Source organism: Castanea sativa, chromosome 6 (genome assembly GCF_040712315.1).
Source record: "Castanea sativa cultivar Marrone di Chiusa Pesio chromosome 6, ASM4071231v1".
Lineage (NCBI taxonomy): Eukaryota > Viridiplantae > Streptophyta > Magnoliopsida > Fagales > Fagaceae > Castanea > Castanea sativa.
In genome coordinates this window covers 50444955-50517043 of record NC_134018.1, presented here as the reverse complement: position 1 = coordinate 50517043, position 72089 = coordinate 50444955, and the positions used below count along the sequence as shown (strand labels likewise).

Genomic DNA, 72089 nt, shown 5'->3' with positions numbered 1-72089 from the left:
CCAAGCAATGTAAAGATGCTCATAGGAGTAGCAGAGGAGATGCTAAAGCAGAAGAATGTTGAGTCAGTGCTCTTTGGAGGCAAGAGGCTTGGAGAGCAAAGTAATTTCGAGAAGCTTGACTGGTTTGCTGGAGAACTAGTGTTGGAGCATGAGAGGAGGAGTTGCAGAATAGCTCCTACTGTAGCTTTCAAACAAGCTACACCAAAACCCACCTAGTTTACTACTATCAATATTACAACCAACCAAAAGAAAAGGTAAGCATTCCCCTAATGCTACATTTTAATAAGTTTCATTCTTTTACATCAATTTCAAAGGAAGCATTATATTGGACCATAATAGAATTAAAATGATTATTCTGCACAGAGTTTATCTTAAAATAAAAAATATAGTAGAGAAATGCCAATAACTACCTCATAACTCATAAAAATTCATGTACTTTGGCTTCAATGCATATATGCCAAAAGACTCTGCTTATAATGTCATAATTCAATGGCAGTGTACCGTTTTACCATTACCTGCAAAATCTACCTTTTCAACTTTCAAAGGTCTCCATCTTCAAAAACTAATGTCACCTAACTGCAAATGAACACATTAATATATTGTACGAATTTAGAACCTCAATTTTTTCATGATGCCCTTATCTTCTTTGCAATTCTGTTCAAATGTGTAAGGTTTGTAATAATAGACTATTCTAATCACCAGCTGATTTTGACATCATCAGTTTTCTGTATCCTGGTGTGTTCATTTTGTCATTTTTTCCCTTGCTTTTCATTAGACCAAACTTCATGACCACCATTTTTTGTTGTTTTGTTTGTTTAATAAAAAGTGTAAGGAACATCAAATATAAATATAGATGATGTGGGGGTCTATGACCCCCCTGTTGTCAGTCTACCGACACTACTCTTGAAATAAGATGATAGTGGCATTTCATTTGAAATGGAATATCTAAAAAATATTTGAGAAAAAGGATATTTTGGTCATTTAGTTGATACTCAAATCATCAGGGTGTCTAATAAAGGTGCTCCGTAGTCCTGAAAAAGAGTTTTTCCCATATGGTAGCATGGTTTGACTATCTGAACACAAATTACTCCTATGCTCTTCGGGCTTTGGCCTATAGAATCACATATGTTTGTACAGGTAAGGGCAATTGGCACGCACAATATTTTTACCATATAAAGTCTCTAAATTGTTCTTACATCTCCAATGTCTCTAAAAAATTACATGTTCTAAAGACTTAAGCTGTTAAGAAATGTTGAACTGTTTTGTTTGAAAACAAGAGAAAGTTTTGCCTTCAGTAGTTCTTTACTTGTGTTACAAGATTCAACCTTACATTGTGACTTTTGTGTTAAATTTTCAAATTTGAACTCTTCAAATACTCGTGCTTTTCGTATATGTTGTAATCTTCATGTCTTTCTTCCTAACTTTTATGCAATTCATATAGACTTTTCCATTTTCCAAATTTTCAACAATGATAATAATCTGTTTCTGAAATGCAGGTGAAAAATATAATTGAAATTTAAAAAAAAAATGATGAAATGAAGAAGAAAAGTAATACGATAGCAGCTTTTACTTTTGGAAGTGAATATAGCAAAGACAAGAAGAGGTCGGGGAATTGAGTGAAAAGAACAAGAACTGTTAAAAGGGTAGAAGATCTTAGTGGATACTTTGCCTGCTATAGGACAGGCATTGTGGTGTCCACTCCAACTTTCTACCATGGCAGGCAACCAAGGAAAAAGCAAATTTTACTTCAAGCTTTTCAAGGTCAAACTAGTCTTAGGTGTGAATCTTTTGATTCAAGTTGAAAATGTCAGGGTGGGAAAATTGTTTCCATATTTCTTCCCATACCCTACCATTACTTTTTATTTATTTTAATATTAGGTTTGCTTATTGTTTTTACTTTTTTTTTTTTTTTTTTCATCCCTAGTCTCAAGAAACTTGAGTTTGGGGGTGGTAGGCTATGATGAAAACCCAGAAACATGGCCGAAGTTCTTAGTCCTACTTTGGTCCTTTTTTTTTTTTTTTTTTGTCAATCTTTTTTTCTTCAGTATAGATTGTAGTGATGGAGAACAGATTCGAGATTGGGTATCTTTTTTAAGCAGCCGACCATTTCTCCTGGGATTGGGATTGATTAATAGACCAATATGGCGACTAATTGTCGTTGGGCCCTTTCCAAAACTTTTACATTTTAATTTTTTTTGTTTATTCAACCTTTATTATTATAGGTTTTGTGGCTCTAGTTGAATTTTCTGTCTTGAAATACTCATTTGGTATTACATTATTGTTATAAGCAACTTGTAAATTTCTGTATGTTAAGAAGTGGTGGAGGTAGTTGATGTTTGGCTCAATTCTTTGTTTGTGCTTGTTGTGTTCGCCTTCTCATGGTTTGGCTTTTCGTTACCTCTCATTGACTATTTTGGCTTATTTAGCAAAGATTAGTGTGTACAAGACAAATGTGGATGTATTGGTGGGGGCGTTGACACCAACTCATGGATTATTCTCGTGCCTGCCTAGCTTTTGGAAGAGCTCGCTTGCTTATTATATCTTCGTGCCGTAGCAGTAGGCTCTACCATTTTGCTGCATAGAAATCAAACAAGTTTATTGAGAGAGAAAAAAAAAAAGTATCATTCTTTCTTATATATACAAATTGATAAATGGAGAAAGTTTTTTCCCATTTCCATTAAGATACTCCGAATAAATTAAGATACAATGGGCACAGACCTTAAAAACTGAAGTGGTGACTTTGCAATAATCGGGGATAGACCACTTTTTTAAAACTCAAATTTGCCGTGTAATTTGAGTTTCACAAACTCGAGTTTCATGAAAAATAGCACGACAAATTTGAAGACTATTTTTTCAAAGAACTTGAGTTTTTGGAACTCGAGTTATACAACAAACTCGAATTTTAAGTAAATTGCTAAATATTTCACAAACAATAATATATTGCTAAATAGGTATACGGCCTTTTGCAAAACAATTAAATTAAAGAAGAAAAAAAAAAAAGCTAAACGATAGCAAATATCATCGCAATTGAAAGGTCAGCTATATGAGTTTTATTTATTTTTTGGTGAATAGCCAGCTAAGGTTGGGAAGTACTTGTATGAGGCTAAAGGTATTATCAATTTCCTATCAATTATGTGTACAGACGTCTCACCGAATCTTCTAGTATAGTATAAAATCTTTAAATTGGTAGGTATGAGATGTTGATATGCGTATGGATTAGCTTTTTCTTAAAATTTATTTCTTTTATGGAAACGTTTGCAAGAATACAATTGTACAGTTTGTACTTACGAAGTCTCGAAGAATTATACTTAAGCAAATAAACTAAAAAGTTAAAAAGAAAAAATTTAATCCATACTCACACCAAGAAAATCATAGATGTGCCATTGATATCTATAGAGTTAACATGATGATACCATGTTACTTAACAACATTTGCACTATCTCGAATAGGGTTAAAGTATCTTTAACGTCTCTATTTTCATGTCCAAATTTAAAGAAAAAAGTCATTTTTTAGCTGAATTTTTTAGCTTATCTTCACTTTCAGCTTATTTTTGCTACTATTCATGGATATTCATGGGTCTCACTGCACTTTTTGATACTATTTATGGGTCTCAAGTTTCACTGTACTATTCAACTTATTTTTTTTAACTTTTTTTCTACACTTTCAATAAAAAAAAATTATTTTTAATTAAATAAGCTGTTCCAAACGAACACTTAGACTAACTATCTATTATTTCTTGATTCCATTTAAAATATTATTTATTTTATCTGGTTTAAGAGAAAAATAATAATAATAAAAAAGCAACGGAGTGAAGAGTCCATTGAAGATGGTTCAGTCCATTTGGAGATAGATTTTACGGTTTCAATATTCTCCAAAATATGGAGAAAATACATGTAAAGAGTTTGTTAGAAATGCTCTTTAAGTTATACTTAGACTTTCTCGTAATTATCTATATAATCCAATTTGACTTAGTACACGAATATAGTGCATTCAATTTGATTCTATTGGAAATACGCAAAACAAAAAATTATATTATTTTTCATAACATAATTTGTTCTCCATACTCTTTGTTATATTAACCCACAAACATATACACAGAGTTAACATACATTTTTTTATTGTCTTTGGATTAAAAAAAAAAAGGTTCTTATTAACTTAATTTAGAAAATTGAGAAAAAATAATAAAGAAAGGGAAAAGAAATAATATATTTTTAAATCCTAAAGTTTAAGTATTTTGTTGTGAATAAAATAAAATCATTAATAAAATAAATCCAAAAAAGAATCCTTTAAAAAAATTAATTCTAGAGGAATAAGGTGAGACTTAAGAGCCCTTACCCTAGCCAATATCACCGATACTATTGAAGATCTCGAGGTGCTGTTGGTATACAAGTGAGTTGAGAACAATTTTTGAGGTAGGTAAATACCTTCAATATTGTAGCTCTATTTGAGTTTAAGTATTTATTAACTAAAAAAAAAAATTTGTTTTTTGTTTTTTTGTTTTAGGAGATGTCATAAGTGTAAACCAATTGATTATTTATATTTTCAGGGCCCTTTAAACTAAACTTAAATTTTTAGGGAGATTGAAATGAAATTTCTAGAGTTTAAACATAAAATTTTAATTTTATATATTATTATTAAAGAAATATTGATCACTTTCTCTCTATGCGCATGTCCCATCCGTTTTCTCCTGCATTACATTTAAGCCCAATAAGTCATCACACATATAAATTAATAAAGACACTCTCTCTTTATTAATGTGAGATTTTAAATTTAATAACATACTAACTCCTCAATTGCCATATTAAACTTTCATATCTTTTCAATAAAATATAATATTAAAATGCTTCAATATTATTGGGTTTTGATTTCGTTACCAAAACTTTGTTTACCCTTTTACTATTTTATACATATTTATTGTTTTAGATTAGGTATAACAATTCCAGTGTGTAATTAACTAGGGGATCTAAACTCCAAACATGTTTTTTTTTTTTTAAGCTCCTAAAACAGGTTTCCCATTCACGTTTGTTCTTGTTGGAGAGGAGTGCCTTCACTAATCATATAGCACTATGGCCCCCAAAGAAAGCAAGTAACATAATATTAGCAAATAAATGTGTTCTCCATAATGCCCTAAAGAATTATCCCAACCATGGTGATGCACAGGAATTTATGTCCAAGGAAATATCCAATTCCTCATGATTATCGAGATGTACACAAATTAAAGGCACAAAGCTCAATTACACAAATTTATCTCCGTGTAAACGGGCTTTTTATTTTTCAAATTGAATCATAAGTCATAACCCTACCAAAGTTTAACATGAATCGATGAATAATTTTCTGTAGCTATTACCTTAGTGTCACATCGTTTTGCATTTTCGGTAATCATGCCCTATTGTTGCAATCCTTTCAGTCCTATCTCCTATCTCAAGAAAAAGTTTCTTTCACTTTAATCCCTTTTCCCTAACCTTTTTTAATAACAAATTAAAGGGTCATAAAGATGTTCATAATGTCTAATTTTGGTCTGAAATTTCTTGCATGCCTTAATCAATATCAAAGACTAAATGGCACAGGCTAGGGCTTTTACCGTATATAAAAAGAAGACACTACAACTTTAAGTCTATATCAGAACAAGCCTTTATTCTCTCTTATTTTTCTTTTCGGAATCTATTCGCATAGTTGTTTTACTATTTAGTAGGTAGGTTCTGATTGGTAAGGAATGATGTACTTTTGTGTTTTGAGACAAGTCTCGCATTGAGAGTTTATAAATATTTTTTTTTTGAGAAAAAAAAATATAAAATAACATACACACTAATAAAAATAATAATAATAACCAAGAGAATCTATAGATATGTGACTTTAGATTAAGAGTAATTATTGAATACTCCCGAAATACTATAAATACGTACTTTCCTCTCTTATATGAATTGTGAGTCCCACCAATTTATAATAGGACCGACAATTCATATGAGAATACTAAGTTTTTTTAACACACACACATGAAGAGAGAATAAGGTTTTAAAAATACTAACAGTTGTGTATATTCAAAATGGCTTAACTTATGAAGATTATTTTTTTTGGTACATAAATAATTGATATTCTTTATTGTCTATAAATTAAGGTTCATAATCAAAGTCAAATATAAAATTTTACCGTATCTATCTATGATACGGTGTACCCTCAACAAGTGAGATAGTGATTAGGCCTTCTCAATGGTGTTAGAGATAATAACAAAGTTACAAAACGTACTTATTAAAAATATTCAAAACGAACGAGATAACTAAAAAGTTTTTTTTTTTTCTTGCTCCAACGAAAGCAATATGAAGTTATGAACCATCTGTTTTAGTTGACGAGTCGGACCGTCAGTCTTAAAAAAAAAAAACATTTTTTTTTCTGGTACTAAGTCCTTATTAAAGATCATAATGGAGGTATGCTCTTTTTGTCCTCTTATTTTACATACTTTAGAATTCTTTTCTTTTTAATAAGCTGAATCGTTTGGCCACCTATCCTACATGATGTTATGTATCTTTTTCTAAAATAATATTATACATGGTTTCCCATCAAACACATTGCTCTGTCTCTGTAATTTAGTGTACCAAAACCCCTCCTTTCCTTTTCTCTCACTTTCCCTTCTCTCATGAATAAAGCAATTTTTGTTTAGTGTACAATATATGGATGAGCTTTATGAAGGAATCTACTTGTGTTTCTTATCATACTTTTTATTTGTTTTTGGGTGGGATGCTTCTTATCATTACAAAAGACCTATATCCTTTAGAGTCTTTTATCCTCTATTCACACACGTCATTGTCTTTAATCTTTATGAATTAGGATTTTTGGAGGGTCTAATCAACATGATTTAATTTACTAAAAAAATAATTTGCATTTGGGGCCAAGATGATGGTGATGATCATGACTATGACTCGTGCTATTAAGCTTTTCTTTTTGGTATATCCCTAAGTATTAAATTTCTCATTAATTGGGATTTCAAATCAGTTCACTTCATATATATATGGACCTAATAAGCTAATATCATACATAATCATCGGGTGGTTACTAGTTTTTTGGATGTTTATTGAAGATGACAACTAAAGAAAACGAAAATCATGTGAGCTTTTCCTAATAAACTATTACGTGTTGGTGTTGCAAACCTTTGGGTTTGCTTGGTGCAAAGGGAAGTTTGGACAAAAACAGGGTAAATTTGTAAATGATAGACAGAGACAGAATCACAGAACTAGCTCTTTTTGCTTTCGGGAGAGAAAATGAAACTTTGAGATTCCTTTTTTCCTTTTTTGAAACCCAACTTTGAGTTTCCTTGATTATGAAAGAACTATGAGTCCTTTTTCCCTATTTTCTCTATAAAAAACAAAAATCTTTATTTATTTACATATTATGTTGTGAAGGAAGATTTGAATTCGGTGGAGAATTTAAGAAATATCATTTTACCTAGAGACCATTAGCAATTATCCGTCCGATTAAATATGCGTCGGATAAGCCTTTTCAGTTGAAAGCTTATTTATTCTTTTAAGTCGAAAAGTAAAAAAGAAGCTTCAAAAATAGAGTAGCATTTTACAACATTTGAAAAAGTAAAAATACTTATAAATAAGAGATATACTTAAGACATACAAGTATACAACCGAAGAAAATCCATTGATTTTAAAGATAAAGTATAGATGCAGTAATTACGACTTGATCAAAACTCTATAAAGAAATACTAAATTATTTGACAATACTATATATATATATGATCGAGTTTCAAAAACACGAGGTAGTATAAAATATTGCTTAGGGCGATGGTACAACTACTTGAAAAAGAAAAGTCTCACATTTTTTGTGTATAAAATATAAAAATGGCTTTATACGTTATGAACAAATGTTTCAAACCTAACATATATTAATAATATGATTGGATGGTATGTACCTAATCGGGAGGCTGGTAGATATGCATGAGGTAGTATTCGCCAACAGTAGTGCAAACTATAAGAACCACAGAGCTTCCCAAATAGGGTTTGTGAATCATGAAAGGTAGGTGCTATGCATTTTCAATGACGTAGTTTCTTCATACTATCATCACAAAAATACAACAACAATTATTAGGACAAGAACCAGAGGGGATGTTTGATATTCACTACCATTATAGAGTATGTCAAATGTTGCAAATGTATATTTTTTTGACCCAAGAAGAATGATTATAATAATGAAATAGCATTATCATTATAAATGGTGATGAAGATGGGTAATAAGACTAATTAAGGGGTGGTCCAATGAAGTACACAAAATGGCTTAGCAGGATTTGATCTTATGACAGTTCATTTCATTATGATTACTTTTTACCATCATATTAAGACGATAATTAGTTTCCTTTTTGTGTTGCTAGATTCGATCTCAAATTCATTATTTGATAAAAAGAGACTATATCAATTGAATTAATTGGAACTAACTAAATTGTACTATTATTGAAGTGCAAGCTTACAACCTAAGATTATTGATTTGTTATGTAATATAACTAGTCGCTAACTTGTGTTATGCAAGAGAACTTACATATTTCTGAGATAGACTAAAATAATTTTATAAAATCTTAAATTGATTAAGAAACTACATCATTGCATGATTTGCTTTTGTATGACTTCAATTTGTGTTACAATCTGATAAAAAAGTCATTGCTTGAACATGCAATTGCTTACAAAATTTTTGTCAGAAAATTTCAAATACTGCAAAAAAATACCTCAAAAATTCAGATATTAAAACTTCTAAAAGACTAAAAAATATTAAAGAATTAGATAATTCACTGCTTAGAAATTATTGAAACAAAATAAAATATATCTGACTAAACAATAGAAAAATATAAAAGAAAAATGGGTTACATTCAACAAAATAATTTCAATTATTGCTAGTTTTTTTCATCTTGTAAGAAATAGCTAAAAAGAGTTTGGTGATTTATATACGAAAATTACTTTTTAAAGAAATTGTAGTAGAATTGTTCTATTATCCAAAGAAGTTGAACTTTATCAATAGTTGATGATTTTTATATTTATCCAAATAAAGCCACGTTTAGGATAATCTTAATATAGGATTTATTCAAGTTTTTTATTTTTTATTTTGTTATCAACGTTTGAGTTTGAGTTTAAGTTAGACTTGTTAGAGAGATAGAGTTTCACTCCTTATTAAGTTTAAACTAAACAAAATTTTTTTTTTTTAAATGATAAAGATGAGTTTGAGTTTATAAGGTTGAACTTGTTAAAAAGATAGAGTTTCATTCCTTGTTAAGTTTGGACTAAACATAAAATATATCATTTTATTTAAATATTGTGCTAATGTGAAAAATTATGGGAGGTTCAGAGGCTTCAGTTATATATATATATATATATATATATATATATATATATATATATATAGAGAGAGAGAGAGAGAGAGAGAGAGAGAGAGAGAGAGATGATATCTCTCTTACTCATTTAAATATTGAGAAGACTTGAAAATTCAGCTTTTGAGAGGGGAGAGTTTTGGAAGGGAAAACTAGGTAAAGTTAATACATACCCATATAAGAAGGGAAAAATCATCTTATGAGACATCTCTCTCACAACATATGTGGATCTGAGAGGGAGGTCTTATGAGACCGTCTCATGAAATACACTTATAACATTTTACATATCAACTAGTTCTTTAAATTTGGTGCCAACATCAAGTAGCTGAAAATATATGGAGGGTTAAGTTTAGATTATACTTGATGTAACTTTAAGTAATATTATACAATTTAATAAATTTTCATTGGATTGATATATTTCAGAACCCTCAAAATTGAAGTGCATGTTTTTAGGTTCTTAACGCATACCACTTTCTCAACCAAAAAAAAAAAAAAATACCAAGACTCATATCAATCAGATCAATGCTTTATTAAAAAAACATATTAAGTCTCAAATCATTTTGAAATTTTGCACGGGTAGATTTACAATATATGTAACTTTGAACCCAGCTCATGTCGCCTATTTGAGGTGACACTACGAACTGGTCCCTTGGGCCCCTTTGGGAACAAGCTAGCCGTGGATCTATATCTTATTTGGGCAAGAACGGATCTATTAATTGAAACCTAATATTGAACACACTGCCCTAGGCCCAATGTTTAAAACCTTCTATAATTTTCGGCCACATTGAACTTCAGAAAAAGCTGTATTCTTGATTTTTTCAGCAAAAGTTAATTTGATTTAAATGCTAATAGTACGTGGTGGATCTATTAATTCAAACCCAATATTGGACATACTGACTTTGGCCCAATTTTTAAAAGCTTCTATAATTTGGCCCACATTAAACCTCAAAAAAGCCATATATATATATATATATATATATATATTTTTTTTTTTAATTTTCATCCGCCGGAACTTTCACTAGTATATAAAAGCAGAAACCTCATGTTGGAGAGTATGGAGTTGTGCCATGTGACGCATTCCTATAAATTCTTTTTATTTAGATTTCTACTTCAACAAAGTTTATATTAAAGTATTAGTTTATTGAGCTAATATAGTAAATGCATATATTAATTACTTATTGTTGTGCATTAATTACTTATATTAAATGAATTTATATGATTATATTTATAAACTTTATATAGAAAATAATTTTTAGTTGGAATAATAATAATAAATTTAGAATATGACATTCTTACTCATGTATAGTTGTTTTGACAACAATTACCACAAAAGCCATAAAAAAAAATTAAATATTTGTGAATTCACTAAAATTAATCATCCTTTAAATTTCCAACTCCTTTGTGTGTGTACACGCGCACGTGTGTATGTGTTTGTGTGGAACTAACATATAGTATGTATTCTGTGTAATTAGAAAGATTACTAATATAATAAATATTTTTATTTTGTTATATTAATTATTTTAAGCATAATAAAATTGTAATATCATTTTTCTAAGATTCATATGAGAAACAATTGGTTTTTTTTTTTTTTATGTGAGAAACAATTTATTTGAAATACGGCATTTTTACGCAAATTTAGTTGTTTTTGCAACAATTGGAACCATGACTAACAAAAAGGGGATTTTTTTTTTACTAACACAATCATGAATGTAAAAATAAATTTAAAAAAAAAATTGAAATCCCCTCATTTTTGTGGTTCTTTTAATCTTAAGAACCTCTCAATGCCAAAAAAAAATATGGACTTGTGTGAATCGCAGTCAAACCGCATGGTTCTCACGGTTCTTTTCTATTTTGAACTGCACGATTCTTGTATTGCTTATGTATGAATGAGTGTAATTGTGTGGGTAAATAATTAATAGTGTCAAAGGGTTCAGTTTTGTCATTTAGTTTAAAATATTTTTATAAAAACATAATGACAATTGGATTAAAATAAAAATGTCATACAAACTTAACAAAATGATAAAATTGTCACACCCACCCAAATTGACAATAAATAATGACAATTGATAATAAATTATCTTGTAATAATTTCAAAATATAAAAACTTGTAGAAAAAAAATTGTAGAACTTAATGTATTTGTATTTTTTTTTTTTGTCAATAATTTAATATATTCAAGTTCTCTTTTTATTAAATTTTGTTTAATTTAAATTTCTTAATAACCCTCCTCAAACAAATTTCAGGAGGGGCCACTGTATACACCTATGTATAGAATACAATAATACATGAAAGATTACTATCTTATTTTTTTGATAAGCAAAAGATCACTATCCTAGACTACACTTCATAGTCAACAAAAGCAACCCTTCTTCCTTTGGAACTCCATCTTCACGTTGTTAGTTTTCTTCACAACTTGAATCTTAACAACCCTATTAATTAATATGCAAAGAAGAAAGTACACATGCAAAATGTTTTAAGGCAAACCATCGCCTGGTGTTGGTGATGAAATTTACATCTTAGAGGAGCTGTATAAATTGATTCAAGGTATTTCTTAGAATGGAAATCTATGCCAACAAATGGGGCTGGGAGGATTGAAACCCTAATTAACCCCACGGTCAATGTCAATAACCTGCAAAATTCTTGGTCATATTCACACTCCATACACTCTTTGATACTTATTTCACAAACTGGTTTATGCAATTCAGGAAAATGCAGTCTTACAACAGGTTTGATAAGGTAAAAAACAGAACAGCATAGATACAGAACCATAGCATGAGGGATTTGGATTCTTTACAAATCCTTTAGATCCCAGTAAAAGTAAGGCTCAAGTCTTTCATTATTTCAAATTACTTTTACAAAATAAATTATCTTAATTTTTGTCAACAATAAAGCACAATAAAAAACAAACAATTCTTACAATATGAACCCCGCCTTTTCATTCAACATGAACCCTGCATTTCATCGATTAGGAAATAGGGAAAACACACCCCAAAAAAAGCAGAAAAAGAACATTGAACTAGCCTTCTGATAGATAAGACATGAAAGTCTCTCACATATGGTAGGAAAATTTGTCCCGATGAAGACATTCTAGTGGAGGCCAATGGCTAATATAATACTATAGCAGTGTTTTGTCATCTTTCACAAGGAGACATTGGCTGGCTCAAGCCTTGGCAATGACAATGGTTCTTGTAGATCTGGATTGATTGGAAACAGATTACACTGCGCATATTGTGCCATCAATTGATCAACAAGCACCAGTGCTACCATCGCTTCTACCATTGGAACAGCTGCATCACCATCCCAACCAACCAAACAAATGAGCAATTTAATTCCAAATAAATTTAGAGAAAAACATGTCATGAAAGAGAGATGAATTGATCTAATGAAAATCTGTTAAAACGATGTGTCACTATTGATGATCATGGCTTGCCCCATCAGAGTTCTCAACAACTCTGGCCATTGTCCATATTACACCAGATCAAGCTCTCAATAAGTGCCAGGAGATTATCTGTTCTAATAGGAAAATTATTTATGCACACAATGAATCTTAAACCCAAAACCTCACCCTCTATCCTATTTGTATGGAGGGAGAAGATGCCATTTAAGCTAAAGTTTATTGGCAAATTGGTGCTTTTAGATAATGTGATAACTGAGCCATCAATTTATCCACAAGAACCATGGTTATTAGTGGCTTCTCCCACTGGTATCACTGCATCATCCCAACCAAACAGACAAAAAACTTAACTGGGAAATTTATTTCCATCAAATAAATTTATGGGAAAACAATAAATATGATAAAATAGACTCAAAAGTGTTGCCAATTTTCTTGTCACAGAGCTCTAATTCAGAAGGCACATCCTCCTCTTGTAAGAGCAAGGTGGAGGGATAGGTTGTGATTTCAAAACCCACCAGGTGTAAAAAAAAAGAAAGACTCAAGCCTATATATGATCACATCACAGTTTTCAAATTCTAACTCCACATGTATTTTGCTCATAACCAGTCCTAAACCTATAAAAATGAGGATTGTAGTAGGTTGTCCGCCAACATAAATTCAGTCACTTCTTTATGAATGGATCTGTTACAAATAGAGGTTGGGGCGTGCCTACTAGGGGCGCACTGTATTGGAGGAGAATAATACATGTGGCCCACTTCGATTAGTCTGTTTAGAAATCATAGCTTACTCCAAAATTTAGGGACTAAAGCTTTGTTGCTATTGCAATATCACAGTTTTCAAATTTTGGGAGTTTCTATAAATCTCCATATCCACATATTCTGCCCTTTGTGGAATAGTCTCTAACCCCTTTATAAAAAAAATGATGTAAATCATTAAGAAAAGGGGGGGGGGGGGGGGGGTGTAAGATCCTGGTCACTATGATGTAAAGAATCGTCATCTTTTCGAGATATATATATAAGGTGATGAATAAATTTGATCTAGTAAACAGGGAAATACCTCGCGGAACAACACAAGGATCATGGCGGCCACGAGCAATGAGTTCTGTTTCTTTTTTCTCTCGAGTTACTGTGTGCTGCTTCCTCTGCACAAGCATCAATATATATACCAATTGATATTATTTATCTCAGAAAGCTAACATGAAATGCCATATAAGGTGAAAATATGCTGCATCCATACAAAGAGTTGCTTTTCAAACAATGAAACAGTAGAAACAGTGGGTTTACTTTGTGACGTACATTCCACAGGAAGGTACATTAGGTTTATAACCTACAGCTCTATGAATCCCAAAAAAATTATAATTTAAAAATAAATAAAAATCACATGCAAGTGAATTGGGCAGCTTAATAAAGAATAATCAAGCATAACAGCGTTTATTGCGCACATGCAAGCAGGTCTGTAAGAGAGAGAGAGAGAGAGAGAGAGAGAGAGCTTACTGAAATGGTAGACGTTGGCTTGAAAGCTATTCTCATATTTATGATTTCCCCATTTGATATTCCTCCCTGTTGTGAACATAAGCCATCTCAGAGAGACGGATAGAGAATTCACTCTACATATTAAAACTAATTCAATTATACAATACATACCTGAATCCCGCCAGAGCGGTTTGTTCTTGTTCTGATTCTTCCATGTTCATCAGTGAAGAACTCATCATTATGTTCGCTCCCACACAAGGTCGTACCTACAAAGGTTTTCAGTCAAACTGCTAGAACACACTCAAGATGCAATATTCCCATGCAAATAATATCCTTTCAAGTAAAAATTCTCCTGTGACCCAGGTCATTTTAAGAACTGTGAAGGAAATTGTGCTCAAAGTGCAATGTAAGTTTCTCAACCTGCAAAGCCACTGCCAAATTCAAAACCCTTTGTTGCAGGTAATGACATAGCAGCTTTAGCCAGCTCAGCTTCAAGCTTGTCAAAGACTGGCGAACCAAGCCCCTGCAATAAAGTAATTTCTACCTTCAGTAAAAGCTTTATAAAAAATTAAGAAAAACACATGCACATACCACACAGCTCAGAGGAGAGGAAAAAGGGGGGGGGGGGGGAGAGAGAGAGAGAGAGAGAGAAAGAGTTCTTACTCGTGGGCATCTTCTCACAATGCAAGTGACAACACCACCAACAGAATCCCCTCTCACACGGACAACATCTATAGCATTAATCATCTTTTCAGCATATTCTGGATTTGGGCACCTAACAATATTACTCTCAATCTGGTAATGTTTCATACAGGATATAGTCAGGCTAATGAATGTCCAAAATTGATCAGGGGAATATCAAATTAAGCCAGAGAAAAAAAATTCATGAAGCATGAATATCGGAAACTCAATTTATTATTACACATAACAGTGCAAGGGTATTGATACTTTGCCGTACCTACTGATTATTTGAAACCAATGCTCAACAGAAAATGAATTTATGAGAGATAGAATTCATGTATGTTGTGTTTACAAGGATGAATGTTAAGAACTGTCATTAAAACTATCAACAGTGTTTCTGTTCAAGTCATGCAAGATAACCCTAACAAGCTTCATATTCCAACATTAATATCTTTCACATTAAATTAGATTAGGTTTTAATTAGTTCACCTTAAGAGTGATTCCATCAATAAACTACAAGAATTTTACATGCATTTCCACAGAAATGTACAGTGTGAAGCACTAACTATTTAATTAACATACCATCAGAGAAGTATAGATTCATGAAACAAAAGCTAACTTTTGGCAATACAAACATCTATCTCATATCAGTGCAAAGCATTGTGGTTTTAGAGGAATCCATGGCATTTCAGTTGACAGACATACCAAAAATTCATGAGACACCCAAGGAAACTAGCTCCCATGTGTCAAAACAACATTCATACTTTTATTGCTTTGGATGGATTACAACAAAATGATCTTAAACCTAATATCAATTATTACCTGATCAAGTGTCAGAGTGTAAGGGTCAACCAAATCCTCGGGAAGTACAACATTGTGAACTTGAGAGACATAAGCAAGAATCTGAAGACAAGGGAAAAAAGGTGTTAGAAAAGGAAAAAAATAACATTTGTATCACCCAACCAACAGAAACACGCCTAGGGAAATTAAGAGCTACCAATTCATAAACATGTGTGTGTGAACTTAAAGTAAGTTACCAATGTCAACATCCGGTCAAAGTCAAACTTCTCTGAGACAAGCTGCATTTTTGTTTTTGGTATGTGGAATTAACTCATCAACTCAACTACACCTTAATTTGAGGTTCAATGATACCTCAGTGGTAATGGCATCCTTCATGGTGCCTCGTGTCTGTGTTTCAAACCCCACCTCTTCCTCCCCCACTATCTACCTATCAAAAAGCTCAACCTAAGCCTTAAACCCATTTAAATTGGAGTTGTCTCCATGTATATCCTCATCAAAAAATCAGGGTCAACCACATTTTTTATAAGAGGAACCAAGTTCAATAAATAATCTTATCTTTTAAATGACAAACCAACTAAGCTCTTCATGCATATTATTAAAATAATGGTTAAGTGATTAAGTTCACCATTTCCTAACAATTTAACCTTTTGGGATAAGTGGTAAGTTATTATGGTATCATAGCAGGTGGTCTAGGTTTGAACTATGTCTCTACTTTACCTCCCTTATAAAAAGTTAAGAATTCCTCATGTTGGACTCCACTTATCAAGGAAGAGTTTGGACCCATAGGTGAGTGGGAGTGTTTTCGAATTATAGTTACGTAATCTATCAAAAAGAATTATAGTTACATGATTAAATTCACCATTTCCTAATAGCTTACGCTTTTGGGACAACTCACAATTTATCACATATTATTATCATGATTTTCCTTTCAATACTAACAAGTATTCAATAAAGTGAGTATGCAATTAATTCAAAAATTACACATGAAAGGAACTACATTAACAGACATACACACCAAGGAGAGAACAGATTCACGAAAATCAACAACAAGATGTTCACATTACACAGAGAGTCCTTGTAATCAAAAAGAAACAGGATACAGAGAGAGTTTGAGCCTGCAACTCAACAAAATAAACACACCTCGGTTCCTGCAAGGGTCTTAAGGATTTTCTTGGCAACAGCCCCAGCAGCAACTCTTCCAATAGTTTCTCTTGCTGAAGATCTACCACCACCCTTCATTTACAAATTAAATTCAGATAAATTAGGGGCAATAAATTACCAAAATGCGCTTAGCGCCATTAAACTTCAATGCCAAAAGACATTACCTGCACTGCTCTTGCACCATATTTCATGTCATAAGTAGCATCTGCATGAGAAGGCCTATAGGCCGTTGACATTTCGCTGTAATCCTGAAAATTTTATAAGGAAATGCCAACAATACATTAACCCTCCAAAGCAGTTGTTTATCTTCATAAACATTTCCTCCTTACACCCATTGACTTATAATCTAGCATCAAATACTCACATTTCCTCTCTGATCAGTATTGGGCACAAATACAGATATCGGTGTGCCGGTAGTTACTTCTGCAGTTGACAAATCATGTGTACAACCAAAAAAACAAGAATTTTAGCTGAGCACCACCAAAAAAAAAATAATAATAATAATCTGAATGATAACCAAAACAAAAATCTTAACCTTCAGAAATGCCTGAAAGTATTTTGCACGTATCGGTCTCCTTCCTTGGCGTAGTAATCCGACTCTGACCTGGCCTCCTGGACACAAAAACTTCTACAAATTAATCCTCAAAAAGAAAATTTTCATCATCAAAAGATATGAGAACCCCAGTACCTATAACTACTTCTTCCAACACAACAAAGACATATCATATAAGTAAAGGACACATTATCATCAGCAATGAATAGAACAAAAGCTAAGTCTACAACATCCAATACCTTCTGTCAAGTTCAATTTGCATATCAGCTTCTGATAGGGGAAGTCTAGGAGGGCATCCATCAATGATGCAACCAACACCACCTCCATGAGATTCTCCATAAGTTGTTACACGAAAATAGTTACCATATGTACTACCAGCTGCTTGAATCTCTGTGATTCAGCAATAACCATGTCAGAATCCAAAATTTCAGCTTTTAGTCCAATTCTCCAATACCATTATTGTTAATTTTAAAAAACCCATATCTGTTATATCAAATTCTATTCTAAAAGCAAATTGGGTTCAACCCAATTCAAACCAGAGCATAAGTCATAGAAATAACCACTTTTATAAACTTGGGTAGAAGAAAATTGTACTAAAGATTATATTTTTACACATGGGCATGAGTTTTGGGAACTCTAGACATTAAGACTGGGAAAATAAAACACTCAGCAATAGTTATCAATTGGCATTGCATATGAAAAAAAAATTCAGAAACCATATTGAAACATATAGAGTAATCACTAAAGCTTAAAGTAAAAATGACAAACTTGCATAATATTAAAGCAGAAAAGAGAGAGAGAGACTGACGGAGCTTCTTGAGTTTAGATGAACGGAAAGAGATGTGTGGAGAGGGACGAAGATCTGAGGGCAGTCGAGAGAAGCTGTGGGTTCTTGAGGACCCGAGAAATGGCTTAGTTGAGAGAGATGAAGAAGCCATGGATCACTCTCACAACACAGAGAGAAACAGAGTAAGAGAGAGAGAGAGAGAGAGAGAGAGGGAGAGATGGTTGGTGAATGGTGGCTTATATGAATAGGAAGTCGTTGTTTATAGAATAAGCAAGAAGCCACCTACCCTCTAAAAATCATTCATTTTCTTTCTTTCTTTCTTTCTTTTGGTAATTGTTTCTCTCTTATGGGTTTGGTGGTCACTACTGGTCACCACCAGAAACCAAAATGTGGGGGTAGGTGTACGGGACTATTTTGATTTTTGAAGACATGATCTGATGGGTTTCAGATCTTCTAGAGTTCCTAGGGTACTCTACCAGTAAAGTTCATTAAATCCTAACCACTCTTTAATGATTTAATGGTTTAGATTCTGCCATGTCAGCATTTCATTAATAATATTCTTGAAATAATAAAATAATGTTGTAAACAAAACAATTAAGATGATTGTTAATGAAATGCTGACATGGCAAAATCTAGACCATTAAATCATTAAAGAGTGGTTAGGATTTAATGAACTCTACTTGGTAGAGTACCCTAGAAACTCTAGAGGATCTGAATCCGATCTGATGTTATATAACGTTTATAAAATATAAGCAGCAATAACTTGTCCACAGTCATTTTCTTAATTTGTTTTCATAAGTAGTCTGATTAAAGGTGTACATTAACAATCTATTTTAAGAAAATTTTTATTAAAGATTAAAAAAGTTGTCAAAAATTGAAAAAATTGTCAAAAAGTTGGACTTCAATTCCCAATTTTTTTTTTTCTTAAAATGGTTTACTATAAAGCCTTTCATAAATATATTTATTTATAATTTAATAATTACCGATGTATGATTCGAATCTTGAATGTCAAATTTTACTTTTTCATAAGTGTTACTGTTTACTCAAAAAAAAATTAATTTTTCATTTTTTTTTTTTTAGAATCTGATTATAATTATTAATGTGAAGTGATCTAAAGTAAATGATGCATAATGAAAATAGTGTAAGTAATGGACTTCTCCGAAAGTAGTATTACTCTAATCACAACTTGTTAGTATCTACTGGCTGACATTAGTATATTACATTACTTATTTTAATTATTTATATCTAGAAAAAAGTAAAATTAAAAAAAAACTCTTTCATATGTTCTTAGCATAATAATCATTGGAGTGTAAAATCTCCCAAATTGTTATTTTAGTAACACACCAGCTCAAATTGAGCTTTACTCGGGCGTGTATTGTTAAAATTTTTTAGCAACCATGAATATTACTATAGTAGTGTGTATATATACAAATTATTGTAGCTAGATAGTAAAATTAATATATTAGTATTGTTAAATATTAGCATTGGTATATCATGTTGAATATACTAGTATAGATGCGGAAGCAAAAGTAATAAAGTATAGAACACAATAACACACGAGTATTACGTAATTCAGCCTAACGGCCTACATCCATGGAGGAAACTCTAATTGGCTACATCAATAATATATTAGAGTGTAGTACAAATCTTGTGTTACAATGAACCATAACATATGTATATATAATAGACTAAACCCTAGACTAATAGACTTTTAGTACAAGTAAGAGATTTGGCTTGCACACAAAGTAAAATTAGGCTTGGACTTGTACTAATGGGTTAATATATCTCTAACAAGTATATTTTATTGCCTCTCTCTTCCAATAAACAATTATTAACCTTTTTTATTACTCTCTCTCTCTCTTTCTCAAGTAAATAGTAAATAAAAATAATAAAATAAAGAATATTTAAATAAAGTGTTAAAAACATAGAGATTGAGATGCTGAGTGTATTGTAAGTGAAATGGTATAATAGATAAAATAATTCATTTAAATAGTAAATTATACATTTTTATGCAAATTCAGATGTGCACGTTCAGTGCCAACAATATAGCATAAACTGAGTTCCAAAAATACATTCTTTGAGCTCAAACAAAGAAGCATAAACTGTGAACTCCAACAATTACAAACTCTAGCCATTTACAATCATTCAAAATTAACAAGTCATTGCATCCATTCAATGTCAACCAAAATTTATGTTCTCATTTAAACCTTTCAAAGAAAGGTAGGAAATGCTTAAATTCTACCAGTGACTCTGCAAGCAATGAAGTAACGTCATCCACTTCAAGATCCCTAGGATTCTTAGAACATAAAATAAGAATATGAAAATTTCTCCTTCCTCATGACAGATTACAATTATTAGCCAAAGATTACATTTTTGAAAATCAACACAACTACTGAAAAAATTTCAGTTTCTTTTCTTACCATAAATGTTTACCGATTTCTCAAAAGTTCCAAGTAAACATTGTTCTTGATCATATTTGATACTCTTGCCTGTATAAGCAGTAACATAATACCTTGAAAAAAGATTTCTTCTTCTTCACTCTTTTTCTTTCTCAGTTTCTGCCACCCCTAAAGATTATACTAAATAGTTCAAGTTCTTATTTGGGGGCATGGACGGAGCTGTTATTGGACTAGAATAGCCCCCCCCTAAATATTTTTTTTTTTTGAATATTACTATATTAATAGGTAGTAAGTTTAGCAATTTTGTTCAATAATGCCATCAATTCTTTTGAGAGTATTGTTATAGCTAAAAACATTTTTACAATGTTTATACAAATTATTGAGGTAGCAAATTCTTATTAGTTCGTACACTTGCATTACTTTTTACTTACCAAAAGTCACTCACCACATTAGCAATTTGTAAAAATTTTGTAGTTTTAGCATTTTTCACATTTTAAAGGACATAAAAAATTAATAGATTAAATCTAAAACAAAATATACAAGCCCAAAAAAATTAGCCGAACAACAAAAATTAACAATTATAAAACTAAAAAAATTAAGTTCAATTAATCTATTTTACCCAAAACAAACTACTTGGTCATTTAAAAAATTTTAAACAAAAATCCTTAGTGATAAAGCACTAGATTCAAAGGTCGGAGCTGCCGTACACAGCTAGCAACAAAGTTGCCCCCCTAACTCCAAGTCTTGGCTCCATTCCTGTATGGCGGCAAGGAAAAAAAAAAAAAGAAAGGGAAACCTTAGGTGGTAAAACTTTAAACCTTAAAGTTAAAAGTGTTGAATTAAAAAAAAGGTTGTTCAATTAGTTTTATATTGGGTTTTAATCTCCATGGCAAATTTAATCAATAAGTGATGTGATAACTTCTCATTAAAACCAATGAAGATATCATGTTGAAACACCACTGGAAATAAGCCGAACCCATAGAAGTAAAGAAAGATAAATACTCTTTTAATCTACTCTCGATGGTCACAATCTAAAATCCTGAAAAAGACATTAGTAAACAAACCCCGAACATATTTCTTATTACATCACTAGTTCTTTTTTCCCTTTCTTCTTTTGGCGGTGGATATTACGACACTACTGAAAACCATGGTGACTGGGGCCCAGGGTGTTTGGTGCCAACAACCGCGTCAACATATTGGAAATTTCACATTTCCTAAAATTTGTCTCTTTGTCATTTTTTTCCCCTTTTCAGTTCAGAGAAGAAAATTTTACATGCAGATAACAATAGAGTAATATAAGAGAATCAAACCAATGCGACATCTATCTACTCAAGGCTAGGCAATAAAATATAAATATAACTATAATAGATGAGAAGAAACCACAACATTCTATCAAAAAAGAATAACCCTTTTATTGTTATGACAATATAAATCATGAATCCAATTATAATCTAAACTAGGTTACATTGCTGCAGTTCTCCGCAGGACCGTATAACTTTCCTCTATGAAACTATCAAATTAGCTAGTGGATAAGGTACAATGCATAATGCTGACCCCCCTATAAAAATTCCATTACAGCCTTTGCTGGGGCATTTGTTTTCAAAACCATTTCTTCATACTCGTCTTCTGGATTTGATAAAGCAACAATGGCCCCTCCTGCTCCTATTGAAGCTTCACCTTCGTGCACAACAACTGTTCTTATTACAATATTCAGATCGAAGGTCTTGTTATACGAGAAAAATCCAATGGAACCCGAGTAAATGCCCCGTGAACAACTTTCAAGAGAATCAAGTAATTCCATTGATCTTAACTTTGGTGCGCCTGTCATTGAACCACCCGGAAATGCAGCTTTGACACAATCAACTGCACTTAAATTTGACCGCTTTTTCCCACGAATTGTACTCACCATGGTATGAACAGTCGCATATGATTCCACATCCATAAGATGAGGAACATGAACAGAGCCAGGCTCACAGACACGTCCAAGGTCATTCCTTAGAAGATCAACAATCATTAAATTCTCTGCCTGATCCTTTTCACTGTCACAAGAGAGAGAAAGAGCACATTAGATCATGGCAAGGAGCAGCAAAAGAACACAAAGCTACAATTCTTGGACATAAAATGCAGTGTTTTTTTTTTTGAACGTTTTCACTGGCCTATTATTCAATGAAACTTATCATCCTGATAATAAAGTCTTTTCCAATTGACCAAACATACATAGAACAATTAATTTGAATTCATAGTAGTATTACTGAAGGCAGAAAATGAAAAATGAGTTTTCATGTTGTTGAACAGGAGAATCACATTACCTATATTGTAGGTGCAGTTTGTGTTGTTCATCTTCCTCTGCTGTTGCACCACGAGCTATAGTGCCTTTAATGGGTTTGGCTTCCAATGTACCATTTCTGTCCAATCGCAGGAACCTCTCAGGGGAAGAAGAGCAAATGCATAAATCTTCCTTAGAAAAATTAAGCCAGGCAGCATATGGCGCTGGGTTTTTTTGTCTAAGGTGAAGGTAAAGTCCAAGAGGATCTATTTCCCCAATACTTCTTCTAATCTGAGTTGTAAGACACAACTCATAGCTTTCTCCATCTTTAATGTACTCTAGACACTTCTCAACATCCTCCATATATTGCTCTCTGGATTTGTCAGCATGAAAGCCTGCCTTATATGGGGATAAGGTTGCAGCCTGGAAAGTCTGCTCCTCTAACCTTGTGGCAGAAGCTTTTAAGCTGAAAAGCTTCTCCTCGGTATCGTCCAGCCATGGTGTCATAGTTGTGCATTCTTCATGTAGAGACAGTATGTAAACATCATCATTTTGGTGATCAACAACAAGAAGATTATCAGCAAAGAAAAAGCAAGCATCCGGAGACCTAGATTTGTGGCGGTTGGAGACCACACCACATTCAACTTTAAGGTTATACCTGCATGACAAGAAAATCAATATTAGCTTCTATGGGATAACTTGAGAGCTATACAAGAAATACCGTGAAAGCGTATAAATTTGGAAGAGTGAGTAAATGAGACAGTCCTACTGTATCTGGTGGAAAGAAAAAAATCCTTTACACTACATTTGATTGCACAGAAGGCAAGGGAAGAGAAGAGAAAATAGTGAGTACAGGAGAAGGAAAGAAAAGGGGGAAATAAATTTTCCCATCTGTGCTTGGATATAGAGGTAAGAGAAAGGAGTGAAAGGAAATTAAACAAAAAAAAATTTATATTATTTATCTATCTAATTTTAAATTAATAATTATTTATGAGGATATAAAAGTAATTTCACACAAAAATAAAATAAAAATTTTCAAGGGAATAAAAGTAATTTTATGGATTTGAAGGGAAAGTAAATAAAAATTAAAAATTGGTGGGACCCATAGAAACCCTTTCCCTCTAGATATTCTCTCTCCTCTTTTTCCTTCTAACCAAACAAAGGAATTTGGGTCTTTTCTTCTCCCTTCTCTCCCATTCCCTCTAACCAAATGAAGTGTTAGACTCCCATTTCTATAAAATGTTCATGATTCATATTGTACAAGATTGGTTTTATACAGGCTTAAGTTAGAGAATGAGTTTCGGGCCACCAATTTTAGCAGAAGTAACACGGAACCATTATTTAAACGGTAGAATGAACAATATAAAATGAGAATAAACCTAACTGCATACCCAATATAACCAATATATCCACCATGAAAGTCAAAAGGTAGTCCTTCATAATCTTTCTCTTCATAACGGAATGACAAAAGCTCCTGGCCCAAAGATCAAGCAAACATGAAAAAATTATCAGAACAAAATGGTAAGTATATTAATAAGAAACAAAAGTTTTTTATTTTATTTTAATTACTGGTAAGTTACACACGCACCAAGTGGGTCTTGAACCCCCAATTCACTCTATCCCAATCCTATGGGAGGAGGAAGTACGGGTTGAGCTATAGCTCATTTGTAAAGTTATTTTCAAAAAGAAAAGGAGATGCTCAGGTGACACAAGTTGGAAATCTTCAAGAAGACCTATGTATTTCATGACATATATTTTGAGATAAACAAGATCACAGAGTTTACACTTCAGGAGGGTATAAAAATCATATCAATGATTATAATCAATTTTTTCATTCAGGACTGAAGGGGAGGGGGGGTGTTAAGGGAATTTTCCTGTATGCTAGTATCTGATTAATCAAGTTTTGTAAATGGTTTTGAAATAGGTATGAGAAAATGAGAAGACCAACATGGAGTGCAAATTGAGAAACTTCTATTAAAACGAGTATCAGATTCAAACTCGCAACAGTTTGCATTCCTTACTCCATGCATGAGCATACAATGAAGACATCTATGTGTTTCATATGTTTTGGGACACATGTCAAAGTCCCAGAGGCATGCCTTCTATATAATTCTTAATTCCATCTATTCTCCAAGGAAGATATATAAATCAAACTCCTCAAGCAGAACTACAGAAAAGTCCTAAAGCCACTAATTTCACAATGCCAGCAATTTCAGGGCCTGATGAAGTTGCTGACCATAATACATCACTCTGTCTGCTACAAGGTATAACACTCATCTTAAGAAAGAACATATTCCACAACAATGTTAAACTCTTAATTGTAATCCTAACTGAAGTGAAAGGGTAAATTGCAAATGCAAAAATGAGCTACTATTCTTGCAAGGTGTGAACTGATCTGTAAAATTCAAAATAAAAAGATAGATAATGAAGTAAATCTTCCAATTTAATGTTAATAATAGAAATTATATCTCTAATGCAAAACTTGATGTTGCAAGCCTAATCAACTTCGCTGGTGCGATATAAAAAAGGCAGTAAATGTACAGACAACATTTTCACCTGATAGGTCAAAATTCATATGAAATTAATGGAATAGTCACAAAAAAAACATAGAAAATTAGCACACAAAAGATTGCGACAAAAGCCATAGCCCACTATCGAGTGCATCTCAGGTGTGCACAAAGAAGACAACTACTCCAATGATGTTCATGAAGTACCTTGTTCAGATAATCAAGAAAACCTTCTTCCAAGAATATGCTTCTGGGAGAGCCATGAGAATCTTCAATCGATAGGTATCCTCCACCTTTAAAAGACATATCACTGTAAAAGGATAAGCACATAATCATTACCTTAATAATATTATATTCTCATAACAAATGTTAAAAACTCTAAAACTTGTTCTTGAATTGAACGCACATAGTCAAGGCCATCATTAGAAACAGAAAAATGTTCCAAAAATAATGAAAAGGGAGAAGAAAGAAGAAAAGCTTGGACTTGTTTGCATAAATTTCACATGATTGATATTTCAGACCTTTGATCAGACAATCTGTATGTCAACTGCTTCCAAAGAGATCCACCTTTTCCTCCCATGAATGAAAAGCGTGCTCTTTTCTAGAGATATAAAACAGAGAGGATACCAAATTAGTTTTTCATCAGGCTAAAATAAAACAACAGTAAACCATAAAAACAATGATGAGAACGATATCAAGAACACAAGTAAAATAACACAGATGTTTTGAAGACAATAAGATTTAACATGATTTGGCCAACTCCAGGCCTACATCTATAGACAACACTAACCAAAGTCCACCATCAATGATATGGGTTGCAATCACATTCAACCAACTCTCACAAACCTCACAAAACACATTACACAAACTAACCCAATACCCATTACGCCCATAACAAAACCTCGATAAACTAACCCTATAGCCATTACACTCCTAACAAACGAGATGCTCACAATCTCACAGATACAATAATCCCAATGATGCTCTCACTTAATCAATAGATAAACTCTAAGCTCACACACACCAATACCTTTTATCCCCTAAGCAACTAGCAAAAACTATTCTTTGAAGAAACCCACTTCATGTTCTTCTACAAGTTTTCTTCTCCTCATATGGGAGGACTGCTTGGGCCAAAGCCCTTAACGATACTGTCTATTCATGAGGCTGCAATTCATATTTCTTAGTGGTCTAGGAATACCATAGTGGACAAAGAATACCATGTTACTTTTTTCACAAGGAATAGACACACCAAGAAAGCCCAAACAAAGTCCAAATAGGAATTTGAGACAATTTCCAACAAACATAATGGTCCAATGTCCAAATAACAATATTTTATATGCTTGAAAATGTATAAAAAATATAATCAGCAGCACAACTATCAATGGATTAAAATATTGCATAAACAATTTTCTCTAAGTTATAGAATTAGTATAATGCAAAAATAAAAATAAAAAATCAATCTCCACTATATGTCAATTTTCAAACTGAATTGTGTATCTTTTTTCTTCTTCTTTTTTGTGGATAAGTTTTGGCGCACGGTATGTAATTATAGGATATGAAATGGAGAAACATATTAGGAGTATTTTGTGATCATAGAAAACCAATTACATGAAAGGCAAAGTTTTATAAGAGTACATCTATCTAAGTACACATCTTGTGTATTGGGTGGCATTTGATTTTCTTTATTACAGATTTCTTAATAGTCAAAAAATTTATAAGACTGCAATAAGACCAGCAATGCTTTATGTTATTGAATGTTGGGATATTAAGAGCTAACACATTCATTAAATGAGTGTAGCTGAAATGAGATTTATTAAGATGGATAATTAGAAATACATGGAAAGATAGGATTCAAAAGAAGAAAATTTGCTTAAAGATAGGGTGACCCCTATTGATGAAAAGACGAGGGATAGTTGCTTGAAAAGGTGTGGTCATGTTCAAAGGAAAGCAATAATGCACCGTTGAGAAAGAGTGAGTTGATTCAAGTTGAGGGAATGAGAAAAAAAAATAAAGATAAAAAATAACAATAATAAAAAGAGTAAAAACGATATGTCAATTAAGGAAATAACAAAATACATGACCTCAGATAGGATAGAATGGTAGAAAAAATACATGTGACCGACCTTGAATAGTCTGTTGAAAACCCATAACCAACCCCAAAATATTGGGACCAAGGCTTAGTTGTTATTATTGCTGTAAGTTTTGGACCAAAGGGGAGGTGGAAGCAGTCAAACTATTTTGTATAACTTGAATAAATTAAGCTTTATGTATAGTAAGACTGAGTAAAATATCCATGGACACATTGCAAATTCTTCCAAGATTTGATATATTCTAATTGCCAGAATCAATTTCTTTAATATCCAAAGTTCATAATTTCCAGTTTTTTTTTACAAAAGTAATTTCCCTGCTTAAAATCACAAGATTGCAAGTAAGACTGTGACACTAGAAAATCTTGTTTCAATTGGACCAGTAACATTGTTAAGAAAGGCATAGATAATGAAAAAGTGGAACATTGTGAAGCTCAGTAAGAGTAGTCATTAGGCAACAAACCAACCTTTTCAATTGAAGAACTATCCAACCAAAAGGTGTCCTCGGCTTTATGACGTCCAAACAATTCACAAAATATATTTCTTGCCCCACCAACTTGACTGGCCAAGTGATCAAATTTCTTCCATTTCAATTTTAGAAATTTAACACCAGTGCTTGGATGTGAAAGATGCACCATATTGGACACTTCAAAATAGCTCCTCTTATCTGCATCATGCACTAATTGGCTAGTTTGGGGAGGGTCTCTATATAGTTGATCAGCTGCATTACTCACTAAATGCCGGCTTCTAGGAACTTCTCTTAAAAGTTGACTAGCACAGGGCACCTGCATGCGTGCTAAAAGAAGTAACTCAGAGGAAATTACAGGGCAATTACGTCTGTAGTGCATGCATAAATGAAGGCAATCAAAAACCTTTCAGGTATGTTAAAACATCAAACTTCTTCATCTAATCTTTATTAACAATAAACTTGGCAGAATACCATTTTGTCCTCATAAAAATCTTCATCTAATATTTATTAACAATAAACCTGGCAGTATACCATTTTGTCCGCATAAAAACAATAAACAGGCTATCTCCCAAAATTATGAGTCAGCCAAAATGAACATACATCTATCTACATGGGCACATATATATATGTAGTACGCATAAAAAGCAGGGCCACCAAACAAGAACAATGAATTAGTAATTAGTATATCTTAACAGAGCTCCAGTTTACCAGCATATGGCCTCAATCTCTGCCAATAATCCTCTGTGATCTTTCTAAAATTCTTGAATATTTGCCTCCCATGATATGTGGCAACACTCTCTGGATGAAACTGAAGGTCAAAAGAAAGTCAAGAGTTACTGTAGCGCTTAAAAGAAGAAGAGCTGAATAATTAAAAACACTTAGCAGAATGACCATGTGACCCACCTGCAAACCGTAATGTGGCCTGGAAGAATGCATGATGCCCATGAGAACTCTTCTACTTTCATCAAACTGGACAAAAGGCCAACAATTTCCATTTTTAATTTCTGAAATAGATTCAGAGGAGCTTTTATGCCCAATCTGACTCTCATAAGCATCTGACATAATGTTAGACTTCTGGGTCTCAAAAAAAGAAAGCGCATCACCAGAAGAGGTCCAAGCTATAGGAATGAGCTCCTTTGGGAGAGATTTGGCATCTATTACAAGCGAGTGATATCGAACCACCTGCAATTAGTTTTAATTAACAGGAATTTAGGATCAACACTGATAATTTCCCTATGGGCCCATGAAAGCAGAGCATGCAGTTGCAGTAAAAACAGTTATAAAGGATTATCCAAATTTTTGTGAACTTAAAACACTTCCTAATACTGAAAAATGACCATATCTGCAAGACAACTTTACTAATGTTTTATTCATATTTAAAATGTAAAATTGCAAGTTGAAGTATATTAGATTTTTCATGTGATTCCCATCTTCATGAATTTTATGATATATTTACGTGTTGGTTGTGCTTTTTAATTATAAAATGTTTTAGACCATACTAAAATTACAGGAGTTGGTCATCTAAATGTAAATTCAGAATTTATATGTAATCTCATATAATCTGAATGCAACTCAAAAGTGACCTCATGATAGATTTTCTTCCCCTGAATGTATGTTGTACATAGAGATCAAGAAATGAAAGAAATAATGATGAATGAGACATCGAAAGAGAGATCTACATCAAATAGTTGAGATCTTCTGATAACATTGCTTCAGTTGCTAAATACCTACTACCTAATTTAAATGTAGGTGTTAAAATAAACCCAAAAGCCTGGCCATTGCAGTAGTGTCAAATACAATTTACAAAATAACTCTTTTCATTGTATGTCTTTTGAGAACTATAAATTCCAAACTCTTTCAAAAAAAGACAAACTGACCTTGAATCCTGAATCTCTGCCAGAAGGAATGTCATGAAACAATCGGCATCCGTTATGCTGTATTTCACTATATTGGAAAAAAAATAAGTTAGCAGGCCTTTTAAAAATAATAAGTCACCATCTTATTGCTCCAAACCAGAATTTCTCAGTTGATTAAATTAGCATCAAAACAAAAACTAGATAACCATACCTCAATCGCCCATGGACTGGTTCAGGTGCATGGACAACTCGAGCACCGTGCACATATCCTAAAGCCTGCCAGATCATAAGTCATTCAGAAGAAAAGCTAAAAGTGGAGAGATAATAAATAACTTTCTTTAAGGAGGCAAAAATTTATGATGCATAATCCTCAAGGTAATAGTTTTATTTACATGCAAACAATTATAGAATCAAATCACCAAAGATTATATTTGACAGTATACGAAATATAATGTATAATTTACTATAAAATAAGAAAGAGATGCTGCAGTGAATATAATAGTTTCAATTTAGACCATTTGTAAGAGTGAGAGAGGGAGGAAGCAGGGAGAGCTACATTCTGCGCCACTGCTGGGAAAAATAAAATAAAATAAAGGTGAGTCTCTATTGCAGGATTGGAAATCCTTGAGACCCTACGATTTTTAAAATATGGGCCCCATGATTTATATGTGGGTCAACTTATTGTTTAGCACGGAACTTAGATATATTATTGATAATCTGCACATTTATTAAATTGTTAAGGTAATGCTTCAAGCTCATTTATTTATAATAACAACAACCAATCTTTAGTCCCAATTTTTTTGAGGTCAGCTATGGATCCTCAACAGTCAAGGTCAGCCACATTTATTCTTCAATCTTTTTTACTTTAAATGGATTCTTTATACTCTAAAATATTGTATTTGTAAATAATCATATAGCCTAAACTTAACAATAAACTGTAACTAGGAAAACTAAGGTGAGGAGAATCAAATACAAGTTACAACCTAGAATCTCTCTCTTTTTACTTATTGTTTTTAATAAGTCAACCTAGAATCTCAATGTATCTCTGTAAAGTAAAGCTTTGTTATAGTATATCTGTCGCACACATGTCCACGTGTATGCAAGTGTGTGACACACATCCTGACAAAACCATATATCTATTTTGCACTGCAACCACAAATGAGAAGGGTGTACCCATTGATTTTATACATTATAACACAGCAAAAACAATTAGAGCATATTGTAGGTGGACCATCAGAGTCTGAGGATGTTCAACATAACACATAAGCACCAATTTTGGGAAAAAAAAAAAACATTTACTTTCACTGATGTGATTATGGCATAGAGTATAACTTATAATGCAAATAATTTTCAGATGGGAATTAACAGCTTTAACGGGAGATTTCTAGAGAACCTAAAATGGGGCTAAGTGCACAGATGATGATCATAGACACAGAATGTAAAACAATGATTGGAAAAGAAATTTATGATAACCAGGACAATAGAAAGCACATTAAACAGAAATACCTGGTGTCCAAGGCAAACACCCAAAATAGGGATATCCCAACACTCGAGCAGCAATCGGAGACATATTCCTGCAAGATAAAGATAGTTTGTAAAACATATCATCATTGACTTTACCCAAATAAGTAATATACAGAAACAAAGTAGAACTGCAGCCAACTGTAATAAGTTATGCTGTCACTTTTTTGGCTAGGCAAGATCACTCAAATGATATTCATAATGCCATACAGCCATCTATTCATAATATAGTGCTCAATTAGGATGCCACTTATACTAAAGCTCTCTGGAATAAAGCCTATCACAATCAAGCTTCCTCTATCTTGCTTGCGTTAGAAGAAAATTCAAATGTGATCATATGCTCTTCCATAGCCCCTTGATAGTGAAAATTGTGAGTATAGCTATTGCAGAACTGTGCTTTGAGTAAACATTTTTTCACACTACTATTTTCAGCTATTATGGATGAAAATGATGGGAATAAAAAGCATATATCAAAATTACATTACATTCTCTCACCTATATCTGCAGGGCATGTTGGAGAACCAGGTCCTGGTGATATAACAATATTATCAAATGCATTTTCTTCATACAAATAGTGGCAAACATCCTTCCAAGTCCATTCATCATTTCGCACTACCACAGGAGGTACTGGCACAATATCAAACCAGAAGAGGAAGATGTCAAAACAAGTTATACCCTAGTAAGTTCTTATTACCATCTCTGCATCAATATTGTAAACCTTATTATTTCACAATGGCAGACCCATGACTATGTGAGAGGAATGTTTCACATACACCTTAAAAGTAAGCATAAATGCAGTTACCATACTGATGAATTAAACATAAATCAAACAAGATACTTAAAAGTAAGCATATCTAGTTACCATAAATGCAGTGCTTTAAAATTCTTCACAGTACTTGATATTTTAATATGGCTCATAAAGAGGATTCAAGTTTTTAAGATCAAAGTTCATATAAGAGGAACCAATCTAGGTTACACAAAAGTCATGAGACCTATACGTATCAACCAGCTTATCGTATACTGTAAAAAATTGCAAAGAAAAGCCCTTAGAATGTAGGATCATGAACAATCAGAAAAGACTATTAGCATGCTTCAAAAGATGAAAAGTATAACATCAGTAGTAAAGAGTTGTGCACCATGAAAATAGATAGACAAATAGACAAATGGAGAGAGAGCTTACACCCATTAACAACAGACAATTCCTGGTAAATATTGTATGTGTAACTATCATAGTTGTCAATCAACAATGTTCTCACAAATTCTAGCTTCTGACTAGGCTTCTGCAGCTGTTTCTTTCCCATGTACGGTCCTTCCACTTTCCCAGGCATTAAATGATTTGCAATAATCATTTTCCCAGTATCATTATCAGACACTTGAATACTATCTTTTTTAGGAGAATAACCAACCCTTACAGAAGGTCTGGGCACTAGTATGTTTACATTTGAATGCCGCAAACCCTCAACACAAGGGTACTTGAGCTCAGAAGATGATGAACACAATGTGAAATTCATTTTTTATCAATAAGGGGGAATGCAAAATTTATATATGTGTGAACACAAAACCCCCCCACTTCCACGCCTTCTGCAAAATAGCAACGCATACAATCAAATATATTATAAAAATTTCAAGTGAAACATATTTTGAATAAATTAGTCTAACCATAGTCAATTTGATCTGCATTGAAATAACTATTTTTTTTTAATTAAGTTTGTCACATCAGTGAAGAATACCAAACAAAATTTCGAAAACCGGATTTGCTTGGCCAGATGGATCAATTAGTAACATCAGGCTCTGTAAACAGTCCAAACAACTCAGAATACCAGGAAAACAAAAGGTAATGAACAAGAACAAAAAAAATAAAAAAATCAGGGTGACAAGCTCAGTGAAAATTTACTTCAACATAGATCTTTCAAGAGCCAATAATGCTTCAGTATAACATTGTAACATCATTTTTGTCAAATCACTTACATCAATCTTCGAAAAATGACTTCAATCTCATTTTGTCTGCAATTCTGATTTCCTATGCTCACTGAAGATTGTTGCCTTCCATGATAACATCTTAAAGCTTTTTTAATTCTATATTTATTAGATTTAACAACTTTTGTATCTTAACAGTAGTGGACAAAAAATGTACAGGTTTTTAAAACATCAAAATTTTACATGGTACAGCAGTACTTTTACAATAATAATCATAATAACGTTAAATTTTACAACTCATGTAACAGTTTCCACACACAAAAAAAAAAAAAAGAAGAACATACACGTTGAGAAAAAAGCCAATCTTGATCTGAAAGATTCCAAAAGAATTATTAAAAAACCAAAAAGCATTTTATGAATGAGTTTTAAACTTATTGATAGAGAAAGCAAATTCCAAGTTCATCAAAAAAGAAAGCAAATTCCAAATTAAGAAAAAAAAAAAAACACAAACAGATACGTAACGTGGGTACATGTAGTGTAAAAAAGGTGGGAATCGAACCTCAAAGCATAGGCTCGATGTGTTCGACGAAATGCCTCCGTCGAGAGAGAGAGAGAGAGAGAGAGAGAGAATGTGAGGTTGGAGGAGGATACGTTAAAAGGAGAGGAGAGGGGAGGCGGTATAAATAGAAGAAGAATTCAGAGGCAGATGGGACCACGGTGGGTGTAGTACCAACCTTTGGTGATATGGAAAGTGAAACATTGATTGTATTTGTACCCCTCCAAATTCAAAGTTGAAGCAAGTAGTACATTCGTTGAACAAAATCTTGGGCCGCCTCTCCTTACCCGTTGGACCTTCACAACCCTTGTCTTTACTCCCTCAAGTTGTTTTTTTTTATATTATTGTTGTTTTTTATAGGAATGTTTGTTAACGTTATTTAAGCAATAATTTTTAGTGATTAAATAATATTACACATTTTTTTGTACATTTTTTTATTCACATTTATTTCAACAAAACAACAACAACAACTTTACTTGAAATCTCTTACCAAATAGGTCCTTAAAAAAATTCTAAATAATTTTAGATTTTTTTAATTTTATTTCATTACGTTTGAAAATTTTAAATATTTTTTTATAATGTTATTATATTATAAGTCCGTTTTAAACATTTATCATTCTATCCATAAGAGTTGATTAAGTGGCTGCGTTAATTAAATGGCTATAAAATGTCATATATGTATAAAATGATGTAATTTTTCTATTTAAAATTTAAGTTGTTATGTTCACTTAAAAAAGTTACATTGTTTCAAGCATTAATTAAAGTTACATCCACTTACATTTTTAAGTAAGTCATACAATTTATGTTTTACTCTTTTATTTTATTGTTATCCTACTTTATTTTCTTATCTCTCATTTTTCTTTATTTTAACGATCCACTTGTTTTGCTGTAAAATATTTTTTGATGTTTAGTGTTTGTTTGGGAACAGTTTATTTAGCTGAAACTGAAATTTTTTTACTGAAAGTACTGTAAGTAAAGTTAAAAGGTAGCTGAAATAGTATAAAGGGGGTCATAAATAGTACCAAAAAATGCAATAGAACTCATGAATAGTAGCAAAAATAAGCTGAATAGTAAAAAAAAATAGTTTTTTAAGCAATTCCAAATGCACACTTAGAGTATTCACATCCGGTCTCTTATATGCCATATGTTGATATATTTTAGCATCAAGGCACAAAAATTGCCCATTACCCGATCTTGTAAAATCTTTGAATTGCAAAAAAATCTGCAATTGTGCTACAGTGCCATTCTAAATGTATGATGACACTGTAGCTCAATTGTAAACCAAAAGAATTATATTTTATTCTTTTTCACCTTTTGTTTTTTCTCACTCTCACTTCTGTCTCTCATTTACTCTCTCTCTCTCTCTCTCATAGAGCTCCTCCCTCCTCACTCTTTCTCTCATCTCATATCTCTCTTTCTCGTTCAAAGCTTGCACTGGAGTTGGGTTGGATTCATGGCCACGGCATGGCAATCAACGTGGATTTTGGATGGTCCGGTGGGTGGTGTTGGGATATGTGGGGGTGGCAGTGTGTTGGTGGGTGGCATGGTGGTGGCTATGTTTTTTTTTTTTTTTAATTTGTTGTGGCTGGTGCTAGAGGTAGAGGGAGAAAGAGAGGAGAAGGAAGAGAGAGTGAAATAGTAAAAAAAAAAAAAGAATATTTAAATAAACTGGAAAAAAATAGAGTTTGGGATGATAGATGTGCTGTAAAATGGTATAGTATAAATAATAAAGTAACATTTGAGATGATAAAATGGATTTATTTATTTATTTAATTTTTATAGATACTAGATGTGAATGCTCTTAGTATGACATGTAAAATTTTTCGAGCACAAACTACCAAAATTAGTGGCTACCAACGGTTGTGGCCATTGAAACAATGATCCAGCCACTAAATGATGGAGGTAGGAGAGGGGAAGAGCCACTATGTATTTTTTGTAAGTGAAACAAAAGTACAATTTTGCATGTTGCACTCTCCATTTTTTACGAGAAAGTTTGTAGACACAGTTTTTATACCACAACTTAAATGTGATCAATTGTAAGTGGTGGAACAAAAATTGTAGACCTAGAAGAACTATTCTTTGATTCTAGGTTTTTGGAACATGCTTTGTTGTCTTTATTCATGGGACAATGCTAAGGCACATAGATTTATGTTATTGTTATCATTATTATACTTAATTTGTAGTAAATGATAAGTATATTGTGTTAGGATGCCAAGAGCTTTGTAGCTCATTGGTATTGTTGAATTATTAAGTGAATAAGAATATAAATCTGAATTCTCCCATCTCTGCTTACTATTATTATTTTTAAATCATATTCAGACCATTCAAAGTGGTGATTTAAAAGTTACACTTGATATGGGATAAAATCTAAAAGTATTTCTTTCTACTATTATAAATTACTAATATTTTCTCAATAGGGAGGCATGATATGACTTGACTCACATGAAAGCGCTTGTGACCCCCTTACTTATAGTCTCTCAATCATTTATCATTTAGCAAATAAGGGAGTGCGTATGATGACATACAAGATAGTTCACATTTAGTAGTCTCCTCGTACCCTTTTTGTTCAACTAAAAGAAAATGTGATTTAGTCATTGATTATTTGTTTGAGTTTGTTTGTGGTGTAATGGGGATTGAAATTATGTTTTTATACGTTCAGTTTTGGTTAGCAAGAGGTGGAATTTGATTATGATTAGGGTCATTGTCAATGCCTCCATGCTGTAGCAGACACAACCCATAATAACCACAAGATAAACATGTTACAAATGCCTATGCATGTGGACAGTGGAGAGAAACATACACACAATAAATAATATTCTATAGGAAATAAGTCCCATCTTTAACTCCAAAAATATATTTGAAGGAATAGTAACATTACATACGCATACAAAAAATTTCACAACAGTTGAGTTATGAAAATTTTACTAGTTTTCATCTGAGCCAATTATTGACATTTGACACCACTTTTTTACCTATTACTAACAATCTACTATATTAGCCGCTGTGAACATTTTTGTAATTTTTTTTTTCTTTTTCTCTGTTTATAGACTTTCTCTTTTGATAGAAGCCACCGATTAAGCAATTTTGCATAAAGCATTTTTTTTTTTGAGGGATAATTTTGCAAAAAGCTAATGATTGCAATTGAATAATTTAGTCCAATATCCCCCTTTATGCCTCTATACGTAATTAAAATTTTTTTCTCCTTTTCTATTGCAGTCAGCTTTACCTTCTTTTTTTTAATCTATGAATGCCCAATTCGTTGGGTTGGTGTCTTGGTGGATTGATTTCTTTTTGTGAAAAACAGTGATTCATCATTCATTCCACTAGTTCAACCAGCACTTCGAGCTGCAAGTTGGACAGAAAATTATCATGTAGGCATCAACTGTGAGACTTTTTCTTTAACCATACCATATATTAGTCCAGACTTGTAAATCCAAGCTCGGCCTTATTATCATACACATCGGGCTATAATTTGAAGTATTGGGGCCAAAGTTAGCTTTTTCTTCATTCTAGCCCAAACTATTGGGGCCTGAAATTTGATCCCAAATAAGCCTTAACTGGACGTCGAAAACTATGTCCAGCATAAATGGCCTTTTGACAAATTTTAGGTAAAAATAATATAATTTATTCTTAATTACCAGATTGAGGGTCAAATTTAGGTATTATGATACATCTCTTGGTATTTTGAATCTCAATAAGAAAAAACGTTATATTTAGTTGAGACATCTAGAGCTCAAATTCTCCCTCCCAAAAATAAAAATTGAATTATAAAAAAAAAAAGATATAGAAAGTTAAGGATTTTTGTTTTTTGGTCTTTTTTTTCCCCCCCTAATAGTTATAACTTATAAGTTTATAACGGCTATTAGGAAATAAAGCTTTAATATTATTAGCTATTTATTGTTTTTAGTGTTTCACATATTAGATTGAGGGGTTTAAAATTTCAAATTTTTTAAAAACACTCAAAATAATAGCTATTTATTGCTTCCGTTTTGTAGTATATATAGATAATAATAATAATAATAATAATAATAATAATAATAATATCTTTATCTCTCAAAATGAAAAAATAAAATAAAAACTAAAGTATATTTTTGGCCCTTAAAATTTGGATTTGTTTTCATTTTAACCTTTTAGGTTTCAAATTTTTTTTTTAATTTTTTAATTTTTTATTTTGGGCTTTCATGTTTGATTTTGTTTTCATCTGGTCTTTCATGCGTTTGATTCAATTTTCTATTTGGCCCTACATGAAATATAAAAAGTCAAATACATAATCAAACGTAAAGGGCCGCAATGGAAATTTTGCAACAAAAAGGACCCCTATGAAAATGAATTAAACATAAAGGGTAAAAACAAAAACAAACCCAAATTAGTAAGTGTACTTTAATCTTAAAAAAACAGTTTTATGTGATGTCAATAACAAATTTGATGCCATTATGGTTGATTTGGATTCTAGTGATGCTACAAATGGTACAAGTGCTCCACCATTGGAACTTATTAGAAAGCAAGTTCTTTTGGCTGCTAAGTTGGTCCTGTGTGACTTTGGTATTCTTGTTGTAAATGTCATTTCTCCAAATAGATCATTCTATGAGAAGTTGATATATGAATCTCGTGAAGTTTTTCACGAGCTGTATGAAATAGATGTAGGACATGGAGAGAATGTTATTGTAGTTGCCACAATGTCACCTACCGTGTCTTCCATTAGTGATAGTGAGAATTAATCTTTTATCACCAGACTGAGAATGGCTATTTCAGAAGCATACATAGATTCCATAAGGACGACTTGAGGCCAAAAGATTTATGGAAGTAGGAGGAATATTATTTTCCAAGATCATATTCAAAGCCAAAGCATGTTCTAAAGAATGGTTTGGGGATATAAGCTATCTTTTATGAGTTGGCCTGAAAGGTACTCAAATCCTTAAAGGGGACCTTGCCTCATAAGCTGGTTTGATTGAATGAATATATTGTAGTTGTTGAACCAGAATGGCACCTCTTGTCAGGGGCAGATTGATATATACTTCTCTTCAACATAAGTTGGAGTTACCAGTGTTTGCTGTGCCTTTTGGAGGAAGAAAATTATGGTCACTTAGCACGCTGAGGTTGACAATTTGAAGGATGTGAAGGAACAGGGATTTTTCGGAGTTTTTTGGGTAACAAAGTTTCCTCACATCTCATTTTAAATTTCTAATGAATGTAGGCCATAATACATCTTTGTTCTGAACAGTGTGCAATAAGATATACTTAATCATGTCTTTGTGCTTCCAGAGATAAATTGGAAGCTCAATAGGTACTATGTTTATATTTGAAAGGAGAGAGGGGAGGGTCAGTCTGGCATAAGTTTCTATTTATGGTGTTTGGAGCAATGATACATTTAAACTTTGTTTCAAAATTACCTTAATATTGTTCTGTGATTCGAACCCTTTGCACACATTGCTCTTTAATCTTTAACTAGAGTTTAACTTCTTTGTTTTGTAGTCACTAGTCAGCACTCTGTATTTTGAGTCATCCATACCTGATGTAAATTATAATTAGTATATCCGTGTGCAGCCTCTCACTCAACAGCCTGATTTTACAATTGGGGTGAACAGTTTGCACCTGACCAAAGGTGTGCCCTTTATCTATTGCATTTACCTTTGTTCAAAAAGTAAGAGTCAGTAGTGCCTTATGGATCATCTTGCCCAAATTATTTTTAGTGGGCTACAGCTCAATTGGGTTCAAGACCAACTGAGTGTTTGTGTAGCTTACCAATTAAAACAAAATCTTCATTTCTATCTTGATATCATCATTCTTCTAACTGCATTTATATATATATTATGATTAGAAGTTCTTTTTTCCACCTTTAGTGTTTGGTTTAAAGTCTTGTTGATTTTCGATGAGATTTTTATAATTATTTTTAGAATTAAATTTTGATAACTTATTTTTTAAAGGGAAAATTGCATTTTACTCACTTGTGCTTTGACCCGTTTTAATATTGCCTACCCGTGGTTTAAAAGTTATCACTTAACCCACCTGAGTTGGCCTCTGTTATACCCCCGTTACCCACCTCTTCCCTTTTTATTAGAAAATTCCATTCACTATATAAGCCAAAATTAGAACCCAAATAGAACCCTAAAAGGAAGAACAAGCTCTCTCCCTCTCTCTACCTTAGAATCTCCAAACTCATAATCACTTTCTCTCTTTACTTAGATTGCCAAAGTGTAATCTGAACATTTGCAAGCAAGGAGGTGTATTGAAGCTTGGGTTTTCTTCTATATTAGGTTCCCTAAAAATCCCCAAACCCATTTCTCTCTTTACTCCAATTGCCAAAGTGAAATTTGAACATGTCTTCTTCAAGTTATTACTCGGGTTTCAGTCACCATGCATGTTCTGCTGATTGTTGTCAGCTACGGATTGTTTTAACCTTGAACAATTTTGGGAGAAGGTTTTATGAGTGTTGCTACTATGATGTGGTGAGTAACATTTGCTTTTCAGATTTTTTTTTAATTTATTTTTTTAATTTTCTGGTTTTGTTGGCTTTATAAATAATCCTAATTTGATTTTGTTTGTAGGATGATGAACCTACTTGTAAATACTTTAGCTGGCTGGATGGCAAAACATGTAAGCGTGGGTTTGAAGTTGCACCCATTGTCCTTGCAAGAATTAGTATGTACAAGAATCAAGCAAGAGTTGCACAAGAAAAGGAAATAGAGGCTAGTGATAGGGAAAAAGCAGCTATTGAGAGGGAAAAAGTAGCAAAGCGAAGGGAAGAAAAAGCTAGGGTGATAGAGAGGATAGCTAAAGAGAAGTAACAGAAGTACAAATTTGCACTTGTTGTGTCATGGGGGGGTTTTTTGCTTTTTTTTTTTTGTGTTTTCTAGTAGGATGGAAGAATTTGGAACAAAGCCATTGAATCTGACTTGAAGGCAAGTTGTTATAGTTATTGTATAATTTTGGGTGCTACCACTTTTGACAAGTGTATTCCATGTATTTGGCACTATATAATGTTGTTGTTTATTTGAATAGAGTATGCAATGTATTCTTTTTTATGTAATCTGTTGTTGTTTATGTAATGCTGCCTTGTTTGTGTTCTTTATGTAATGTGTTTTTGTAATTTGAATAGAGCATGCTACCTTGTTTATGTAATGTGTAATGTTGCCTTGAATAGAGCATGTTGCCTTGTTTTTTTAGTAGGGTATGCAATCCGTTCTTCTTTATAAAAGGGGAAATTCCCCCTCTTCTTGGGGTGGTTTCTCAAAAAAAAAAAAAAAAAAAAAAAAAAAATATATATATATATATATATATATATATATATATATATAAAAGGGGAAATTGCACATGCAACCCACAAGATTCTATTTACATCAAATGAAGAAGCATAGGTAGTATGTTTTAAAATAAGAGTACTATTCCATACATATATAATAAGCATTATTCAAAACAAGTGGACTCCACCTAATATTAATGGCTAAACAATGCCAAAGTACTTCAATAATAGGTGTTTCTGTCCCCACTAAGACAATAACAAAAAAACTTTACAGTAGAAAGTTATGCACAATAACAAAAAAGTGGTGACATGCCACTATCAGACATGCACAATAACAAAAAAGTAAAGTAATGTGCATGCAAACACATTCTCCAATTTTCATTTCTCAAAAACCTTGCCCCTGCCGTTGCCCTTATCCTTATCCTTGCCCTGCATACCATCCCCTGTTAAGGATATTGCACCAGATGTCTCTGCTCTTAAGCCACTTCTTCCATATGAGAATAGATGACTGCTCCCAACTACCTTTGGTGGTACCAACCCCCTTGGAGGCTGCAAAATACATAGCAACTTCATATCAAGATATAATCCAGGGTTTTATATAAGTATAAAGGGTGGTGTTTGTGTATATAGGTAGAGGTTTTCTTGTGTTCCATGTTTCCTTAGGAGTATGAGCTATGGGTTGGATTAGAACCGTTGAGCTGTGGGTGCTTTACTTGGTGGTGGTCTGCTTGAATTTGCTGCAAATGGTAGTGGTCTACTTGAAGCTGAAGCATATGTTTCAGTTGGCTATGTGTAGGGTTTGCCTGTTGGCTGTCTCAGTGGTTGCTTTTGTGGCTGGTTGACTGGTTGACTTGCTTGATGGGTGGTTGGCTTTCTTGTTGAATGGCTAGCTATCCCACTTGTTGCTTGACTGGTTGTCTGCTTGGCTGCATTGTTTACTGGTCCAGGTGGGTGCCTTGTTTGCTGGTTGGCTTCCTTGTTTATTGGTCCAGGTGGGTGCTTTGCTTGTTGATTGGTTACCTTGTTTGCAGATCTAGGTGGCTGCCTTGCTTGTTGGTTGGTTGCCTGGTTGGCATTCTTGTTTGCTAATCTTGTTAATTGCCTTGTTTGCTGATTGGTTGCCTCGTTGGCTGCCTTATTTACAAATCTAGGTGACTGCCTTACTTGTTGATTGTTATCTGGTTGGTTGCTTGGTTGGCTGCATGGTCGGCAAACCAGGGTGGCTGCCTTGCAAACTCCTTTATTAGTTGCCTAGGTGGTTGACATGCTAGCTGGCTGGCTAGTTGGTTGGCAAACCAAGGTGGTTGCCTTGCAAACCTCCTTGGTGGTTGCCTAGGTGGCTAATTTGCTGGCTGACTGGCTGGCTGAGGTATTGAAGTTGCACCCTGACTTGGTTGATTAGTGCTTGTTCCTTGTCTCTCTTGTCTCTACAAAAAGAATTGTCTTGCATCAGAAATAGATTTGTAATATGATTGTCATAGTGAACACATTCTTGCTTTGCTTACAAATTTTTTTGCCTCTCAAGTCTCTATCTCCTTTGCCGTGGTGTCTCACAAGTTATTCCAGCCTTACACCTCCTTGAATTATGCCTCTCCTTATGGCAAAACCCATATTTTATAGGTCTATTTGACCTAGAAAATTTGTATGGGTTGTTTTGCTCATTTGCATCTTTCTTCCTTTTTCATTGGTGGCCTACCTGGAGGCTTGTACACAATTGGAGCAACAAGGGCAAGTTGGTTGGTTTCAATCCATTCATTTTGGCCAGGCAGTGGGGTAATCATCTCCTTGTATGCAGCCACATAGGCATCCTTTTTATAGCATGTATGCATATAATCCTCAGGCCTCTCCAGGTTCTTATAGATTGCTGCAACACCATGTTTACATGAGATTCTTGTCAAATCCCAAACTCTACAACTACAACACTTTCTTGTAAGGTTAACCACATGCCTCTCATACTCATTATCAACCTCATGTATAAAGCAACCTGATGGAATAGCAAAAAATGACTTAGAATCAACTTTCAACTGCTCAAACTTTTGCACTATGTTTGGACATATGTTATTAGTGAACTTTTCAATCCCAGTCCTCTTACTGTAGATTCTAGTCATCAACCTAACCCTAATCCATTCTAGCATGGCAATGATAGGCTTATCTCTAGCATTTAGTATCATAGAATTATATGACTCACTAAGATTGTTTACATAACAATTAGAGATGACCCTTGGAGTGAAATGTGACTTGGTCCATTGGGTTGGTTGGATGTCTGCTAGATACCCCCATGCTTCTTTGTCCAAGTCCTTCATATCTTGCATTCTCTTTTCAAACTCTCTAACGGTTGTTGCTGCAGCACACCTCCGTAATCCAACCTTCAATTCTAAACCCTTGAAATTTAACTTAAAGTTGTTGTAAATATGCTTCACACAAAATCTATGTTCAACTGTTGGGAACATCTCCATGGCAGGTATCAATCCTTGGTAATAAAAAATAAAATAAAATAACATCTAAAGAACAAACATGAACACCATCTGCCAAAGAACAAAAACAGAACTTTCAAAAAGCAGAATTGTAATGACTAAGAACAAACAGAAATCTCGAAAAGCAAGTGAATTGTATTACCTTCTGCCTCTCTGAAATGAACACCAAATTCAGCTTATCTGGCCTCCCAGTATCATCTACAAATGTTTGTAAAAACCACACCCAAGAATTCTTGTTTTCTTGCTCAACTACACCTAATGCAACAGGGGAAATATTGTCCTTCCCATCCTTTGCAGTTGCTGATAATATATGTCCACCAAACTTGCCCTTCGAATTGCAACCATCTAATCCTATAAGTGGCCTACACCCCCAAGAATCCAACTTTCTATGCATTGTATCTCACATATATCCTCTTGAACTTAGGTTGTGTGTTAGGTTCAGTAATCTCAGTTTACAGAATCACCTTACTCCCCACATCAGTTACTCTTATCATCTCATCATAGTCCCTAAGCTTCTCATACTGCAACCTCTCATCACCTAGTATGAACTCTCTAGCTTTTCTCTTAGCTCTGTACACTTGATTTATGCTCAAGTCCAAAAACACATCCTGCATAACTCAATGCTTCACACTAGAAATTGCTCAATCAGGGTTTTTGTTGAAATCATCCAAGTACTTCCTAGCCACATATGTAGAAGTGACCTGACTATGCTTGAATGTCTTCGCACATGTACAAGTTGGAATCGTGGTCTTTATCTGGAAGGTTAACTCCCCTGAAATCTGTGATGCATATATCTTCTAACCACATTCATACTTGCAGTGGATAGAAACATTGGTCTTTTCATTAAGCTCGAACTTAATGTCCACAGGCTTTTGCACTGCATATTCCCTCAAGGCAACCTTAAACACCTTCCCATTTGGAAACTTCATACCCTTGCATAACTGAGAGTTACTCATGCCAGTCTTCTCATTGAACTCTGAACATCTCACCCTTTCATCCTCATTCTTAGAACTGTTAATGCTCCTAGTGTCATCATCACCAAGAGTTTTTTCAGCCCAATCATCATCATTAAGAGCTTGATCACTGGCAGCAGCTTCTAGTTTCTTCCCATTATCTGTAATTGGCTCCTTTAAATGCTCTCCCTCATTTACCTTTTCAGTATCTCTTTGATGCTCTCTCATATTAGGCATCTTATTGTTCTGAGCACCAAATATGTCATCAGGATAATCTGGCCCTTCATACCCTTCATCTAGCCAATCAAGTTCATCCACATGAACATCTTCACTACCAACAGTTTGTCTATGGGTAACATTGTCATCCATGTTCTGTCCATGGGTAGCATTGTCATCCACATGCACTTTTCCACAACCAACAGGTTGCCCACCCTCGACATTGTCATCCACAACTCCACCAACACTACCATCCCTTAAACCCTCAACAGGTTCTTCACTAACATCATTTTGGTTAACTATAGATGATCTAATAGAGACAATATTGGTCACCTCCTCACAATCAATATCATCATCTTCATAATTCATTTCTCATGGCCGATCTATTGCAATTGGTTGATCTGGTTCAACTATAGGTTCTTCAATAGCAATTGGTTCAACTTCAAGTTCTATATAAAGTGTGACTTCATTTGTTAGCCATTCAGCATGTAGTTCACACATGTAGGTCACATCATCAACTAAAGTAATTAACCTTAACCCTTGCTTTAAGTCACGACCAGGTATTAAATAATAAATCCTACTGTTAATGGGTCCCTCAGTATTAGCACAAATGTCTTGTACCTCAAAATGACTTAGTAGATCTGGATCAACATTACCCATTACAGATATCTCACCACCTACATACTCTAAACTAGGGTTCCACTCAAAATTCCCACTATGGTGAATAACAAAATCAAAACTAATTTTAGCAGCTATCTGCAGGAGTTAAAACACATGCACAGACAACAGTAATTAAATACATAACCAACACATGCACAAAGAGCACCAATAATTGACAAAAGCAAAATAATTTCATACAACATAAAATACCATTTAACGTGGGGTCAAGGGAGACAAGAAACACAACCAACTAAACAATTTGTCTCCATGGGACCACAGACTACCTAAAGATGCATCTACCCAAAATATTCCTAGGGACCACTGTCATCAATGTCAACTATAAAAGCAAGAAATTATTTAACAGAAAACCACTAATTTTATGACAGAAACCCTTTAATCCGAATCACATTCATCAATCGTTACACATTGAAATAGAACAAACACAACAATGGTAAACCCTAGAAAGTCATTTCATACCTAATATAGAGGAAAACCCAAGCTTCAACACACCTCCTTGCTTGCAAGTGTTCAAATTTCACTTTGGCAATCTAAGTGAACAAAGAAAGGGATTATGGGTTTATGGATATTTAGGGATTCTAAGGTAGAGAGAGGGAGAGAGCTCGTTCTTCTTTTTAGGGTTCTATTTAGGTTCTAATTTTGGCTTATATAATAATGGGGATTTTCTAACTGAAAGGGCAAAGGTGGGTAATGGGGGTCTAATGGAGGTCACCTCAGGTGGGTTAAGTGATAATTTTTAACCCACGAGTGGGCACTGTTAAAACGAGCCAAACCACTGGTGGGTAAAGTGCAATTTCCCCTTTTTAAAATATAATATATAAGATATAATCTTTGGTAGCTTTTATACTAAATATGTGATAACAAGCTAAAACTTAGTTTATTTTCAAAAATGCTAGACTTGTTTGTGTTTGTGTGTGTGTGCATATATATAAAGAGCATTAGCATTGGGTGTAAAACTCCCCAATTTGTTAGTTTAGAACCACACACCCAAAACCAACTTTATTTTAAGTGTGTATTCCTAAAATATTTGGACACTTTGCTATAGTAAATTGTTACTTTTACAAGTTACTATAGCTTGGTGTTAAACTTAAAAATTATTATTTTATTCACTTTATCTCTCTCTTCTTTGAATCCATCTTCTCTCTCACCTCTCTCCATCTCAACTCTTTGACTCTCTTTCTTCTCTCTTCTCTCTCTGACACCCCATTCTCTCTCTTTTAGTTTATCTAGTTTTTCCTCTCTTTGATTAACTCTCTCTATAGCTTCCTTCTTTATGAGTCACTCCCTTTCTTTCTTCATTCTCTTTATATCTCATTCCTCTCACCTCTCTCTCTCTCTCTCTCTCTCTCTCTCTCTCTGTCTCCCTAATTGTGCAGTGGTGGTGGCCTGGGTCTTGTGGTGGAGACGTTGTGGGTTGTGGGTTGTGGGTTTTGGTGCATCATGCGGTGGTGCGTTTTGATCTATGGTGTGGTGGATTGTGATAGTGAGTTGGTTTGGTGTGGTGGTGAGTTGTGATAGTGGGGTCAAATTAGGTTCCATTTCCTTCATTTTTTTTATTTGAATTCTGGTATGGGTATGTGATGATGATGGTTGTGGTTATGGTGGTGGTGAAAGATTCTTGGGGGGTGTGGTGGCTACTATATATATATATATATATATATTTTTTTTTTTTGTGGCTATGGGGTTTGATATATGGGTGAAGAGAGAGACATTGCTATGAAGTGAAAGGGACAATGGGAAAGAGAGTAAATGAATAAAAAAAATGAATAGTGTTTAGTGTGATGTGAAAAATAATAAATAGGATGTTGGATAAATTGTAAAATGGTGTTTTAAAGTAGATAAAGTAGCTTTTGGTATTAAAATAGGCTTTTTTTTTTTTCGATGCAAATGTAGTTGTGAATACTCTAAGACAAAAGGTGAAAAGCTAAAAACTAAGAGTTTGTTTGGTTTCTGTTGGGTTTGTATTCATTTTTTTTTCTTTCATTTTTTGTACTCATTTCTACACTCAAATCTTGTACTTATTTTTTGTTTCCAACTCATATTTTTGCTTGGCATTAATTTTTTGCTATTGTTTTCCCTATTTTTTTTTTCTAACAACCCCCAATAGATACAAACACAGAGGAAGCCTTTGGCAGTTATCACACCCGCTAGAAACCACTTACCTCCTACAAATTAGTAATAATCAGAGCAGATATGCCTGAAAACATACAACACACAACCATGGATCTACCATTAGATTTCAGCAAACTCACCCCCTAAACACCTCAGATTCACCATTAGATATACCTTAAAACAAACAACTATGAAGCACGGGTGCGGCGTTTGGGCCGCCGCACCCGCGTCGGACGCGGCCGGACGTGCAGGCGACGCCGCTGCCTGCGCGTCCGTGCCGCGTCCGGCAATAAAATATTATTTTTTTCGGCGCGATTCGCGCCGATTCGGGCCGACGCGCGCCGATTCGGCCTGAATCGGTCCGTATCGGGCGATTCCGGCGATTTCGGCCGATACCGGCCGAAATCGGCAGATACCGGCCGAAATTCAAAAAAAAAAAGAAAAGAAACAGGTGCGAAATGCACCGTTTTACTTAGCCCAAAAAAAAAAAAGAAAAAAAAAAGCCAAACGGCTGCGTTTTGTAAAAAAAATTTTGAAACCCTTAAGGCTTAAGCTCTCTTCATTTTTTTGAAACCCTCAGTCCTCACAGATCACTCGTCCCAGCACCAGCAGCCAAACCTCTCTTCATTTTTTTTTCTGTACTCTCAGCCGCCCCACTACCCAGCCCCTGCCTCTTCAAGCTAGTGCTCTCAAGTCTCAAGTCTCTCCCACTCTCTACCTTCAGTCCTTCACACTTCGTCTCCCTTGCTCTCCGTCTCCCCTTACTGTCAGGTATCATAGCTGATGGCTCTCACACTCACACTCTTAGTTTATTGTTAATATATGATTTTTTAGTTAGTTAATAGCTAAATTTGCAACTATTAGTTATTATGATTTGTGATTGTGTTGTGGCTGTGATGAACTGATTTTTTTCTATTTTTTATTTTATTTTTTGTGAGTCTTGTGACGTTTAATTTTTTATTTAGTTAATACTTAATAGTTATTATTACTTAGATTTGTGATTGTGTTGTGAATTGTGAATCTGTGATGATCTGATTTTTTTTTTTTTTTTGTGAGTATGTGACATTGGGATTGATTTTTTATTTAATTAATAGTTATTATATATTTGGAAATTATTTGTAGGTTAAATTGAATCTGTTGAATTTGAAATGGATGAAGCTACTAGCACAAAAAGTTCACCTTCATCTAATGAAGGAATGCCAAATGATGAAGCTCCTCTTTGGCAGTATGTGACTAAAATAGAAAAACCATCTGGTTCTACTGTTAAATCAGGTGGAAACACACACTTTAAGTGCAACTATTGTGGTAATATTTATTTGGGATCCTATTCTAGGGTTAAGGCTCATTTATTAAGAATTGTTAATAAAGGTATTAGAGTATGCCCTAGTGTGACACCGAGCCATAGGTTGGAAATGCAGCAAATGCATGATCAAGTTGAGAATGATAAGTTAGAAAGAGAACGGAGAAAACAAATTCCCTTACCCCCACCTCCCCCAAGCCGTGGGCCTATTGGGAGTATTCCCCCATTTCGTACACAAGAAGAGAGTGATAGTACAAATCTCTTTGATGGTAATAAGAGGAGGAAGGTTGTGAATCCTACGGTGGAGAAATTATTCCAGAATAATTCTAGACATGAATTGGATAGTCAAATTGCTAGGATGTTTTACACTGGTGGGATTTCATTTAACTTTGCAAGAAACCCATATTATCGTAGTTCCTATTCATATGCTGCTACTCATAACATTCCAGGTTATATTCCTCCTGGATACAATGCTTTGAGAACAACACTTTTGCAAATAGAAAAAGCTCATGTTGATAGACTTTTGAAACCAATTACGGACTTTTGGGTTGAAAATGGTGTAAGTATAGTTTCTGATGGATGGTCAGATCCACAAAGGAGGCCTCTTATTAATATTATGGCTGTATCAGATGGAGGTCCAGTGTTTATTAAGGCAATTGATGGGTCAGGTGAGTTCAAAGACAAACATTATATTGCTGGGGTGTTGAGGGATGCTATAAAAGAGATTGGACATGAGAAAGTTGTCCAAGTCATCACTGATAATGCTAATGTGATGAAATCTGCTGGAGCTCTTATTGAGGGTGAGTATCCTAAAATATTTTGGACACCCTGTGTTGTCCACACTCTCAATCTAGCTTTGAAGAATATTTGTGCAGCAAAAAACACTGAAAAGAATGAAGTTACATATGAGGAATGTAGTTGGATTACACGTATTGCTGATGATGCATCATTCATACGTGTTTTTATCATGAACCATTCAATGAGGTTGGCAATGTTTAATGAATTTTGTCCATTAAAATTGCTCCAAGTTGCTGATACTAGATTTGCTTCGGTTGTGATAATGCTAAAAAGGTTGAAGTTGATAAAAAGATGCCTTCAAGCCATGGCTATTAGTGAGCACTGGGCTTCTTATAGGGAGGATGATGTTGGAAAAGCTCAAAAGGTGAAAGAGATGATTCTAAGTGATCTTTGGTGGGATAAGGTTGATTATATCCTTGAATTCACAGCACCTATTTATGATATGATACGAGTAGCTGACACAGATAAGCCTTGTCTTCATCTTGTGTATGAGATGTGGGATTTAATGATAGAGAAGGTAAAGGTAGCAATATATCGACATGAAGGCTTGGAAGATAATGAGTATAGCTCATTTTGGAGTGTGGTGTATGATATACTTATTGATCGTTGGACTAAAAATTGTACTCCACTACACTGCTTGGCTCATTCCTTAAATCCTAGGTAAGTACATTTATTTTCTATTTTCTATTTTCTTTAGTTCCCCTTTCTAGTAAAACACACGTTTCATTTATATTTGTTTTTTAATCTTTAACTCTAGGTATTACTCTACTGAATGGCTTTTGGAGAATTCAAAACGCATCCCTCCACATCGAGATCATGAAATTTCTATGGAAATGAGCAAGTGTTTGGATCGATTCTTTGAAGATGTGAATGAATTAAATGTGATGAAGTCTGAGTTTGCTGCATTTTCAGGAGGGAGGTTTCCTTCACCAGCTGTCTTGACAGATAGGTGGGTCTTACAACCTTTGGTTTGGTGGCAATACCATGTCTCCACATTTCCAACTCTTCAAACCCTTGCTCTTAAACTTCTTGGACAACCTTGTTCATCTTCATGTGCTGAGAGGAATTGGAGCACATACAAATTTATTCATTCCTTAAAAAGAAACAAAATGGCTCCTGCACGTGCTGAGGATTTGGTATATGTGCATTCTAATCTTCGACTCTTGTCAAGGCGCAATGCGAAGTACATAAATAGAGATACAAATATGTGGGATATTGCAGGAGACTCTTGGAATGAGAGCGACATACATGGAGGAGCTGGAATTCTTGAGAATGCAGCTCTTACACTTGATGAGCCAGAGTTGGAGGCCATGGTTATAGGGAATGTTAGCACTAGTGTTACTACTAGTGAAAGTGAAGTTCGAAGTGAAGCTATTGATCTTGAGGATGATGAAATTGGTGTTTGATTGTCTTGTTGATTGTCTTGTTGATGTATCTTTTATTTTGTTTTAGACTTTAGTTTCAAACTTGTGAGTTGTATTTTAATTTTCAAACATCATGGAATGTTTATATAATGAAGTTGTATTCTAGTTATTATTTACTATTGTTCTTAAATTTGGTATATGTTTATATAATGTGAAAAAAGTATGTTTAGCAATATATTAAAAATATAAATAAAAATATTTTTAATAATTTTTTAATCACCGCACCCGCACCCTACTTTTTCAGAAATTGCCGAGTCCTGCACCCGCTCCCGCACCCGCACCCGAATCCCGAAACGCACCCGTGCTTCATAGACAAACAACCACCATAACCATTTCCACAAACCAACCCACAAAAAAACCACCACACCTAGAAGGAGTCTACTACCCGTGAGCATCAACCATGGATCACTCTCATCAATTGACCACCATCGCAATTGAGAGAGAGAGAGAGAGAGAGCTTTTGGTAGAACAACTTACTGTTAGTGGGACCCACGAAATTGGTTTTTTTTTTTTTTTTAATGAAAATGCCATGATATTCATTTTCAAGAAAATGAAAATGCCCAAAAATTGTATGCTATTTTTTGAATATTGAAAATGAAAACTGAGTAAAAAAAACACAACCAAACCAGTTTTTTTTTTGGTGTGGTGAGTCCCTCAAAAAACTGAAAATAAATACTAAAAACACCACATTTTTTCTCAAACTAAACACCCTTTAATATTTTTACCAAATAGACTCTAAATTTTGTGTCTGACTTTTTCAACTTTTAATTTTGGTTACTTTAGTGGCAGAGCCACATTGAGACCAAGGCCCCCCAAAATTTTTGGAAAAAAAATATGGATATATATATTTTTGGAGAGAGAGAGAGAGAGCTTTTGATAGGACAACTCACTGTTAGTGGGACCCACAAAATTGGTTTTTTTTTTTTTTTTTAATGAAGATGCCACAATATTCGTTTTTCAAGAAAATGAAAATGCCCAAAAATTGTATGCAGTTTTTTTAATACTGAAAATGAAAAAATGTGGTGTTTATAGTATTTATTTTTAGTTTTTTGTGTGACCCACCACAAAAAAACCCTTCAGTATTTTTACCAAATAGACTCTAAATCTTGTGTCTGACTTTTTCAACTTTTAATTTTGGTTACTTTAGTGGTGGAGCCACATTTAGAGGAAGGGGGCCTTGCCCCCTCCAAAAGTTTTGGAAAAAAAAAAGGATATATATATATATATATATATATATATATATATATATATATATATATTTGGAATTATCCTAATTAATTTGAAACTTTTTAAAAAGCTCTTATCATTTCAGTCAACCATACCCGATAATATGCATATATAGATTTAAGAAAGTCTAAAAATAAATATAAATTTCATTTAAATAGAATACAATCCATTTAATGATAAATATATATGTCAAAAAATTTCAATAATTAGACATTTAACATCTATAAAATGAACATAGAAGTATTTTAACAATTATCTTAACAGATAAAAGGGATTTTCTCTTTTTTTTGTTGTTGCATATATAGATTTAAGAAAGTCTAAAAATAAATATAACTTTCATTTAAATAAAATACAATCCAATTAGTGATAAATATGTGTCAAAAAATTGCAATAATTAGACATTTAGCATCTATAAAATGAACGCGGAAGTATTTTAACTTGCACCATGGTAGTATAAAATTGGAAGGTCAAAGGCTTTGCTGACTTGCCACACCACCAAGTCCACCACACAATTGCAGAACATATTGATCGGTGCTTACTCAGGTGACTCTCTCCTTCTGTCTCCGTTTGCCTTTCTTCTTCTTTTTTCTCTCCAGTTCTTCTCTCCTTTAGGCTACATTGTTGCAGTTCCGTGATTTACAATGTAAAAACTAACAAAGCTTCCATGTGAATGTGTGAATAATAATGGCAAACTCGACTAGACAAGACAAACAAATTTCCCCAAACTTCTGTGTAGGCCCCTGTGTGGCTGTGCCCCTAACCCACTCTGTTACCCATTTTCCCAATTACCAGGAAATGCACTTTTCTTTTAATTTTCCTTATAATATATTATTTGTTATTAAAAAAATATATATATATATATATATCATATGACATTATAAATGTAATTGGTTAAAATATACTACTATATAACATTTAATTTATTGATAAAATAATATAACATGTATTTAGTTGTTGTTTAATAGATTTTTTTATGGGTCAAAATTTGAATGATTGTTTGTCTTAAATTATCAATCTTTAAATTATTAGTATTTTTTTAGTATATATTTTTAAATCTCAATCATTTCATTTAGTGGATGATAATTTATTTTGATAAACCTAGGTTCATAGGCAAGTTTAGGACTATTGACACATTCTTGAAATGTATATTGATTATTAAATTGTGTATACATTACTATTCTAGATTTCATACACACAAAAAAAATTAGTTGTCTAATTTTATGTATGCCCCCCCTCCCCAAAGATAAATTCTTGGCTCCACCACTAGGTTACTTTGTAAAAGGAAAAGATTAAAATGGATATGGGACAAGGTGTAGGTGATAAAAAAAAAAAAGTAAAACACTTAGTATTTCCATTTTATGCTTTATCAAGTATTGTATGTCGTGCATTTATCCTTTTTTTTTTAAGTAAAAAAAAGGGATAACACATTTTGAGTGACAATACATAAAGTAAAATAACAAAGTTTGGCTTTAAGTAGGTTTGAAATTATCTTTCCAACTATTATGCGGTTCTACAACTATTATCTATACATGTGTATTATTTAAACAAATCACATGATTCATTACAAAGGTTATGTGACTAAAACTACATATATGTATGGTCTTTTCAATTGTCACATAGTGAGTTAAAAGAAGATATCTATAAATTGGTTTGAAGCCAATTTTTTCTAGAATAAAGTATTTAGAGGGGGAACGATAATTCTCATATAACAATCTATCATGATGTTTATTGCGAGAGTTCTCCCTTTTTTTTTTTTTTTTTTTCATTTTACTCTGCTGTAATTATTGCCACTTCTACATTAATCATCCCTTTGTTTAAAACTCTAAACATTTACTGCCTGAAATTGTTGGAAAGATTGATTAATTTTTTATATTAAATCATTTGCAGGCTACCAAGACACAAAGCAATTATGGCATACACATACACTACTCCGTGGCTCTTGGTAGTAGCTGAGCTTCTAATACTGGTCTCTATAACCGAAAGCAAAGTTCCAGCCATCATAGTTTTTGGGGACTCAACCGTGGATGCAGGAAACAACAACGTGGTTCCAACCCTTCTCAAGAGCAATTTCAGGCCTTATGGACGTGATTTTCCTGGTGGTCGCCCCACAGGACGCTTCTCTAATGGTCGCATTCCTCCAGACTTCATTTCTGAGGCTTTTGGGCTCAAACCAATAGTACCCGCTTACTTAGATCCTGCGTATAATATATCAGATTTTGCCACTGGAGTTTGCTTTGCTTCTGCTGGGACAGGCTATGACAATGCCACTTCTGATGTATTAGTAAGTATCAAACCAAACCATATCTATCAACCTATTCATAGAATAAATAAAAAACCATGCAAAAAGCTTTTTAGCTCAACTGGCAACTCTTATAGTTCGTTTGGATTGAAAAGAAATGAGGGAGAATAGAGTAAAGTAAAGTCGAATTGCCTCAAAATTAGCTTAATTTCAGCCACTCTACTCTGCTCCCCTTTAGAGTTTCTAAAAGAATTTCCTCTCTAGTGTAACTATCAAGTTGTCCACTTTGTGACATTATCTATTGGTCCGTCCTCTTTTATTAATTAATAAATTTTTTTATTCTACAAATTTAGGTTCTAACTAGTTGGTAATTATCTTCTCCAATTCATTAGGTTGCATTTTATATGACAAACAATGTGTATTATTTAAATGAGTCACATAATTCATTTAAAATTTTTGCAACTAAAACTACAAATTAATGGTTTCTTCAATCGTTATACAATGTAATATAATATGTTGAAAGAAGATAGCTCAAATTGATTTGGAGCTTAACTTTTCCCTTTTTTTTTACCTAATAAAAGATTATTTTTATTATACAAAATAAAAATTCTATTTTAGCCTAATCTAAGTATGTATGTGTATGAAACTCCCTATTGGAGACTTGAACTATGGCCCTTGCCCCCCACATCCCACAAGTACTTATACTTGTGGAGTGACCATCGCACCAAATGTGTGCAGTGGTAATAAAAAATTAATTGATTCATACTATTTTCTTATGAGTAATTAATACATACTTTTGGTATTCTCTAATTTGCCAATGCGTGTGCATGAGAAAGTTATACCAATTTTTAACTTGTGCTTCCTTAATTTGCAGAAAGTGATACCAATGTGGAAGGAATTGGAGTACTACAAGGAGTACCAAAACAAGTTGAGAGCCTATGTTGGTAAAGACAAGGCAAATGAGATTTTGAGTGAGGCCTTATATTTGATGAGCCTAGGAACAAACGACTTCCTAGAGAACTATTACTTATCCCTTAAACGGCAATCTCAATTCACAGTCCAACAGTATGAGGATTTTCTCATTGGAATTGCTGGAAATTTCATCAGAGAACTGTATAGTCTTGGAGTTCGGAAAATATCACTCACTGGACTTCCTCCAATGGGGTGTTTGCCACTGGAGAGAACCTTAAATATTTTGGGTCAAAACGAATGCGTGGAGAAATATAACAATGTGGCGGTGGAATTTAATGTGAAGTTAAATGGTTTGGTGGAAAGGCTGAATAAGGAGCTTCCAGGGCTCAGATTACTGTCTACAGATGCATACAAGATTCTCGATCAAATCATCAAGAAACCTTCTTTATATGGTAAGTTCATAGTTCATACTCCTTGTATATTAAATTAAATGACTTTGGATTCTCAAAAAAAAAAAAAAAAAAAAAACTTATATATTTCTCTAAATATAAAACGTAATGTTTTTTAATTAGTTATTTAACTTGTTTAAATAATCCACATAAACAATCTTATAAATAATCATGTATGTAATATGTTGAAAAATATTCTTCTTTATTGGTTTATTAGTGCTGATCTTTGTTCTATATCTATTATCTTTCCTATTATTTGGTTGAGGATGAGTGAAGGAGACACACAGTTATTACTTGTTAGATTTTTTTTAATAAAAAATTTAAAAATATGGTCCAAATCAACTATTATATATTTCATTGGGTTAAGACTTAAAAGAGACCAAGGAAAACCCATATCCTTGCTCATGACTTACATCATGAATTTGATATTTATATTAAAAAAAAAAAAAAACGGAATGAGATTGGTAGGTTATAAGGACTTACAATGAAATGAAATATGATATTTTTTTCTTAAAAAAAATGATATATATATATATATAAAATATATTCTTAAGATTTGAAAGAAAATAAATATTTAGGTTAGAGAAATATAAATATATTCATCCGATGAACTCTTCTCTCTCACTCACATGAAAGAGGAGCTACAATTGAGGACCCCACGCGGACCTAGTTCATGTGAGAGTAGAGACTCACCACGTGGATAGTTGTGGTACCAAATTATACCAAATTATGTATCTTTAGCATTACTCTCGTAAATAATACAAAATGGATTTGTGTGAGATTAGTGGAGTCTATAACTTCCCAGTGTTAACTATTGAGAGAGATTTACCACTTGACACTACAGGAGAGAATGGACCTTTACCATAGATGATGGACATATGTCCATATCTCTACGGTCATTGTTACTCTTTTCCTCTCCGAATTAGTTAGAGTCACTTATTGCTAGTCATAAATAAAACCATATATAACTAGACATAAAAGAAGTTGTTTATTCTTTCTTTATGTATCTCGATAATGAAGAAAGAGCGTGAATATTAACAATTCTCTGTAAAGAAAAAAAGGAAAAGAAAATTTGATATTTTAATAAAATGTAATATAAAATAAATAATTAAATGTGTGATATTTTGCATGAACTAATGCTACTTGCTATATTAAACCAATTTGAAACAAACATGTCACGTTTAGTTTTTATTTTGTTTTTCCTCTACTCGTAAGTTTTTCAATATAACAAATATGAAATACGTTGTGGATTGGCAGGATTTGACGTTGTAGAAAAGGCATGCTGTTCTACGGGCAAATTCGAAATAAGTTACCTCTGCAATGAGCTCAGTCCGTTTACTTGTTCGGATACGAATAAGTATGTCTTTTGGGATGCCTTCCACCCTACAGAAAAAACAAATCACATAATAGTTAATGATTTTCTTGATAAGCTTCTACCATATTTTCGTTGATTACTTTCATCCAAAAATAACAAAAATAAATAAATAAAATCTCTGATTTTTGTTGTGTTTATGATTACCATAATATCTCAATTAAAATATTATTTATTTATTTTTAATGATGGATTTCTTTATCTATTTATTTGGTTTTAGAGTAATGTGTCCTTATTATGTAATAAAACAACAATTGCTCCATTGAAATTCAACGATCGAGGTCCAAATCCAATGGCATTTGGAATATCGACGCGATTTTATTATTTTATTTATTGATCTCGACCTGAAATTTTTTTTTTTTGGGTGTATTTATCCACTGAAATGTTTGAACCTAAATTAATGAGGAAAGATTGGGTCTAATGTCTAGTTGCATTAGACCCATCACGATGGTGACACGTGTACATTTTTTTGTCACATCTCATCATTTTAATGGGTTTAGTGCATTGGACCTAAGCTAAGTCCATTAGTGAGAGTGAGAGTACATATTAGAGTGAGAAAAAAAATCTACAGTTCTAATTCAAACCAAGCTATCAAGAAAAAAAAAAGGTTAGTAAGCAAAAAGTTGAAGCCAATGGATTCTGTATTTAAAAAAAAAAAAAAAATTCAAGCGAAGGAGGAAATATTTTTTTGGCAAGAGTGGAATAATATAATTATTTACATATTTTCTCAAAGTTTGGTTTAAATTACATGTGTAATTTAAGCACTATATCACTAATCAATTTTATATTTTTCTTGAGTGCAAGTTTTGACAAATCTATTATTAAATTACTTTTTTTTTTCTTACAGCCTTTACTCAATATTTTCAAGTACAAATCACACTTTTCTTCCTTAGACTATCACCCAAATTAAACTTATCTTTTAAATTAACAAAACACGCATGATTAACCCCCCAAGGTTATAATTTTATTTCAATGCCCTTCCCACCGTTTGTTTTATATGAATGATAAAAGAATTTATATAAGTGATAAATTAAATGTACGTCAAAGGCATCATTTGCCACGTCAGCGCTTACACAATAATAAAGTGGATTAGTCCGTTTATTTGACAAAAAAGAAAAAAGAAAAAAGAAAAAAGAAAAAGAATATAGTGTCGATACCTGATTTACATCCAAATTCCTTTAATTTTTTTTGAGGATTGTCATTGTCCTTAATGAGGTTCAAATTGGCCATTTATAGTGAAAATCGTTGTTTCATTCCTCTTAATTAAAAGTTTACTCAATTCTCCACAAATTTATGTTTGGTCATTTTTCTGTGTTTACGATGAATTGTATGTGCAATGAGCTGTTAGAACACTCTGCCCGACAATGTATTAAATTTTGGGGGCTACTCACTACTGGCTAGAAGGTATGATTATGCTACCTGGCCGTGCATATAGTGCATGTGCGGAGGCTATGTTGTTTGGCTTTCATGCCTCTGCCCTCTATCAGGAAACTAAACTTAAAACACACACAAAATTAGTATTGAACTTGAAAAACATACAAAACTTATCATGCATGATAATGTATGTGCGTGATTGGGTTTACATCTTTTTAGATTCAAGCTATATATCTTGAATCAATTTTTTGATATTGCAAGTGATACCACAACGAGAAAGCTCCATAGGTTTCTATAGAAACTGTATGGACCATGGCATCAAAATTTGTTTAGATATAATTATAATAAGTTTGGTTAATGGATGCTCTTAAGTCATTTATTAGTTGATAATTTTAAGAAGGGATAATTACAGTAAACTCACCTGTGGTATGACCCGTTTTTGCTTTGCCTATCCGTGGTTTAAAACTTTACACTTTGCCCACCTGAGGTTAGTCCCGTTAGCCTTCTGTAACCCATATCTCTGTTTGCGGTTAGAAAAACACATTTTTAGGCAAAAACAAATATAACAAGAATAAAAAAGCTAGGGTTTTTCATTGCTCATGAACTTCGATGAGAACAAAGTGGAGGAACAACACATCAATCAAATGGCTCAATGAAATTATTTTTAATCTATAACAATATCAACAATTTCACAACAACTCAAAATTTTGAACCAAATTTTACAAGAAGACCAACATCTCAAAACAACCAACAATGTTATCAATAAAGAGAGAGTGAGATAGAGATAAGCCAACAACTGAAGTGTGAGGTATAGAAAAATCCAGCCATGGGTTTGGATCATGGTAGATCAGCCATGGGTTTGGTGTTGTGGTAGTGGCTTCTAGGTGCTAGATCGGAATGTAAGACAGGGATAGAAATCTAGCGGCTCCCCACGGCTCAGAACCTCAGCCCTGATATCGAGCCACCAATCTCGAATGCTTTTATGGTGGCGTTGAAGCGAGCGCAGGCGCATCAGAGGCGTGGCTGCCTCAAGCAGCAACAACAGCCACTTCTGGCGGTGAAAGTCGAGCTTGAGTAGCGGATTATATCGATTCTTAATGACCCAAGTGTGAGTCGAGTTATGTGAGAAGCTAGCTTTTCGAGCCCGTTGTTAAGGCCATAATTGAGTAGTCTCTGAATTCGTCTTCGCCTTCGGCTTCTTCGATTCAAAACTCGGGTCCTATTGGATTGGGATTTAGAGGTGGACCCACTGCACCAAATAGGAATCTGTACTTGAATCCACGGTTGCAGCAGCAGGGGAGTGCAACCCAATTGGGACATCAGAGAGGTGAGGAGGTGAAACGGTTTGTTGATATTTTGCTGAGGAGTAAGAAGAGGAACCCAGTATTGGTCGGCGAGTTGGAGCCAGAGGCGGTGGTGAAAGAGCTATTGAGGAGGATTAAGAATAAGGAATTGGGTGATGGGGCATTGAAGAATGCTCAGGTAATCCATTGGGATAAGGACTTTTCATTGGAATTTAAAAGATAACTTTTTGATTCTTGTTATATTTGTTTTTGCCTAAAAATGTATTTTTCTAACGGCAAACGGATAGATGGGTTACAGAAGGCTAACAGAACTAACCTCAGGTGGGCAAAGTGTAAAGTTTTAAACCACGAGTAGGCAAAGTGAAATCGGGCCATACCTTAGGGGGTTTATTGTAATTATCCCTTTTAAGAAAGTTTTGATACAATTTTTATGAAAAAAAAAAATTGTAAATAAAAATTAATTACTTTTTTCTTTTTTCCCTAAAAAATTTCTAAAAATATATAATAAACCAATGTCCTTAAGCATCTATCAACTTTTCCAATTATATTTGGCAACGGATCATTTCAACATTAGAACACATGATTACTAAAATGTATGAGTTATAAGATAGTTTTTGACAAATTAATTCAAAATGTGTACTGCACATTGCATAGGACATTGACAAGTATCAAGAAAAGCATAGAGAACTATAATGAATTTATGCATGCAAACCAATGAATTATTATTATTTTAAAACTCTTGTTAACAAGACCCATATATTATACCATATAATAAATTTGTGTCTTAGAAGCCATAATTTTGTTTTTTGTTACAATTGGTTGTTTTCTCTTTGCTGCACTTTACTTGCAGCAAGTGATTATAAAATAGTTTGTGGTGATTTCAGAGTAGGATGAAATTTTATGTGTGTCTAGTGTCTTTGTAGACCCTTTGTGGCTCTCCTTTAATTTCGTGTTTGAAAAAACTCTATCTGTTTGTTTTAGTAATGAATCTCCTTTTATGTCCAAAACAAAATAAAAGTAAAAAACTAGGAAATTTATTATTAATAATACGTGAATCAATACTGGATAGTGGATAATTAAAACTACTACACATCCGATGAGCTCAATGCAATGTTGCAAAATTTTGGTAGGGACAAGTGGAAAATGATAGGAAGAATCATCGGAAAAGTTGGGGTAAATTATCTTAGCCTAAGAAAGAGGGCGGGATGGGTTTTCAGGATTTGAGATATTTCAACCTAGCTATGTTAGCAAAGCATGTTGGAGAATGCTGCATGACCAGGACTCACTTATTTTCTAGTGTTTCAAAGCCATATATTTTCCACGATGCCACTTCCTAGATGTTGTTGAGTCACCCAATAGCTTTTACGTATGAAAAAACATTATGGCAACAATGCCTATCCTGAAGAGTGGATGTTGTTGGAGAGTAGGAAATGGGTTATCCATAGAGTACATACAGATAAATGGATTCCAAATCACCCAATAACTCTTACGTGTAGAAAGCATTAAAACATAAAAACTGATTGGTATCTTAGTCTGATGATAAAAAGCTTCATTGGCAACAAATGTCATAAATTGAAACTTTCTTAAAAAAAAAACATTAAAGCTAAATATTCCTTAAAAAACCCCAATTAAATGTAATTTTACTAGATAATAAAGACATTAGAATAAAAAATGTAGAACATTGATGACACATGTCACCTACAAGGCTACTACATAATTTGCCCTTCGCTCTAGCGTTATTCTACTTTTACTTTTAGTGGGTTGTACAACTTTTATTTTTACCCCTCTTTAGGCTTAAATTTGTTTTCCCCCTTTTAAAGAGTGTGAGGGAATTTCACTAGCAAAATGAATTTGGAAATGGAAATGTTCTGAAAAGCTTTTTTTTTTTTTTTCATTTGGCTTGCCTCTCATGATAGATATGGTTACAATCCAGTTAGATTTGCCACCAAAAAAAAAAAAAATCCATTCTAAATTGTCAAATATGCTCGACTGTTGAGAAAGCATGGCTCACATGTTCTGAGAATCTAACAACTCATTTTTTATAATTTATTTTTTTATAAAGAGAATCTAAACAACTCTAAACATAGTATTGGGCAATCTTAATCATGGTTTTAAAAATCGGACCGGCTGATCTGACTGGTTCAACTGGAAACTGGCCTTCAATCCGGTCCAGTTATAGATAAAAACCAAAAATTACTTAAAATTGGGAAAATTTGAAAATCGGTCGGTTCAACCGAAAAACCAGGAACTGGCACAGTTGAACCGGTTAATGCTCGGTTGGGCTTTTCACCTAAACTACACCATTTTCCCAGCCTAAACTATGTCGTTTTGGAACCTAAAACCTAAATCTTAACCCTAAACACCTGATTCACTCTCACAATCTCACTCATGCCTCACGATTCACGCCTCTCACCTCTCTGTCTTGCTCTCATCTCATGCCTCTCGCCCCTTTGTCTCACTCTCATGCCTCTCACCCCTCTGTCTCACTCTCACTCTCACCTCACTCAAGCTAATCTGCTTCTTATCCTCACGCCTTTAGCCGTCTCGATCTCGATGTCTCGGTCTCGCCGTCTAGGCCTTTGAAGATTGGGGTTTTTTTTTTCTTTGGTCTCAGTCTTGCCATCTCGGCCTCTGAAGTCTGGATTTTTTTCTTCTTTGTTCTTAGTCTCGCCGTCTTGGTATTGGTATCGGTCTCGCTAGCTTTGCTTCATCAGGTATCCGTATTTCACTATTTTGATTATTTTTCTTTTTTCCTTTGCTTTTGATTGTAACTTGTTGATTCTCTTTCTTTCATTTGATCATTCTCTCAGCTTTTGATTGTAACTTTTTGATCATTCTCTCGGCTTCTACTTTTTTTTTTTCATTTCTCTCAGGGTTCTCTGTTCATGTTCTTTGCCTTCAAATTTCCAATCAGTTCAATGACTTCATTGGTAACTTCTCTCGTTAACTTAATTATTCAATTTATTCTTTCAATTATTAGTTTAGCATAGCATTTTAGTTTATTTGTGATTTTGTGTATGTTGAGGATTATGTTGTGGATTTGATTTACAGAGCTTTATTATTTGTGAAAATAGTTTACAGAGTAGCATTATTGTTTGTGAAATATTTACAGAGTAGCATTATTGTTTGTGAAATATAGTTTATAGAGTATTATTTGTGTATGTTGTGTTGATGGATTTATTTGTTGATAAAATGGTTGCTGCCAGTCTGAAATTGTTGAGTGAAAAGGAGTCCGCCTCTGTACCATCTAATGAACATGCTTCTACAAACGGGTCTAATGCTAATTCTTTATCTGTGAGAGCAAAATGTGATCCTGCATGGGATCATGTAAATGAAGATGTTATAATCATTGAAAAATTGTTGAAAGTTTATTCTGTTAAGGATAATTGTTTTGTAATGTTATTATGTTAAATTCTTTAAAAAGATGTTATATACTTGTATTTTTTTGAAAGGAAACATATTTATTACTATTGGCTTGTTAGTTTTAGTATACTAAAAAATTATTAATTATTTATATAATTTAAATAAATAATAATTAAATTATTTATGACGTCACTAATTGTTTGACCATTAGTCGGACCCCGGTCCGACTAGAAAATCGGTAATTAGCTCTTTTTTTTTTTGTTTTTTCACCGTACCAGTTTTTAAAACTATGATCTTAATCCTTTTTTTTTTTTAATAGCTGTCCCCTTCTCACTTGAGTTAGAGCTAAGCTAACAGTCAATATTACATTGTGACAATTTTTTCGGTTGTTCCAGCACTTCCTTGGTTTGGTGCCATTTTTTGATTAATAGTTTAATACTAAAATTGGGTCCATTTGAAAAACTTGGGATACAAAGATCATTGACTTTACGTTTCAACAACCATTTGCCTTTGATTTTCCTATGTTATATAAACACAGATGTAGGCACGCGACTTATAACTTAATTTTCAGAAATTGTGATTGTTGGAGTTTTACTAAGCAATAGTTTGGTGACACAAAATTAGCCAAAATTGTTAGCATGATTTATTGTAGTTGGTACATAGCAAAAAATTGAATTACATATGGGTTCATATGAAATTATGTTGCTTTAATCATAATTTATAATTTTTTTTTATATGAATCAGGATTTCATAACTTACGACTTATTGCTTAGCAAGTTGTGAAAAAATTGTATGCATAACATTACTCTTTATAAAGTGATAAAGTAGGTAATTAAATAACAAAATCCACCTTGACAATTACTCCACTGTTATAGCTGAAATTTGGATTTAACTTTTAAAGAAAGGTCTACTGCTTGCTTGGGATTTGCAATTAAGGGAAAAGTATTATTGAATTAGATTCTTAATAACTTTTCTTTCACACAAGAATGCCAAATTAGAATGTTAGGATGGGTTTGATTAGCTAAATTAGTAAAATATGTTTTTTTTTTTGGTTGAGAAACTAGTAAAATATGTTATCATCAAATAAGCTATATATATTTTGGATCAAAACTTACCTATAAAAAAAAAAAAAAAATCCATTGATGCATTGGTCTGACCATAAAGAGTAATAGACAAAATTTTCCTCCAAACTAATTTAGAAAAATTTTCTCTAACCCGTTACACGGGTATTTTTATAAAATAATTCATATGCATTATTTTAAAAAACTTATATTACTTGTTAAATAAATTATGTGACTAAAAGTCTAAAAGTATACGTGCATGGTTTTATTAATTAATTGCGACATAGTGAGTTAAAAGGAATTTTTCTCCAAATCAAATTAATGGTAAACTTTTTCCAAGAATAATTATAATAAAACAAATGTTACAAATTTGAATATTTTTTTCTATTAAAAATAGTCAACATTTATAATTATGAAAAAAAATATTAATATTATAATTCAACCAGATGGTATCCTGTAAAAAGATTACATCATTACATGGTGATTTAAGGATGAATTGGTCTTCCACCTTTTTCAGTAAAAAAAAAAAAAAAAGGATGAATTGGTCCCTAGATTTTAACTCACCAGCAAAGGCTTCTGTTTATCTATAAAACAGGGAAGAGAGATTTGCCTTTATATATATATATATATATATATATATATATATATATATATATATATATATATATATATAGGGGAAAAATTAATGAATGCCCTAAAGATATTTGTTAATGAATCATTTTTAAGAAACTTTTTATGAGAAAAGAAAAGAAAAAGTAATTAATATTTTGACAACCTTTCCAATTTTCCATAAAAGTGATATAAAAGCTTTCCTTGAATGGTTTATTAACCATTGCCGAAGAACACCTGTTAACATGTCCGTATATGTGTGTGTGTGTGTGTGTGTGTGTGTGGGTAATTCTACGGTACCCCCCAAAAAAGGGGGGACACGGTGCCCACTAGTAGGTAACCTGTTATATTAGGTTACTTTTTTCTCACATTTGACAGTTCCATCCTCACATTGTGCAGTTCCAACATCACATGTGACAATTCTTTTCTCATATTTGTTGGTTCCTTTACTTTTTTCTCATATTTGACGGTTTTATCCTCATATTGTGCAGTTCCGACATCATATGTGACAGTTCTTTTGTCACATTGAGTGGTTCCCTTACTTTTTTCTAACACTTGACGGTTGTGTTAAAGCCTATAAGTTTCTTGTATGCTTGCTTGGTTCCTGTTTGGGTAGGGGTATTCGTCTTAGGATGATAAAGTTAAGCTTTAGGGCCTTAGGTTTTGATTGAGTTATGTTTGTTGATTACTTTTTTTTTTTTCAATACTTGAAGCATTTGGAGGTCTTGGTGGATTGGAGAGGTGAGTATATGATAATTTGATGGTTTGAGTGCTATGAACTTGTTTTAAAACAAATAGGTAATGAAGTGTTAACCATGAAAATTTAAGTGCTTTGAGGTTTTGCTTTTTGCACATAAAGTGTTTGATATATTACCTCAATGAGTTATGAAGTTGGGTTTAATTGTTTGTTGTTGATTATTTAATTTGAAGTTGGACTATGTGATATATATGTGTGTGTGTGTGTGTGTAAAGTTTGTGAAATCTGAAATTTTGTTTAAATTATTTTGCTCTAGAGGTGAGTATGTGATACTTTGATGGTTTGGGTGCTATAAACTTGTTTTAAAACAAATTTGTAATGAAGTGTTAACCATGAAAGTTTAAGTGCCTTGTAGTGTCTCTTCTTTCTCTTGGCCTTTTGGTTTCTTGCAATGGGATATTTAGCTATCAACCTGCCCTACAAAACTTTTGCCTTCTCCCAACATGATTCCAAGGTAATTTTTCTTGATTATTTGTCTCTATGATTTATGAGTTTTGGTTTTTTGATTTGTTGTTGTGGTATTTGTTTATATGAGATAAAGGGTTTCATTCCATGTTTTTAATATTCTTTAATATGTAGTTCTAATGTGAATAAAGTATCAAAGCATTTGGGCTAGTTTTAAAACTATAGCAATTTTCTTTTGGGAACCTAAATCTGTCAAGGGGAAATTTGAGTCAACTGCAATACATGATTTTTAATAAATTATAGAAAACTTATTTTGTGCTGAATTTTTTATGGTACATACTACACATATAAGAGCTTATCCTTATTTAATTTCAAGTTAATTAGATAAATGTTCATGGACCAAACGAGTTTTACAAAAGGGCTGACTTTTTATGTAGTGAATCTGTCAAGAGGAAATTTGAGTCAGCTGCAATACGTGATTTTTAATAAATTATAAAAAACTTATTTTTTGCTGAATTTTTTATTTTACATACTAAACATATAAGACCTTATCTCTATTTAATTTCAAGTTAATTAGATAACTTTTCATGGACCAAACGAGTTTTACTAAATGGCTGACTTGTTATGTAGTGAATCTAAAAGTATGACAAGTATGTTGGAATTTTGTGGAATTTATTTGAAACCTTTGTTGAGTGGGTTGGCTTGTAAATTCCTACGTTTTCCTCAACATGTGTTTTACTTAGCTAATTTTAATAATGGTTTGATCTAATCACTTGTAGTAGTGTATTAAAATGCTTTGGTTGTGTTATGGTCCTTTGGATCACTTTTTTTTTTTGGTGGCAATTGATTCTGTTTTAAATCTGAAATTTGTTGCAAGGGTTATGATGTCGCTGTTACCTATGGGGGTGGTTCATCTTCAAGTTAAAACATTTATTGGTTAGTATTTTATTTTAGCAATTGACCCGCACTACATGGTGTGACTATTTTTTTTATGCATTATTTGAAACTAATTGTATTATATTACACTTGAAAATCTATATTTGCTTTCTACAACTTATACATTAGCAGTTGTGATTTTAATTCATTGGTGTGGCTACTCTTAATGCATTGTTAGAAATGTTTCTTATAACATAGTTAATGTTTTTACTTTACGATTTTAATGTAGTAGTGTTTTTATATTTGCGTAGATTTCTTATTGGTGGCTTTTAGGGGATTTATTTTTGGCATTACTTGAAGACATATGAGGACATCTTCCGTTAGTTCTAATTATATTATGCTACACTTTTTGTATTGTTATAAAACATCTTAAGTTATTGTATGTGTTACAAACAATTATTGTATGGAATGAGTTTGAATTTGATACTTCTTTTATTTTTACTTGTGGAATGTCTAGATTTTTTTTTTAATAAATGTGTTGTTGAAATAAATGTGTTATTCAAATTTGAGGTTTTAATAATGTAATGACAGGTTACAGGTTAATATCAAAGCTATTAAAAAAATAAAAACAGAAAATAAGTTTTAGCGACGAATTTTTTCGTCACAAATATAGCAACAAAAAATTGATTTAGTGACGAAATATTTTGTCACTAAATGTAGTAAAATTTTGTACGAAATGGTTTTATGGACGAAAATTTTCGTCTCTATATATTCCTGAATTTTCTTAAAAATAGTTTTAGTGACGAAGTTGTTCGTCACTAAATATGATTTAATAAACTGAAGTGTTTTTAGTGACGAAATATTTTCGTCACTGAATATTATTTTTAGCAAGGAAAACATTTAGCGACGAAAAGTTTTCGTCGCTAAAAGTTTTTTCTTTTAAAAACAAATCGGACTTTTAGTGACGAAATTTTTTGTCGCTAGGATTTTTAGCGACGGGGTTTTAGCGACGAAATGAGTTTCATCATTGAAAGTCCGATTTCGTCACTAAAGGTTCTTAGTGACGAAAAACTAGACTTTTAGTGACATTTTTTTCACTAAAAATACATTTTGTTGTAGTGTGTGTAGTTCCAACATCACATGTGACAGTTTTTTTTCTCACATTTGAGGGTTTCCTTACTTTTTTTCTCACATTTGACGGTTCCATCCTCACACTGTGCAGTTCCAACATTACATGTAACAGTTCTTTTCTCACATTTGGTAGTTCCCTTACTTTTTTCTCACATTTGACGGTTCCATCCTCACATTGTGTAGTTCCAACATCACATTTTCTTTTCTCACATTTGGTGGTTCTCTTATTTTTTTCTCACATTTGACGGTTCCATTCTCACATTTGACGGTTCCATTATCACATTTTGTAGTTCCAATATCACATTTGATAGTTTTTTTTGTCACATATAGTGATTCCTTTATTTATTTTTTTCTCAAATTTGATGGTTCTATTGTTATATTAAGTAGTACCAACATCACATCTATTTTATTTTTGTCACATGTGATAGTGGTTCTCTTATTTTTTTTCTCACATTTGAAGGTTTCATCTTTATATTGTGCAGTTCCAACATCACGTGTGACAGTTCTTTTCTCACATTTGGTGGTTCCCTTACTTTTTCCTCACATTTGACGGTTCTATCATCACATTGTGCAATTCCAACATCACATGTGACAGTTGTTTTGTCACATTTAGTGGTTCCTTTACTTTTTTTTTCACATTTGATGATTCCATCCTCACATTGTGCAGTTCTAACATCACATTTGACAGTTCTTTTGTCACATTTGGTGGTTCTCTTATTTGTTTCTCACATTTGATGGTTTCATTTTCACATTGTGTAGTTCCAACATCACATTTGACAGTTATTTTGTTACATTTAGTGGTTCCTTTATTTGTTTCTCAAATTTGATAGTTTCATTATCACATTGTGTAGTTCCAATATCAAATTTGACAGTTTTTTTTTGGTCAGATATAGTAGTTCCTTTATTTTTTCTCAAATTTGATGGTTCCATTGTCACATTAAGCAGTATCAACATCACACCTGACTCTATTTTTGTCACATTTAATGGTACCCTATTTTTTATTCTCAAATTTGACAGTTCCATTATTATATTGGACAGTACCAACATTACTTCTGACCGTACTTTTGTCACATTTGATGGTACCCTATTTTTTTCCTTATAATTAACAGTTCAATCGTCACAATAAGCAGTACCAATATCACATATGACCATAATTTTACATTTGGGCTCATCACTGAAGTCACCTTTTTACTTACTAATAACCGCTCATCACAATAGTAATTTTTTTAAAGTTATTAAAAAAATTTAGATCTAAAACCCAAAAAAGAAAAGAAAAAACATCCCAAGAAATTAGCCAAACCACAATAATTACTCTTGGTCACAAAAAAAATTAGCTGGAATTATCTTGTTTTCTTCCACAAATATTTGAATTTACCAATTAACTTCCTACGTATTTCCCTTGGTAGCTTCCATCACATTGAAGGGCATACCTCCCTATAAAATAACATAGTTGAGGTCACTTTCTTGATGTTTATATTTTTATTATTTATATATACTATAAAACCGAAAATGTATAACCTTATGTGCTCTCTAATTGTTCTTATGCAACATCTACAACTTAATCATAGTTGTGTGTTTATTGTGGTGTCTAAGGTTGGAAATAGGGTGACTATACAATTAGCAAGTTATGCAAAAAATGCAATACAAAGATTGTCAACAATTTTAAAATTTTCAGTAAACGCTTGAATTGAAACTACAGATTCAATATGCAATAGATTGGATTTGCTAATCTCATCCAATCTTTCTTCATCATTCACCGAAACAAGTTGCACCAATACAATTACAAATGTAACAAAGGATATAACAAAATAAAATAAAATAAATGCAACAAAGGATATTACTACCCACTGCAATAATAACTGCATTTTAAAAGAAAAGAAAAGGTGAGACATTGACCATGAAAATCAAATACTTCTTCAGCCAAATACAATAAACAAGTGGGACCTAGCTATGAGTCTATAAGCAAATTGTGCGAATACAATATACAAGCTGGGAGAAATGGTGTTTGCAATACAAAATTCCCTCTAGAGCTGCATAATTAGATGGGGTTATAGGACAACCACCATGAGAGCACTTGAAACATGAGTTGTGGTAGGCCTGACTTTCCACTGTCACTTGCAAATTTTTAGTCAAAACAAACCAACATTGTAATCAATACTATAATACTTGTAAAATTTTATTTAAGGTGGATTTGAATGTTACATTTTGTTGGAAGCTTATTTGCTGAAAGTTTACCTAGAAAAAATGAGGCTTTAAAAAACTATACATAACCAAATAAACTAAAAAGCTAATAGAATAAGCCATGCCAAATAGATCTAATCTAGGCAAAAAGCTAGCCAACTATTCGCATACATACATAGACATATTTGGCTAGCATTTGATCTTGAAAGTTCATTAAACATGAGGGACCTAGGGGCCAATGGCATTAGAATCGACAAATTTGAAATCTTAAATCCACATTTGCAAATTGAGATTACTTTAAACATTAATCCCACTTTACTCTAGCACATAATTGTTAACAAAGAATCAAGAATGCTATACCTATTTCCCCATGTTTGTTTGATGTTATATATAAAATGTGAGATCTACATACTCCAATGCCGTAAATAATAATTAACAACAGATGCATATAAGACATGCACTTATCTAATAGAAAAAACACTAAAAGGGTATCACAACGCCAAATTGCTAGGGTTGGACCAGGAAAAGAGGAAATAGAGGTGGAAAAAGAAGAGCACTTAAAGTCGGCAACCTGATAAAAATTCGAGATTTTCCATGTAGAATATCACAACAAAATGACTTTAGGGGATATTAGAATTTTACATTCTCAAGTGGGTAAGCAGTTGTAAACAAGTAGCACATTTTTCTTGTGTCATAGAAAACATGCTCGCAGTCTTGCTAGGTGACCCAGTCTGAAACCAACTTAAGCTTTTGAGAATTAGTGACAACAATAATACACAATGTGCAAAATCGCAAACCACCTAAAAGTCCCTTGAACGTCCTTCTTTAAAACTAAAAGTAGATATATAATTCCTTTAATCAAATATGTAAGATATAACCAAACTATACAAACAACAAAACACTAGCAGCTAAAAGCTGCAACACCTAAACAGAGCAATCAGCAGACTAAATAGCAACTGGAACCATATTTAAGAATAATCAAACTTATTTTTATGATAACAGTAACAAGACTAAATTTGATAGCACCACTATTATCCACTTCTTAAATTGGTAATGGTTGCATATATTGAAGAAGATTAAAGAGAATCATGAGATATTCAAATTATCATTTGAGATCATACAATTTTATTGAAAGCATAGCAATGAAAACAATTGATTTAAAATGCCTTGATTCCAAATCCAAATCCAAATACTAGTTAACTTAATTCGATGGTTGTTATTTAAGCAAGTTCCATAGACATACATGATTGGAAACCCATATAATAGAAAATCCTTATAAAGATAAGTACCAATTCAATTAAAATCAATTTCTTTAGATTTACAGCAGGTTGGGCGTGGGGGTCAGGTGACCATCACACACACTTAGTATAATATTTAGGTTCAAACTTTAAAGCCCACTGCTTGGATTACCATTGAAGACAACAAATAACCTTAACTAACCTATACTAACTTGTCTCTGTTTCATGGGAACACCAGAACTCGAAATATGTGTAAAATTGCTCAGAATCTCAGTAAAAAAAAACTCATGCATCTAAATACACAACTCATAGAGGCATTTTATCGAACAGTTAATTGCTTTACACGGTTATTTAATACAAAAATTTGCATTTCAGTTAGACCAACCTTGAATTTAAAAAACATAAAATATCCAACCATTTCTTAACAAAACTAAACCAGCCCAAGCACAAAACCTCAATAAAATTGCCACTCCCAGCCTTACCAATAGATATAGATCCGCATGGACAAATCCAAACAAAATAAAACAAAATACTCATGAAAATTTTAGCACAATCTTTCAATATCTAGGAATGAATAAAATCAACAATCAAAACCAAAATAACCAAAGAATTAATCCTT

General features: G+C 33.0%; 6 protein-coding genes and 1 long non-coding RNA gene across 7 annotated transcripts in view; 4 read left to right on the top strand and 3 right to left on the bottom strand.

The window, feature by feature from the left end:
* LOC142640553 (patatin-like protein 6) overlaps window positions 1–2345 on the top strand; it is a 6085-nt gene extending 3740 nt beyond the window's left edge. The window contains exons 2-3 of the mRNA XM_075814695.1: window positions 1–254; window positions 1497–2345. The exon at window positions 1–254 is cut by the window's left edge and continues 54 nt beyond it. Of these exons, the coding sequence (XP_075670810.1) occupies window positions 1–216 (216 nt within the window). The 3' untranslated portion in view covers window positions 217–254; window positions 1497–2345. The remainder of the gene's footprint in view (window positions 255–1496) is intronic.
* Window positions 2346–12162: 9817 nt separating this feature from the next.
* On the bottom strand, window positions 12163–18519 carry LOC142640471 (chorismate synthase, chloroplastic). The gene is made up of 13 exons (XM_075814588.1): window positions 18221–18519; window positions 17652–17802; window positions 17395–17471; window positions 17224–17282; window positions 17024–17107; window positions 16839–16931; window positions 15720–15800; window positions 14880–15011; window positions 14637–14739; window positions 14388–14482; window positions 14238–14303; window positions 13801–13885; window positions 12163–12637 (listed from the first exon to the last, which is right to left on the bottom strand). The coding sequence occupies exons 1-13, from the start codon at window positions 18348–18350 to the stop codon at window positions 12489–12491; spliced, it is 1305 nt and encodes a 434-aa protein (XP_075670703.1). The 5' UTR covers window positions 18351–18519; the 3' UTR covers window positions 12163–12488.
* A 3423-nt stretch (window positions 18520–21942) lies between these two features.
* LOC142640825 (aminodeoxychorismate synthase, chloroplastic) lies at window positions 21943–33943 on the bottom strand. Its single transcript, XM_075815109.1, has 14 exons — window positions 33781–33943; window positions 32485–32885; window positions 31800–31931; window positions 31290–31357; window positions 29995–30059; window positions 29805–29871; window positions 28831–29109; window positions 28636–28735; window positions 27926–28254; window positions 25893–25972; window positions 25579–25681; window positions 24256–24338; window positions 22908–23522; window positions 21943–22637 (listed from the first exon to the last, which is right to left on the bottom strand). Exons 2-14 carry the CDS (start codon window positions 32813–32815, stop codon window positions 22157–22159), a joined length of 2733 nt encoding a protein of 910 aa, XP_075671224.1. The 5' UTR covers window positions 32816–32885; window positions 33781–33943; the 3' UTR covers window positions 21943–22156.
* Window positions 33944–41435: 7492 nt separating this feature from the next.
* On the bottom strand, window positions 41436–43473 carry LOC142640139 (uncharacterized). Its single transcript, XM_075814232.1, has 2 exons — window positions 42714–43473; window positions 41436–41566 (listed from the first exon to the last, which is right to left on the bottom strand). Exons 1-2 carry the CDS (start codon window positions 43471–43473, stop codon window positions 41436–41438), a joined length of 891 nt encoding a protein of 296 aa, XP_075670347.1.
* Window positions 43474–48598: 5125 nt separating this feature from the next.
* On the top strand, window positions 48599–51772 carry LOC142640138 (uncharacterized). Its single transcript, XM_075814231.1, has 5 exons — window positions 48599–49550; window positions 49779–50208; window positions 50306–50497; window positions 50651–50913; window positions 51756–51772. Exons 1-5 carry the CDS (start codon window positions 48599–48601, stop codon window positions 51770–51772), a joined length of 1854 nt encoding a protein of 617 aa, XP_075670346.1.
* A 2336-nt stretch (window positions 51773–54108) lies between these two features.
* On the top strand, window positions 54109–57250 carry LOC142637948 (GDSL esterase/lipase At2g04570-like). Its single transcript, XM_075811934.1, has 3 exons — window positions 54109–54480; window positions 55313–55802; window positions 57057–57250. The coding sequence occupies exons 1-3, from the start codon at window positions 54109–54111 to the stop codon at window positions 57248–57250; spliced, it is 1056 nt and encodes a 351-aa protein (XP_075668049.1).
* A 4964-nt stretch (window positions 57251–62214) lies between these two features.
* Window positions 62215–67409, top strand: LOC142640766 (uncharacterized). The gene is made up of 5 exons (XR_012845233.1): window positions 62215–62563; window positions 62723–62779; window positions 65995–66093; window positions 66922–66980; window positions 67232–67409. It is a non-coding gene; the product is annotated as an uncharacterized LOC142640766 (long non-coding RNA).
* Window positions 67410–72089: the final 4680 nt, after the last annotated feature.

What these genes read in the sequence shown, in the direction of transcription:
- LOC142637948 (XM_075811934.1), top strand. Translation starts at nt 54,109, where the DNA reads ATGGCATACACATACACTACTCCGTGGCTCTTGGTAGTAGCTGAGCTT. An exon ending in ATGCCACTTCTGATGTATTA is followed by an intron (nt 54,481 to 55,312) that starts GTAAGTATCAAA and finishes CTTAATTTGCAG; the next exon opens with AAAGTGATACCAATGTGGAA. An exon ending in CAAGAAACCTTCTTTATATG is followed by an intron (nt 55,803 to 57,056) that starts GTAAGTTCATAG and finishes GTGGATTGGCAG; the next exon opens with GATTTGACGTTGTAGAAAAG.
- LOC142640825 (XM_075815109.1), bottom strand. Translation starts at nt 32,815, where the DNA reads ATGAATTTCACATTGTGTTCATCATCTTCTGAGCTCAAGTACCCTTGT. An exon ending in ATTGTCTGTTGTTAATGGGT is followed by an intron (nt 31,932 to 32,484) that starts GTAAGCTCTCTC and finishes ATATTGTGCCAG; the next exon opens with TACCTCCTGTGGTAGTGCGA. An exon ending in ATAGTTCTTCAATTGAAAAG is followed by an intron (nt 25,973 to 27,925) that starts GTTGGTTTGTTG and finishes TTATATCTCTAG; the next exon opens with AAAAGAGCACGCTTTTCATT.
- LOC142640139 (XM_075814232.1), bottom strand. Translation starts at nt 43,473, where the DNA reads ATGGAGATGTTCCCAACAGTTGAACATAGATTTTGTGTGAAGCATATT. An exon ending in AATTGTGTACAAGCCTCCAG is followed by an intron (nt 41,567 to 42,713) that starts GTAGGCCACCAA and finishes TGTATTTTGCAG; the next exon opens with CCTCCAAGGGGGTTGGTACC.
- LOC142640471 (XM_075814588.1), bottom strand. Translation starts at nt 18,350, where the DNA reads ATGGCTTCTTCATCTCTCTCAACTAAGCCATTTCTCGGGTCCTCAAGA. An exon ending in CAAATTGAACTTGACAGAAG is followed by an intron (nt 17,472 to 17,651) that starts GTATTGGATGTT and finishes TTTTGTGTCCAG; the next exon opens with GAGGCCAGGTCAGAGTCGGA. An exon ending in TTGTGAGAAGATGCCCACGA is followed by an intron (nt 14,740 to 14,879) that starts GTAAGAACTCTT and finishes ACTTTATTGCAG; the next exon opens with GGGCTTGGTTCGCCAGTCTT.
- LOC142640138 (XM_075814231.1), top strand. Translation starts at nt 48,599, where the DNA reads ATGGATGAAGCTACTAGCACAAAAAGTTCACCTTCATCTAATGAAGGA. An exon ending in GCTCATTCCTTAAATCCTAG is followed by an intron (nt 50,209 to 50,305) that starts GTAAGTACATTT and finishes CTTTAACTCTAG; the next exon opens with GTATTACTCTACTGAATGGC. An exon ending in CCAGCTGTCTTGACAGATAG is followed by an intron (nt 50,498 to 50,650) that starts GTGGGTCTTACA and finishes TTCCTTAAAAAG; the next exon opens with AAACAAAATGGCTCCTGCAC.